Here is a 72,089-nt window from a genome sequence, read left to right as displayed (position 1 = left end):
AATTTTAGAAGTGGGCTGCATCTTATTTTCTGTCTAAGACTTAATGCAACACTTCGTTTTCTGTTAAATAACACAAATGTATCTGTTCTGCAAAGCATTTAACATGATGTTTGGGCTTTCAAAGAAAACCCCTTTTCTATATTTTCCCTTTGGAATTAAGTTCTTTAGTTTTAGTGATGTTGTTATGGAGAAACCAGAAACCCCACCTTTAGAGGCCCGTGTAGCAAGGTCATTCTGCATTCCACAGAGGCAAGGCCCTAATTTAAACGGTCATAAATGTCAACGTGGCAGCCTACTCCATTGTTTACAGGAAAACTAAAGATAGCATCTCAGCAGCGTAACGTGAGCCAGCCTCTGCAGCTCTCCTTAGCCCCCAGCTTCTGCCACTCTGAATTTGTCAAAGCCAGAAGGCCTTCCTAATTCCTCCTAACTTGCAATAATTTACTCTATTTTGAAAATAATTTCTCCTTTTTAGGCGCTACAAAAATTATCTTTATTCCCAGATTATTAAACTACATGTACTGTGAATAATTCACAAAACTTAATAACACACATACCAGTTTTTAGAATAAATGCTTGTTGCAATCCTATGCAATGGTACACATTTCATCAACCTTAAATTAATAAACTTCTCAGTAGGCCCAGCTGAAGTTAGAACCTTCAACCCTGATATTAAAACAAGCCGTTGTACTGGCATATTGACTCATTGAATCATAAGAAGGCACAACCGGTAAATATATATCAAACCTAAATGTATGTATTTACTGAAGCCTGAGACACTTTAAAAAGTACTCTGAATGAAAGAAAATGCAGTTTAAACAGTGTTTTTACCAAAATTCGACTTTGATATTTCAGGCATTAAAAAACGAATGTCCTACAATTGTCTTGCATAATATGCATTACCAGAATGTCTATTACATAACACATGAGTCAGGCATTGGAAATAATAACTTATACTTTATAAAAATGAGCTTGTTTGCGCCTGCGCCAAGGGAAAATTGTACACGCGAATGCTTGTCATTTTAGTGATGCAACACAACTTAAATCAAATTTTAATGCTAGGAGGTCATAGTATGAGTATTAAGCTTTATAAATATCAAAAAACGATTTTGAAAAGCACTTATTTTTTTAAAATAATTTTTCCATGATTAATAATTTTCTTTTAAAAAAAATCCCAATTATTTGTTTTTGTGATAATTCCATGTATAAAAAGCAAGCTGCATCTCTTGCCTATCATTTTGGACACATTACCTCACAAGCCCTAGCGCATAAGCCTAACTTGAAACGCGTCACATTTTTGCGCCACTTTCATTTAAAAGGACGGTTATGCAAAATTCCACCCGTGTTCAACTGGGAAGGTGCTGGCTGAATGAACATTTCTATCAAATATACTGCAGCTGAAAAGTTTGCCTGTGAACATCTAATACAATGCATCTAAGGAAAATGCTGTAAATTTATTTTATTTTTGCAAAAATAGATAATTTCGTTTTTGGGGCCTTATTTATATCTACTGAATGTGTTTCTAATTTTATCCTTGAAGCATTTAACGGCAGTTTTGTATTTGTGCACAACTGCTCATTCTATAAATTAAATAGCAACACATAGCTATTTTAGCACATCACATTGTTCATTTCTGGATTTTTCCTAAGTTTCTACTTAACATTAATTAACCAACATTTTGCTTAACAGACTGAAAACATCAGAAGACCCACAAACACATATTGAGCTCATTTCAGACATAAACGAAAAGGGGGGTCAAACAGACAATACAGCGTGCTTTAGCCATTTTTCACAAATAGCGCCGTCGCAATTTACTTACAGAAGTTGCACTAATGAGAAAACCACATAGACATTTAAACACACAGTTGACTTACAAACCAATACGCATGACAGAAAGAAAGAACAGCTCACAGACTATACTTGAACCAAACCATTTGCAAATACTAGTTGTAAGTCATATTTACAAGAAACGCTTCTCAATAGTATTCCAAAAGGCTGCATAAACAGCCCAACAGACAGATGTATGTCCAAGAAGTAGTGAATGCGCTCAATTCACTAGCTTTGCCTAGCAGAACACCACACAAAATCGTTCTGCATATTTTTATTCATAAAACTGCGCAGAACGAAGGATCCTTGTTTTGTATTATGTCATATTTTAATTCCCTGGGGGTACAAAATCACCAAGGAAGAAATATGTTTTCACACTAACCGTTTCTAACTATGGTACCTTCCAAAAAAGCAACACATTTTGCCATGTGAGCTTACAAACAGGCATGTCAAAAATACTGCGGAAAACGCAAGTATTATAATCAAAATGGTGCTTAAGGTATTGTTCGTACGTGCACCGTTCAACTAAACCAAATGGAGAAATATCTCCTCATTACCTGCCTACACAAATTGCAATTCGCATATCCAAACCTATACAAATCAAAAGTTGGCCAACACAAATTTCACAGTTCCAAAGCTACATTTCAAACTTGCTAAGATCAGGCATCTTATAGCTCACTAATCTAGCTTCAAATTTCAAGGGTTTATCTCTACCAATACACTCGCAAATATGCGAGACCCTTGGGTATGGTAATTGCAATGACCAAATCAACAAACCAAGAAACCAACCCCTCGGCTTTGGTAATTGCGATAACCAAATCAAAGACAAAGAACCAAAGCACTTATACTTAATTCTTATTTTTACTAATCAAAAGGTTATCCAAATTCTAACTGTCAAGTTCTACACAACCAAACGTCTTCTATAATACTCACGCCAAAAAGGGTTCTAATCGGGAGTGACATCTTTTGGAGAGTCAAAGTCAGAAAGATCAGAGATATACTGGGCTGCAGAGACAAAGAATCCCCCAGAACCTCGGTGCTCAGAGTACCTGCTTAGTGGATTTCTGTCCTGTTCTTCCCAGTAGATTTCTGTCCCCTGACAAGATCGCTCCTCCAGATAGTCACTTGTATTGATGCCGTGCTGTCGGGCGCCAACTGAAGTACTGGGGATTTTAGGACCCCAGCGGTGCCAGGGGTAGCACCCTATGACTTTGTTTTCCATGATGGCGTAGTATTATAAAATCTCACTCGCATGGTAATATAACAAAGAACTTGGCAAAGAAGCTGAAATATGAAAAGACATCTTTATTAAACTCAAATGAGTGAGACTACGTCGCACAGAAGCCTTAGCAACTGAATGAGGCAGTCTCCAGAACAAAAACCAGTCTTCTCTTTTATACAGAATATTACGCTTTGGGCAACACCGCCCCTGTTTCACAAGTGGTCATTCACATATTTTGGCTTCAAAGAAAAGGCAGAGTCATGATGACAATCCCACATTTCAGTTCGTTCAGCCCTCAATCATTTAACCCATCAAGGCTCAGAACCCTCAGCAGATATCAGCAGACCCCAATAAAACGGGCACCTCCTGCTCGTAAAACAAGCCATAAAGTAGGAAACAGAGTCAGATGTGAAAGAGATTAGCCGGAGGCTTGTGTGGGATGAAAAGGCTTTATGGTGTGTCAAACCCTGATGCTAATCACAGGTGGCCGTAGGACGGGGAGCTTGTGAGACCGGACTGACCTGGGGCAGCGGAGCCAAGCTGCACAGGTCAAAGAGAAGTCAAACAGAAAGTACATGTGTTCTAAAGGCCCGTACTTGTTTGTAATGTGTAGCCTATGTGAGGGCAACCATAAGATGGCCACCGCTCTAAGATGGAACCCATGAAGTCAATGTATAATATCGTATACATAGTGCATTTATCGATGAAATGTAATGAAAAGCACTTGTACATAACGCATTGGCCATTCGCGGTTCACTAATACCCGAATAGACAGGGGTAGGGCTCTGCCACCTACGCGGTCCCAAATTTCAAAGTACCACAGGTGGGGAGAAGGATAAAGACCAGAAGTCTTCAAAAGGTCCCCAAAAATCTTCTTCAGGTGGGGATTCACAGTCTACCAAGGAAAAAGGCCAAAAGAAACCATGGTGCAAAATCTGTAAACAGAAAACTCACTGGACAAGTGACTGCACCAAGTCCAAAGAATCAACTCCATCTACCATTGTTCCCTCTAGTACAGCTACAATTGGTGGTGGTAATGTTCAGAATAAGGGTGTAGTAAGGTTGACCCTGGGTTCTGAGATGGACTCTGGCCTAGTCTGAGTTCCAACTCAGGCTGTTCTAGTCTGTGATGGAGGCATGGATATGTCCTCCTTTGTGAGTCCCAGTAACTTGGGCAAATACAGACAACAGCCTTTAATAAATGGGAAAGAAGCTTTGGCATTTAGGGACACAGGAGCAAGTGTCACAATGGTGACAAAAGAACTTGTGGATCCTGGGCAGATTATACTTGGTGAAATGTACCAAGTGACCAATGCTAGCAATGTGAGGACAGACCATTCTCTGGCAGTTGTTAACTTCTCCTGGGGAGGGGTGACTGGCCTTAAGAAGGTTGTGGTAAGTGCAGACCCACCAGTACAATGCTTGCTTGGCAATGATCTAGAAACTTCAGCTTGGGCTGAAGTGGAGCTCAGGACACATGCAGAAATGTTAGGGATCCCTGCACATGTCTTTGCTGTGACTAGGTCACAGGCAAAAATGTCCAAAACTGAATGGGCCCTGGATTGTGGAAGAATGGACCAGGTGCCTCCCGAAGAGGAGGAGCAGTAGGGTTAAGGCAGTGCCTTCCCACCTGACTCAGAATACAGAACAGCCTCCTGAGGGAGATGATCTTGAGCCTGAAGAAGGAACTGTCCCAGAGGAGCTTGAACCTGACCAGTTTGAGTTCTTGGGGACAGGGGGCCCTTCCAGGTCAGATCTGAGCCAGGAGCAGAAAACCTGCCCGTCTCTTGAACCCCTCAGAAAGCAAGCTGCTGATGAGGCTGCTGGGAATGCTAGTGGCACCCATAAAATATATTGGGATGATGGACTCCTTTACTCAGAGAGTAGAGACCCCAAGCCTGGTGCATCCAGGAGGTTGGTTATACCTCTGAAGTTTAGGGGCTTCCTATTGACACTAGCCCATGATATTACCCTAGCAGGACACCTGGGCCAGAACAAGATTTGGGACAGAATTGTCCCTCACTTTCATTGGCCCCACATGTCTGAAGACACTAAGGAGTTTTGTCGCTCCTCTGTGACCTGCCAAGCCAGTGGCAAGGCAGGTGGAACCACAGAGGCCCCCCTGATACCACTACCTGTGGTGGGGGTTCCCTTTGAGAGGGTAAGGATTGACATTGTTGGTCCCATGGATCCTCAAACTGCATCTGGGCACAGATTTATCCTGGTGGTGGTGGACCATGCCACTAGGTACCCAGAGGAAATCCCACTTAGGACCACTACAGCACCTGTGGTGGCAAGAGTTCTTTTGGGTATATTCGCAAGAGTAGGCTTCCCTAAGGAGGTAGTATCTGACAGAGATGCAAGCTTTATGTCAAGTTACTTAACTGCTATGTGGAAGGAGTGTGGAGTGAATTACAAATTCACCACACCCTATCACCCACAATGCAATGGTTTAGTTGAAAGATTCAACAAAACCTTAAAGGGCATGATTAAAGGTCTCCCAGAAAAGCTTAGGCGCAGATGGGACATCCTTTTGCCCTGCATTTTGTTTGCCTACAGGGAGGTGCCACAAAAGGGGGTTGGTTACAGCCCTTTTGAACTTTTGTTTCGCCATCCTGTTAGGGGTCCTTTATGTCTGGTGAAGGAGGGATGGGAGTTACCGCTCAAACCCCCTAAACAAGACATAGTGGACTATGTACTTGGTCTCCGCTCCAGGATGGCTGAGTATATGAAAAAGGCAACTAAAAACCTTGAGGCTAGCCAGGAATAACAAAAGGCCTGGCATGACCAAAAGGCTGTGCTGACTGTTCACCAGCCAGGGCAGAAAGTGTGGGTGTTGGAGCCTGTGGCCCCAGTAGCCCTCCAAGACAAATGGAGTGGCCCCCATACAATTGTTGAACAGAAAGGGGAGGTCACCTACTTGGTAGACCTTGGAACCCCTAGGAGTCGCCACAGGGTACTTTATGTCAACAGACTTAAACCATATGTTGATAGGGCAGACATGGGCTTGCTCATAGCTACTGATGAAGGACAGGCGTAAGAGAGTGACCCACTCCCTGACCTGCTTTCTCAGAACCCTGATGATGGATCAGTTGATGTTATGTTATGTTATTATAATTTATAGAGCGCACAATTACCATACGGTGTCCTGGCGCTAAGCATTGATAAACTAAGATAACAGAATGACTAAAACTGAGAGAAAAACCATGTCTTAAGACCCTTCCTAAAAACGCAGAAGTCAGAGGTGTTTCTCAACATGAAAGGGAGTTTGTTCCAGATTTTAGACGCACTATTTACAAAGCTTCTACCTCCCCAATTGACTTTTTTGAAACAGGGAGTTTTCACTAGCTTAGCACCAGTAGATCTAAGAGTTCTGCAAGGGATGTACCAAAAAAACGTATTTCTTAGAAACTCTGGGCCAGTCCCGTTCAAGGCTCTGAACACTATACATAGTGCCTTAAAACGGGATCTCAGATGAGTTGGGAGCCAGTGCAGCTTCTTTAATTCTCCTTTGACTGAAACAGTCATAGGAGTCCTGGTCAGCAATCTGGCAGCAGCATTTTGAAAAACCTGTAGCCTATTTTGATGTTGTGTTCGTATATTAACATAAAGACTGTTGCAGTAGTCAAGGCATGATAATATAAGTGCAGTCACCACCGTTCTCAAATTCCCCTCAGATAAAAAGAACCTGATTTTCCTAATCATTCTAAGCATCATAGAGCATCCTGATGTCACCTTGCTGACCTGGTCCCCCATATTGAGTTTGTCATCTACCACAGCACCCAGGTTTTTGACTTTCCTACAAGGTGTGGGGCAAAGACCAAGATTAGCAGGCCACCAGTCTGGTGTCCACATCAAAGGATTATTGCCAAATCTCAGAACCTCTGTTTTAGCTGAATTCAGCTTGAGGCAATTTGCCGACATCCACCTAGAAATGGATCCCATACATTCTGAGAAACGTGCACCAGTTTCTTTTTCAGCTCCCTCCATCACTGACAGCACAATTTGTGTGTCGTCCGTGTAGGAGGTGAGCTGAAACCCAAAAGATCTAATGATGCTAGCCAGGGGTGCCACATAGATATTAAAAAGTGTAGGGCTAAGAGATGAGCCCTGTGGCACCCCACATGGCAGAGAAAAGGGTTCAGAAATGTTGCCGTTGAGTTTGACCTATCCTTCAGAAAGGAGTTAAGCAGATTCCATGCTCGACCTCCAATCCAAATCTCTGATAGCCGATTAAGTAATACCTTGTGATGAACGGTATCAAAGGCCGCGGATAGGTCTAATAGGATCAACATCGCATTCCCTCCCTTATCCATCACCTCTCTAATCTCCTCTGTCGATTTAAGAAGCGCCAGCTCAGTGCTATGAAAAGCTCTGAAACCGTATTGCGAGGAGTCCAACGAGTTATTGAGCTGGAGAAAGTCACTAAGTTTCCTGTTTATAGCTTTTTCTAGTATTTTGGCTGGTAGGGGGAGTCTGGAAATAGGACGGTAATTTGTTGGGTCCTTAGGATCCAGAGACTGTTTTTTCAGTAGTGGAAGCACTGAAGCTTTTTTCCAGAGATTAGGAAAGATTCCAGATAAAAATATGTCATTAAACAGAGGTGTCAAAACCCTACAGGTAGTATCAGCTATCTGCTTAATGATCCATGTAGGGCAGGGATCACTCGGGGCACCAGATTTTATACTATTCATGAGTTTCACAGTGTCCTCATTTTCCAAAGGTGAAAAGTAATCCAGGGTACTACCAGGAGGATGAGAGATTTCCACTTTTAGATCATTCTGATTCTTATCAATCAGTTCTGACAGGGAAAGGAAGATTGATTCAACTTTCGACTGAAAAAACGCCCCGATAGTATTGCAAAAGTCAGGGGCAACAGGATTATTTGGCGTCCTGGGGTTTGACAGTTTAACAACTGTTTTAAACAGCTCCTTAGAGTCAGATTTAGCTTTCGTAATTTGTAAAGAAAAATATTCTTTCTTGGCTAGCATAAGAGATTGTTTATAATTAGAGATCGTTAGTTTGAGATCTATTTTATCAGACATGGCATAGTTCTTCCGCCATGTTCTTTCAGCACGTTTGCATAATAGTTTTTTTCCCCTAAGCTCTCCTGAGTACCAAGGAGCGGTAGGTGAGGCCCTTTACGGTGTCCATTTTATTGGAGGTGCTAGTTTAAGACACGCCTCCATTATCCAACTGTTGTACAAACATGTTGCTTCTTTAACGTCCTGCGGAGCTGTATACATTGTATCAATAAGGGAGGATTCCAGTTGTTTAACATCTAATTTACCCCATGCCCTAGTAATGATCTCCTTGTTTTGTTTGCAGCCAGTAGGATACCTCCTAGCGCGCTTTAATTCAAAATTGACTACGAAGTGATCAGACCAGATAATCGGGAGAGTGGAGAAATTTACTAGGTCACAGTTATTAGAGAAGATCCCGTCTAGGGTATGTCCTTTCGTATGAGTAGGAGAGGAGACCAGTTGTTCAAAGCCTCCTATGGCCATGATATTGTTAAGTCTGGCTGTATCTGGATCTTCAGATTTTTCCAGGTGAAAATTAAAATCTCCAAGCATCACAAATGATTGTTGACTCAGTCCTTCTTTTAATATCACATTCAAGGAATCCAGAAAACCATTCTTCCCTCCTGGAGGACGATAAATTAAAATCCCTTTAAAAGGCTTATAGAGTGCTGAATAAATCTTAAAAGACAGAGCTTCACAACCTTGATCATAAACAGGTAAGAAATGTGGAGTAAGTGAGTCATGGTACATCACCGCGATCCCTCCACCCCTTTTCTGGGTACGATCAAGAGAATAACAGTGAAAGCCAAATGGTGTGGCTTTCACCAGGTGCTGTCTAACCATGTTTCTGTGACAAAGGCCAATTTGATATTGTTATCCTCCAATAGCAGGGCACATTCCAACGAATGCTTTACTAATGATCTTGCATTGAATAAAATACATTTCAGATTAGTGTCCCTTCCATTGTCCCTATCCAGAACCTGAGTGGTTTTTCTGTGTTTGATAGGTAAGTTTAGCAGCGTTGGAAGCGGTGTCAGACACTCCCTACACACTAAACTCCCCCTAGCTATGTCTACAACTGTATTGCTTTCATAGAGGGTACACGGAGACAATTTATGGCAATGTGAGACTTTGTCAACCTGATTCAACATATGCATTTCCTCACCAGAGTAATATCTTCTATCCGGTATAGGAAGGCCAGGGGGACAGGCCCTGTGCCCGGCCCGAGCGCGGACGAGCGCAGACGGGCTTGCCTTAGTCGCGCCTTCGGCGCGCCCGCTACGGGCGGGCGCGTCAGCATGCTCCTTAAGTATGCCCCCCTGAACCACTTGACCGCTAACCGGCAGAAGTGGTGTCGTCTTCGCTGGAAGCAAAGCTCCAGAGAAAGTGCAAATGCAGACAACTCCCCTTAAAATTGCGGTTTTAAAAGTAAGTAAAACAGGCTTAAAACATTCAATATTCACCCAGAGTATGTGGCTTAAAAGTAGCGTCACCAGTGAGCATTCCAACACAGCTTCGCTAGGTGATCAATGCTGCGCGGGCACGTCAGCATGCTCCTTAAGTATGCCCCCCTGAACCACTAGACCGCTAACCGGCGGAAGTGGTGTCGTCCTTGCCGGAAGCGAATCTCCAGAGAAAGTGCAAATGCAGACAACTTCCCTTAAAATTGCGGTTTTAAAAGTAAGTAAAACAGGCTTAAAACATTCAATATTCACCCAGAGTATGTGGTTTAAAAGTAGCGTCACCAGCGAGCATTCCAACACAGCTTCGCTAGGTGATCAATGCTGCGTGGGCGCGTCAGCATGCTCCTTAAGTATGCCCCCTTGAAACACTAGACCGCTAACCGGCGGAAGTGGTGTCGTCCTCGCCGGAAGCGAAGCTCCAGAAAAAGTGCAAATACAGACAACTCCCCTTAAAATTGCGGTTTTAAAAGTAAGTAAAACAGGCTTAAAACATTTAATATTCACCCAGAGTATGTGGCTTAAAAGTAGCGTCACCAGCGAGCATTCCAACACAGCTTCGCTAGGTGATCAATGCTGCACGGGCGCGTCAGCATGGTCCTTAAGTATGCCCCCCTGAACCACTAGACCGCTAACCGGCAGAAGTGGTGTCGTCCTCGCCGGATGCGAAGCTCCAGAGAAAGTGCAAATGCAGACAACTCCCCTTAAAATTGCGGTTTTGAAAGTAAGTAAAACAGGCTTAAAACATTCAATATTCACCCAGAGTATGTGGCTTAAAAGTAGCGTCACCAGCGAGCATTCCAACACAGCTTCACTAGGTGATCAATGCTTGATGGTGTAGCCTTGGAAAGCAGCCTCACTGTTCAGCAGCAAACTGACTTCAGAAAGCTTCTCAGTCAGTACAGACATATGTTTTGTCTGACTCCAAGTCAGACTACCTGGTGCACTCATGAAGTGGACACTGGGGACAGTCTGCCTGTAAAAAATAAGATCTACAGGCAACCTGACCATGCCAGGGACTGTCCAAAAGATGTTGGATTTGGGAGTCATTGAACCCTCAGATAGCCCATGGGCTAGTCCAGTAGTCCTGGTACCTAAACCACACACCAAAGATGGCAAGAGAGAGATGAGGTTTTGTGTGGATTACAGGGGTCTCAATGCAGTCACTAGGACTGATGCCCATCCCATCCCCAGGGGAGATGAGCTATTTGATACTTTGGCCTCAGCCAAGTTTGTAAGCACATTTAACCTGACAGCTGACTACTGGCGGATCAGGCTAGCTGATGATGCAAAGCCAAATACAGCATTTTCTACCCCTAGTGGGCACTATCAATTTGTCGTAATGCCCTTTGGTTTGAAGAATGCACCTGCCACTTTCCAAAGGTTGGTGAATCAAGTCCTTAAAGGCCTGGAAGACTATAGTGCAGCATATCTAGATGATATTGCTGTCTTTAGCTCCACCTGGGGGATCACCTGGTCCACCTTAGGAATGTTTTGGAGGCCCTGCAAAAAGCAGGCCTAACTATCAAGGCTACTAAGTGCCAAATAGGGCAGATTCAGGTTGTGTACCTGGGCCACCTTGTAGGTGGAGGCCAGGTTCAACCATTGCATAGCAAAATCCAGACCATAATGGACTGGGTTGCTCCCACTACCCAGACTCAGGTGAGAGCCTTCTTAGGCCTGACTGGGTACTACAGAAGATTTGTCAAGGGGTATGGATCACTAGTGACACCCCTGAATGACTTAACCTCTAAGAACATGCCCAAAAAGGTTTAGTGAACAGTTAGCTGTCAAAAGGCATTTGATGACCTGAAGCAGGCCATATGCACTGCTCCAATTCTGCAAAGTCTTGACTACTCCAAAAAGTTCATTGCCCAAACAGATGCATCTGAGTTGGGGGTAGGGCTGTACTCTACTGTCACAGTTGAATGATGAGGGTCAGGCTCAACCAGTAGCTTTCATAAGCAGAAGGTTGACACCCAGAGAGAAACGTTGGTCAGCCGATGAGAGGGAGGCCTTTGCTGTGGTTTGGGCTCTGAAGAAGTTGAGGCCATACTTGTTTGGTAATCACTTCATTGTTCAGACAGACCATAAGCCCCTCTTATGGCTAAAACAGATGAAGGGTGAAAACCCCAAACTTTTCAGGTGGTCCATTTCCCTACAGGGGATGGACTATACAGTGGAACATAGACCTGGGAGTAACCATGCCAATGCAGATGGACTCTCCAGATATTTCCACTTAGGACATGAAGACTCAACTGGTCAAGGTTAGTTTAATGTCCCTGCATTTGGGGGGGAGGGGGTATTTTAGTATATGGTTCGGCTCGCCCCTAGGGTCTGACTTGTATTTGTGCTATTTTACTGTTATATTTGATGTGTAACTTATGTGTTTTGATCTCATAAAGAGACTAGGAGAGTGTGTTTAGAAATAAATACATATATTTTATATATATACCTGGTGTGGTTGTCTTTCATTTAGCCACTCAAGAGATTATAGACTGGTAAAACAAGCTGCTTTACATTCCTTCAAGACTTAGCCTGAAGGCTGCTCTCCATAGCTACCACTAGGATAGCTTTCAATAAAGGTTGTCTTTAACCTATAACCAATAAGGGGTTGTTTGGACTAGTACAGTGTGCCCACTATAACTAGTGGACAGCATATACCAGGCCAACTTCTCACACCCTGCACGAAAGATCCTGCGCGCGCTTTACACAAATCTCAAACCTCGTTCTTTACAGCGCTTAGAAAAGGCAGAAGTGCGACATGAACACAGAAAGAGGTTATATAGGGAAAGTTTTAGAATCGCATCTTGGTGATCGAATACACCTTTACAGGTGTGTGAGAGAGAGAAGGGGGCGGGGTTGGTTGAACTGGCGGCGACTCATCTGCAGCGCTACGAGGCCAGGGATTAATTAAAGGGTCTTATTTCGGCTGCATTACAGAATGATCTATGGGTGACGATCATTCCAAAGAATGCAAGGATTGGATTGGGCTAAATTCCGTAGCTGTACATCATCCTTTTAATGATTATCTCAGTGCGGGGTCAAGGATTGAATGGCATTGACAATATTTATTTCTGAAAATTAAGTGTCTCTGTCATTGATCAGGCACTAAAGGGACATGAAGCCTGCACTTTTAAGCATTCAATGTGTACTAAGCCCTAACCCGGAGGCGCACTTTGGTCCATCAGTCCACATTGCTGTTTGTAGCAGTGCTTTAAGTGGAAAAAACTAAGTGCAGGTACTCACCAAATTGAGATGTAGACTAGGGGGTGGGGCTTGGGGGGCGAGACTATGGGGGCAGAGCTCTTTATAGTGCTAAGGGACCCAGCCAGGGGCACACATTTAATGTGGTTGAGATTGATTTGGTGTGCAGATGTGCATAATGAAACTAAAGCATTTCTGGTATATTTTGAGTATTCTATTTCCCTTATACGTACAAAAGGGTACATTCAATGTCAGTGAATGTAATGCCATGTGGTGTAAGGTGTCCTATTATTAAATTGTAGCAGAGTAGAAGCCAGAGCTGTGAGCCGCTCAGCCATCCCCTCAAGCCTAACGGGAGCAGTGCGCTGCCACTGAAGCTTTCAGTCAGCATAGTGCATTATAGCAGCGCTAAAGTTTGACAGCTGAGGAGGCGCTATAATTCGTGACTTTGCATTTCAGTGCGCTGATGAGGATCACCGCACTGAAATGCGATAGTCTAACTTGGCAGGACTGCATGTGCTTTAGAAACGCTTACAATCGCCTCTGCCCACATTACTAAACCTTGATTCCCACCAGCTCTGCACAGCATCACTATCACTACCTTTCTCCTCAGTCTGGGTCCAAACAAGTGCTGCCCTACTCTGCTATACCAGCAGGAAGCCTTCTCCGAATTCCCTAGAGTCAGGAGATATGCACGTTAGCAGGCCCTGATCACACACCTTGAGTGCAGAGACGTTTTAAGGCATAGGCAAAGTGGGCTATGGCCCAGAGCCCCAGTCTTTCAGGGGGGCCCCAGACAGAGCCAGCTCTGTTCTGCAGAGTCTAGCCCTTATGACATGTACTAATTCTTAAACAAATTATTTTAAATACCGTGTTTCCTTTAATTTATTTTTATTGTGGGCGATATGTGAGAGACTATTACAGATATTTTGCAGAGAAATGTTGTGTTTGTTTCATGCAACATCCATACAAAAAACTTTCTTTTAGTTCAAAACAGGACCTCACATATGAGAAATGGGAGGGTGTCACGGAGATTATTTGTAGCACAATTAGTGAGCTACTGCTGTGTTACAATGTTGAAAACACACAGCACTATCCCTGAATATTTGATGTAAAGTCATTTGGAAAATGGACGAATGTGCCTGTTAGTGATCTGGCCAAAGACTGCATGAACGAGCTGAAATTGTATCAGGAATTCAAAACTGTTCCCAACAAGGGCCCCAATAATACGTTTGGGCCAGGGCCTCCAAAATCCTTAAAATGTCCCTGCTAGAGTGCTAGTGGCTCCACAGAACCTGAGTGGACATCGTATCAGTCATCACAGTGATATATCATTTCTTGTTTTTACCGGAACCAAGCGTATTGGAAGAGAATAGCAGTGCCTATTAGTTCATAATTTTCAAAAGAGATGGAAGGTGCACTCGTGAAGTCAATAAAGTGAGTAGAGATCTGTTCCAAAAAGTGCTTCTTTTATTCCAATATTAAAAACTGGCACACAGCCAACGCGTTTCGTTCCCAATTTAGCCTTTCGGCAGGACAGACGCATAAGGAACTCGATGCCGCAATACAGATTCTTGTGGATTCATCCAATAGGGAGGCTATATTTTGCCTCAGAGGCCTTTATTTATCCAAAAAGACTTTTAAAAATTATGCACTAGCTAGTTACTATTTGAGCCCTGACTAAGTTCCCACTGGCTAAATCGGGAACGAAACGCGTTGGCTGTGTGCAAGTTTTTAATATTGGAATAAAAGAAGCACTTTTTGGAACAGATCTCTACTCACTTTATTGACTTCAGGAGTGCACCTTCCATCTCTTTTGAAAATTTCGGCTAATAGTGGCACCTTTGGACGGCGGGTGCAGGAAGTGTTTGCACCAACCCTTTATCTTCAGAGTATACATGGACTGAATGTGCTTGACCTTGTTCTGCCGTTTGTTCATTTTTTGCTGGCCTATTAGATCATAATTTATTGTATTATGTGGACGTTTCGGTGCTTATATTTGTGCCTGTCGACATTAAAATCCTCTCGAAGCTGCATCCTTAGATAGTTTGCATATTGGTGAGTGTTTGTGTCTCTGCTGGGTTGTTTTTAGGTCGAGCCTAGACAGCGCATGCGCTGTCGCAAGACCTATAGTAATTACAATATAGAGGGTAATTTGTCCTGCTGCTTGCCATAGGTTAATTCTAGCATTGCTGTTCGTATCTGGCTGGTGGTTGGTTGGCGATCCCATACGTCATTTCCGTTTTCTGCCGAGGCAGCACCGACTAAGTACAGTTTTCATACGCTCTACTTGCTTATCAGTTCCTTTGAGAACTACTTAGTTATTGAATGGTAACGGGTTACGGGTTAGCGACAGCAGACGCTTCACAGTTTTGACGTACATTGGCACTGCTCATTATGTATAGCCACAGCGCGGCATCGTTCACGTGGGAGTAGGAAATGCTCAATAGAGGCTGTTTAATAATTCCGTGATTTATACGCAAGGATTCCTCTTTATTTTTTTTTCTTAGGAATATTACGTTGCGTTTTGAAAAATAGACACAATGTGGAAGAGTATGCGGACTGGTGTGCATTTTTCTAGAAGTAAAAACTATAAACTTAATGAAGTGAACATAAAACAAGTATTCCGTGTAGTGTAAAGGATTGTGGGTATGCATATATCGCCGCACAAAGTAGTGATTTGGTACCCTATGTAACATTGCTTTTTGTGTCCCACTTCCGATTTCACTGGCAACCCCACTTCCGGGTCCACATGCCTTCCTCTAGCTCTGCTCCGGCTGCACTCTTATCAGCCGTTAAACGGAGCATCCATCCTTATCACTACAATGAAATGTGGGCAGTTCATTGGGGGGAGGTGGGATCCTGGAAAGCACCGCCGCGATGTCAGCATGGTTGACGCCACACAGCCACTTCTCTGCCCGTAGACTTTGCCGCTATTCACGATTGTTGCAGCAGACCTCTCGCAAAACTTGCGGCTTCCCGCCTCTCTTGGTCAGCTTCGCATCACGCTCCAGACAGAAGTTAAGAAAGAAGGCGGAGCGGCGGAGAGAGAAGAAACGGAGCCAGGTAAACAAAGGCCGCTCCTTTCTGCATGTTCACTGGTGGAGGGAGCCTGGTACCTCCACTTCAGTTTGTTTAAAACCACTCCGAACTCTTGTGCCCCCACCTTAATCCTGCCTGCAGTCACAGCTGCCCCCCTTGGATCGGCGGTGGAGATAGCTGCCCTCCCTCGTGACACCGTTATCCTCCATCTCGCCTCCAATTGGGAACTTTGTAATGTCTCTTAAGAACAGTGTGTTGGGTTCATGTCTCTGCCATATATCACCGGCATATCTGCCACATCACCAGAGTCTGAAATGCAGACAGATACCAACATGTGTCCAAATGTGTCCCTGTGTTTGTGACACGCACACCGGCTCCTCAAAACGGTTTGGGGTAAATTGCCAAATTACACACTTTAATGGGGGCGTGATGGCAAAACATTAAATAAAAGCTATCGGTTCTGCTCATTGTGTATATTGGGCAGGAACGGCCATACTGAGTAATACCTGCGCTATTTCACTGTGTTTAGAACCCCCGCTGAAAAGTCGCTGTCCATTTATAGGCGCAGTAGCACAGCTGAATAGTCCCTGTACTGTCCTTTTACGTGGCCAGAAACTCAGCTGGAAATTCCCGCTACTGTTAGATTCTATCTCTGGCGCGAAGTGCAGAGATTTCCTATAATATGACTGTTACCTCTCAGATAACCCTGCAATCAAATGCAAGTACCTTCATTACCGTATCCATGACCAGCACTCAACCGTTGTCTCCTTAAATGTGCAGTCGCTGTCTATTAAATGCCATAGTGTATGTTAACAAGTTTGAGTCCCATTGAATGGTGTCAGCGGCTTCTGGCTGTGTTTTTAACCCAGTTAAGGATGCAATTGGTTTCTGTCACGCAATCGAACTAGTCTATGGCATTTTTCATTTTGTGTAGTTTCTGTGATTCTTGTTGCATCTAACTCCAGGATGTTGTATTGCACGAAATGATAGGGTCCGAGTGTGATAGAGATTATAACAATTCAATCTTTAGTCTATTTGAAATCTTCCTTCGTATTTCATGCGACTCACTATATTATATTTACTTCTTTGTCCATGGTGGCATTTGAAGATATTTTCGTATTGTTTATCATTCTCTTTATCACAGGATGCCATTTGTTTGCTATGTATATTTACTGTACCATACAATATTCTCTTTATTTATGAGGCTCTCTTGTACCATGCTGTGTGCGGTTTGTGTGTGACGTTCTACGGTATCACCCTGTCCTGTAACATTCGGTGTGCTGTTTCTGATTGTGGATGTTCTGTACCATGCTGTTTGTCTGTGATGGTCTCTTATATCATGCTGTATGCTGTTTGTGTGTGAGGGTTTGCTGCAATCTTTTTTTTCGCTGTGAGAATTTCTTGGACTACATTGGATGCTGTTTGCATGTGGGGTTGTCCTATACCATGCTGTATGCTATTTGTGTATGTGGTTGTCCTGTACCATATGGTATGGTGTTCGTGTGAGTCTGTCCTGTAATGTGCTGTATGCTATTTGTCTGTGAGGGTCTCCTATATCATGTGGTATGCTGTTTGTAAGTGAGGATCTGCTGTACCATACACAATTCTCTTTGTGTATGAGTGTCTTATAGCATGTTGTGTGCTGTTTGTGTGTGAGGGTCTGCTCTATCACTCTGTCCTATAAAATGCTGTATGTTGTTTCTGAGTGCAGATGTTCTGTACCATGCTGTATGCTGTTTCTGTGAGGGTCTCCTATATCCTAATGCATGCTCTTTTTTTGTGTGTTTACAGTAACGCATTTACAAGAGTTTGAGCTATTGGCATTGTAAGTGACACTACCTTTTATTTATGTGTTAATTATCCAGACAGATAAATAAAAGGCATTGTCATTTACAATGCCAATAGCTCAAACTCTTGCAAATGCGAGACCTATTGCATTGCAAATGCTTGTTTTCTGTTGTTACAGTGCTCTAACCCATGGCAGGCAGGCCCGACCTTCTTGCACTGTACAAACATCACTGAATACAATTGCAATCCAAAACCGAATTAAAAGAGTTGTATTTGACCTATTTTACTCAAACAGGATGATGGACAGGACTTGTTATTGTGGCGTGTGTTTTGCCTGTGGAGCAAAGCCGAAGCTGCAACTCCGCAGCTGAAAAAAACCTGTTTATCAATCATCAGCAATTGAAAGAAAATGTATCGGGGTTGGGGGGGTTGGAAAATCTACTCGTAGACCTGCCATTTGATAAGCAGATTAGTATCCGCAGTGTTGAAGCCGCCATCTGCAGCAGCGCCGGAGCACTTACCCACAATTATGTATTAAAATTCATGAATATATTTGTAATTGTTTATAATTATTTTTACAACCCTGTTTTTCAGTCCCTCTTTTTGTTCTGATTCTAAAGCATAGATTTGAATAGAATCGCCCAAAAAACCCAAAGTTTTGTTGTTAGGCATAATAGCGGTCAGTCGGGTTCTCACAAAAATGCATAAATTCCTACGTACAAAGAGCATGCAGGATGTATCCAATGCCTCTTCGTACACTACAGTGATTTAATTTACATTTAGTTAGTGGAGGTAGTCACTAAGGAACCTGGCTGTTTCTTCATTATTTATTGCTGAGGGTTCATCACGTGACTCAACGGTAGGTCATGGGACCACCATCATGCACCCATAGACTATCCCAGTCATATTGAAAAGGGCGACACCAGTGTGGTGCCCAGTTGGGCACCATACATAGGCCTGTGCAGGCAAGTTAGAAGAGGGTTGAGCTCTGAATGAATGCCTGCAGGCTGCCGCTCAATTAGCACATTGTGGGGGGTAGATTAGCACTCGATCAGAGTGCTTCAGGAAAACGGACCAACTCATTGTCAGCTGGGTTGCGCTTATTTTTGTGCATGCCAATTACCCTGAGCTTGGCTTGCTGCCACATGAGTACCGGTACTCTCTTTAGACAAAGAGAAGCTCCGGTACTCAAGAGCAGAAAATTTAAGAGTGCTGGTACTTAGTACCAGTGAGTACCGGCCCATTTAAAGCACTGGTTTGTAGGTTGTTGCCCTTGGGTGCGAGTGCAAGTATCTATATTTAGCGACATCTATGAGTGAGTATCCACGTGAATGAAGTATCTAAATGTCAGACCCTTTGGAACTGTAGGGTCGCTTAGTGAAAAAAAAGACCCCCAGGGCCATATTCTCAAGGAGCTATCGCCGAGTTAACGGCACATTATCGCAGCCAAAGTCGCGATAAGTTTACCGCCTCATTCACAAGCTTGTGCTAACAGCCCATATCACCAGTTTACCTGCGATAGCAGTCGCAAAAAACATCGCCACAGATGACCCCGGCAACTAACGCTAATGATATGCAGAGTAGGCGTTCCCGTGCAAAAACTCGCGACAACACCACTTCACAACATTCTCAACGACCAGCCAGACCGGCGAAAACATGCAATAAGGCGCGTTAGCATCAGGAAACTAATACCTGCTCCGACCTGGTGCAAAGTCGGACGACAATCTGCACCATCAAAGGGAGCCCAGCACAGAGCCACACCTGAAGACCAACAGATGCCATGGAGCCACTGACCATGCATCCCGTAGCCCCAAAGGGCAACAACACCCACCGCCGCCACCCCCTGGACCACACCCCACCCCCCGGGGCCCCACTCCGGGCATCCCCCTCCACCGGACAAATAAATGTCACGTCAACATCACAAACCATAAACAAAGCAATGTGCCTGATGTCGCACAATTACAACACCTAACATAAACATGTGTGGTCCGAAAAATAACAAACATACATGTATCCCAGAATATCCCATTAATTTGTTTCACTCAGAAAAAACACAAGATAACCATTCCAAAGAGCCATGGCGGGTCCTCCCAGGACAATCTGTAAGACACAACCTGCACAACAAAATCCCAGATAAGAATGTGTGACCTATGCCCATCAAAGGACAAAGAGAGCGAGCGAAAGAGAGAGACAGAGATAAGAGACACAGAGTGAAAGAAAGAGAGTGAGAGAACGAGAGAGAGAGTGAAAGAGAGAGAAAGAGAGTGAGAGTGAGAGAGAGAGAGAGAGATATTGCAGAAGGAGCGCAAGGACAATTGGGCTCTTGGCTTATACATGCCAACTGTTGTGTGTGTATCGCTATTGTTGCACACTAACTCCAAGGACTGGCATCAATTTCAACGCGAAGGCCACATCACATCTAAAAAAGGCAAGCAGTGATCAGACCAACAGTAGGAATGAAAGCTCCTTTGTCCCAATGCACATGGCGGAAGGACATTTGAACACCCGACCTTGGTCTTGAATGCGGCTGGCACTCCTTGCGAGGGATACCATACCAGATCTTGACGACTCCCAAACCACGAACTGCGCGAATGAAAGACCAACTTGTCCACACCCCACACACACTTGTCCCTGCCTGAGGCACACCTGCATGGGATGCCCTTGACACATAAGTAAAAAACAACCCATACGTCCAAATGTTGCACACAAATACGACCCATTGCTCAGAGCAGTGGCATTTCATCCACATAACTGCCACCTGTCAGAAGACTGCCGGTGCTACGAGACCAACAAAGTTAATGGCTGGCAAGCCTGGGCACATGCACAACCCCGGTCACGTGGAACTGTACCCTGCACAAATGCTGCATCTGTTGGGATCACTGTCACTGGCAGTGTTGTGCATCAGTTACCGTCTGAGTTTCCGTCTTGCTTACGTCACCTGCGTCCAGCCCTGGTTCCATTGTCGAACATGCACATTCGAGTGGCCCATGGATGTCTGCCTATCCAACAACACGGTAGCTGAAATGGATTATGACTTGTGTGTGTGCCCCCTTTTGGCCCACGAACAGGAGTGTAACCGTGATACCCGTGCATGGGATGCCTTGATTTTTGGTGTATGTGCAGGCAGTTGGGCATGGGAGATTGCACAACTCCTCGTGTGCAGTGACCACATCTAGGCGCTCTCCTATTGGGCTGTGTTGCGGATCAGTGGAATGGCGTGGACGGAGCACAGCTGCCCGGAACAGTGAATGGATTGGCTCGCCCTCGTGATCCTTGAACTCGGCAACGATGTGCTCTTGGAAGAGATTGCCCATGAAGCTGTGCTCGCATTCATGGACGAGTAACTACGTTCCTGCAGCCACAACTGATTGTCACCCACAGCACATGTCCCCACACCTAGTAGCATTTTGGAAGATTGGTCACACATATCACTACAACAGTGGACACGTCTGCCTTCGCCTGGGCTCAGAATGCATGTGCGTGAACCTACGCGTGTGTACAAATCCTGTGCAAGGTGATGCAGTCCCATGGGCTGTGAGTCGTGTCCCCTGACACAGGGCAATGAGCAGAGGCCAAACATCACATGACTCGTCCAGCAAGGCAAGGTGGGCTGAGACCGTTGACATCCGTAATGATTTGTGTTCATTTTAGCAACCCCATTTCATGTACCTCGACATGTCCCTGAGCTTCCTGCAAGTGTCTTAAACATTGGTGTGCATTTTGTGGTCCTTGCCTTGCCCTTACTGACACGCACCTGCTAATAAAGTCTACGCAAGTACACTAGTGTACAACTGTGATGAGTGTTGATTATAATGACAAATCGTTTGCTTCCATGAGCATTGTCCGTACACAGGGAGGTATTGACTGGTGCATGTAAATTGGGGGTGAGTCCCTATAGACTGCTCCACCTCTGTAAGCCAGACATTGTGTTTGGGATAGTTGCTGGCAGACCTGTGCTTCTATGTGTCTCCAGCAATGTGAGTATGAGGGGTAATGAGATTGTTGTTCATGTGCAATGAGGCCACAGCTAGTTCACACATTCACAGTCATCTAATTAGCCATGTGGGTCAGGTTCAAACATGCGCATTGATGACATTCAACAGGATGTACCTTTTAGTGCAGTCAATGTCCCTACATTCATCCATACTTTCATACGTGAGTGAACATAGGCATGACACATCTGTGTGCTTTGGAATGTTTAATTCACATTCTGGGTAGTGTCTGAGCTGGAGCGGTACATGGCCATTTGAAGCCCACGTGACATGGTTGCCCAGAGGTGGGCCAACCAGAGTCCTTGGGGGGAATACAAATTCAATATGAAGAGGAAGAGTTCAGTCCGCAGCCGGATTGCTGTGTCATTGGTACCAGAGCGGATATGGCAGTGCATGTCGGGGTCCAGGAGGATGTTGCAGAGTGTTTCAGGGGACAGTGGTAGGTGTTGTTCCAGGGCATGATGCATGGGGCTGAGCCAGGCAGGGACGGAACACGTGGCGGGGACGGAGGCTAACACCTCCTTCCTCACACAGTCAGTGCCCTACTCATCTTCCTCATCTGAGATGGGTTCTGTGTCCAGTGTGTCAGGTGTGTGGTGGTGTTATGACTGCATCACTGTGTGCCACTGGCGCATCAGGTTGCAAAGGTGATAGGGCTGCATCACTGTGTGCTACTGGCCCATCAGGTTGCAAAGGTGGTATTGCTGCATCACTGTGTGCAACTGACACGTCAGGGTGCGGAGATGTGTGCGTGTCGAGGTTCCTGCAGCAGTCATGTGGTACAGGCTCAGTGGCAGCAATGGCAAGATTAGGATCTGCAAGGCATTGAAGATCCCAGTTACATCTCACTGGTGTTCTGCCGAGGCAGCCATGCTTCCTGGCTGCATCGGCTCCATGGTCTCCGTTGTCCTCCGCATCTTTGCCAACTCTGTGCTGTCATCGCTGGAGCCTATCTGAGTAGACAGTTCTTGTATCCAAGTAATGGCCCAGCGAGGTCAGCCAAGGATTGTTGGTGAGCAAGGTGCGGACAGTGGGTGTCCGTTAGGGACTGTAAGTGGTCCCTGATGGGACTCAGACACCCACATATGGCATCGAGTTTTGCTGCCATGAGGTCGAACCCCACCCGCACCTGGTCAGCCATCTGCTCCTGGCACCCTAACACACGGCATTAGAATTCCATGTGTTGGTTGTGGGGGTCCTGGGAGCCAGCCGTGGTGGTGTGTGCTTCCTGTTGTGTGTTCTGTGCAGGGTGTGGGGTCACCGTGATGCAGCTGGGCTGCCCTGCTCCTGGTGGTGGGGTGCGGAGGCTGTCCATTATCCGTTGGAGGGTGTCTGTGTAGATGTGCAGGGTGTCCTCTCCATCATCACTGTAGAGATATGGGGTCTGCTCTGCATGTCCCTCTGCAATGTCCCTCTGCAATGTAAAGGGGAGATGCATGTTAACAGTGTGTTCTATGTATGTTGACGCATTGTTGATGTTTACATTTTGACTGCATGAAAATGTACATTATGGACTTTTTTGGTGCAGCTGGCTATTTGATGTGAGGCAGTGGACATTTCGACTACATGACGGATGTGTGGTTGTACTCGTACATTATCATCTCACAGTGTCATGCAATGCCAGATGTGATTGGCCAGTTCCTACGCACGAGCGGCACTAGTTGTGTCCTCTGGCCTGTGGTGTAAGGGTTGCACCTTGTACCCCATTGTCGTCAACGTTGATGTACTCTGATTGCTATGTGTGTGTGTTGCATTATTTGTGTGTCACCCCTGCAACTCTGATTTGGCGGTCCTTATCCCTTTGAGTCGGTGTGCCTTTGACTTGTGTGCTTTTATGGTGCTGGGATGTTTGCGACTTGGGTCAATTTAGCTCCGGGACAAATTCTGTGCTGTTGTGCATTGTTTGTCTGTAGATGTGTTTTTGACGTCATGGGTTGTAGTTGCCCGTGGATGTGTCAGAATGTGACCTGCTCCTTTACGGATGTGGTGCACACTCAGCCACCTCAATGTCGTGTCGTGCACCATGTCATGTATTGTGACTGCAGCCATGCTATCTGTCGTGCAGTGTCACTTGCATTGTCCATGTGGCTCACAGGGCAGCTTCTTTTCTGGATTCAGCACATGTGCATGTGTAGGTAGTGGCTTTGGTGATATGGAGGGGGGCCCATTTGTGCACATTGTGGAGGGGGGCCTACTTCGTGTTTCAATGTGTGCAGCAGTGTGCCAAGGGTATCAGGGACATGTTCCACAGTCATTGTGGGTGTGCAGTGTGCTGCTCATGATTTTGCATGTGTGCCATTGTGCCCATCAACCCCAGTCCCTGGTGGATACTCACCCTGTTGCTGTTGTGTCTGGTCATATTGAGCTGTGTCCAGACCCCAAACTCCTTCCACCGTCTCCACACGGATGACTGTGGCCACCATTTCCTCCAGCTCATCCAGCTCCTCCTGTGGTGCAGGACTCCCACCTCCAGTCGCCTTCCTGTTGGCAGCGAGTTTCTCCGTGGTTTGGCTGTGCACTTCATGCCAGCGCCTCTTGACCTCCTCCAGTGACTTCCTCGACACTCCGTCTGCATTAACGTTGGTGACAATGGACTGCCATATTTCCGTTCGTGTTGCCAATGACGCAGTGGAGGTGACGAATAGTTGTTGGTAGTGTTCTATCACCTCCGTGACGAAGGTCCGGTCTTCCTGCGGACTGAACCCATCTTCCTCTTCCTCTTCTCATTGCCCTTCCCCGACCCCAGGGTCCCGGGCTGGTCCTCCGTGGGGCTTGTAGGCTTCGACTCGTCCTCTGCACTCGGTCCGGGTGCATCCATGGTGCTACACAGTTATTATTATTATTTTTTTTAATTTCAACTGCTTTTATAGTGCTATTTTCCGCATGAGGCATGGGAATTGCAGGTCTGTCGCTGGTTTTCGCTGATTTTTGTGTCGCGATTTGGGCCATCGTCACTTTTTTCGTGTTGGTGTTTCGCATTTGTTCGACCTCACATTTATTTTAACACGGTCATTTGTCGCGTTATCGTGAGACTATCGCATGGTGCCGCCGGGTTGGGAATACCACGTTGACACAGTGTTATTTTCCCGCAATGGACTGCGATGTGAGAAGCTAATTTGCGAAAATTAACACACGTTCTTGGGAATATGCTCCCCATTCTCTTGCAATGGTATGCTTGCTAAAGGGGAGATTTTGAATCATTTGCTGCCCCCTTATGGCAATACTGTGAACTTCAACCATAAACACCATTGCCTACTCTCTACTTTTAGAATTGAATATAGGGAGAGGGATTCAAGAAGGTGGTCTATAGGAAGTATAAAGGGGTTATAGGATAGGACGAGAGACATAGAAGAATGGAAGGAAGATAAATAAAGATAGGAATGTTACCAAATGGCCGTCGTGCGTTTGACTGAGGCATAACCAAGCCCTGAGAGGGTTAAAAACCTTTTGATCGTGTGACACAGATTTGGAAACTTTGTTTCAAATGTAGTAAGTAAACTCTAAATTAAACAAATTGAACACAAAATGTGCATGAAACGCATGCACGCTTGAATAGGAAAATGAGCAGAGAGCACTGACATAGGGGATTTAAAAATGTCTGCCCTGGACCTAGACACCGGAATAAAGGCCACGGACTCAAAGTTTGCAGTAAAGAGAAGGTTCTCTAGAAGGAACTATCTCTGAAATATTGAAGAAAGGGTGCTATAGGATGAGTCGCAGGACACACAATAATGGGCTCCACAATGAGCTATGGGGCACGTGCTCTGCACCCTCACCACTAATCTTCATACATCCAAAAAAACCTGCGCTCCATTCAGTGTGTTGGTCTGCACCTGGACGTCAGATGCGGCCCTATGATGAAGCATGACACTGCAAAGTGTGTGAGGGCAAGGGTTGTCTTTTCCCTTGTGCCCCATCCTCTTCTAACAACTCTGTATTATTGATAGTGAAGGATAATCTTATACCTTCGCTCTTGTTTGTTTTGTACAAGGAGTTCTAATGGTTGTAGTACTTCTCTGTTGACTGAGTTTTCATTGATGATAGGTGAGTCAGAGAAGGCTTTTTTCCCTAGTCTCTCCTTTTTGTGATATTGTTTGTAGCAATTTAACATAAACTAGAAAGTCCTTAGGAGTCTTGATGCAGTTGACTCGAAGTACATATCGAAGAAGCAGACAGCCGACACGTGTTCCGTCGTTTGATACGATTTTTTCAAGGTTAGCAACGTATTCCTACAACAGTAGGTGAAAATATTCTTCGAGAGACCCCCATATTTCAAAGGATCCGTAGTACACTAGATCAGTATGAGAATTCCATTTTATATCGCATAAAAAGTAACGTTTTGGCAAACTTTAATGGCACCAGCAATCCTCTCGTGTATGGTGCGTCAAAGTAGGATTTCAAAGTAAATGCTGAGAACTACAATCCAGTAAACGTATTCTGGTGCGATATAAACTTGTCCTGCGGGTATTTGGGATTTAATGCCCCTGTCTGATGGCGATGTGGGCCTGAGCATAACCATAAAATAAATAAAGGTCGCACTAGCAAGAATAGCTCCGGGCAAAGCTCCAGGTTTGGATAAGATACCTGGAGACCTCTTTAAGAGTGAACCTGCTATTTGGGCTCCATATCTCTGGATGCTTTTTAATTCAATTATGCAAGGCATGAATATTCCTCCAAGCTGGCTTGGTGCGGAAATAATTCAGATTTTTAAAAAGGGCTCCCCACTCCTCCCAACCAACTATAGACCTATAAGTTTAATAGATATTTCTCAGAAAATTTTTGCGTGAGTCTTGCTCCTTAGACTGCAGTCATGGATGGAAGAGAGGAATGTTTTGTCCGTCCTCCAGGCCGGGTTCAGGGAAAAGTTGTCGACCCTGGACCAAGTACTAAGATTACAATTGCTGTATTGGAAGACTGTATATGTGCAGGGGGGTAGTCTCTTCTAAATTTTTGTAGATTTGAGATCTGCGTTTGATTTAGTACCAAGGGAGAAATTATGGTTGGTTTTGGCTGAGATGGGGGTCCCAGTTTATTTAATTCGACTTTTTAAACGCTTACATGAATGCAACTTTGCGCAAATTAGGTATGGGAAGGACGGTAATCTTACAGCCCCCATACCCATCAACCGTGGTGTTCGCCAGCGGTGCGTGCTCGCGCCAACTTTATTTAGCCTCTATATTAATGGCCTGATTGATGCCTTGCTTGCAGAAAAAGATCTTGATGCCCCCAAGCTAGCCTACCATAGAATCTCGGCAATGATGTTTGCCAATGATACCCTATTGGTTGCCAAATCGCCTATGGGGATACAAAGGGTTTTGGATAAATTTGAGATGTTTTGTAGAGACAGAGGCTTAGAAACTAACCTACAGGAAACCAAATTTATGGCATTTAATTGCCCAAAAAGTACACGCCCTAACCCGTCTTTAAATGGTAAACCCCTTGAGAGAGTGTCATCCTTTGTGTATTTAGGCATTACAATCTCCGAGTCTATGGAATGGGGGGCGCACATCACAAAATCCACGCTAAAACTAGCACAATCTTCAGGTGGCATCATGAAGGCTTTTAATAAGTCCAGTAAAAGAATTGTTAGTCCAGCAATTGAAATTTATAGGGCTCAAGCAAGAGGTGGGGCCTTATATGGCGCAGAGTTATGGGGCCACCTAAATTTGAAAAAATTATCACAGGTGGAGAACCAATACTTAAGACAGTTATTTAGATTACCTCGCAGTACCCCGTTGGTCCCGCTACGTCTGGACACAGGTATAACACCAATAGCTGAAGTAGCGAGTCTCAAGCCTATAATGTACTGGCGTCGCCTTTGGACCTCCCCCGAACTTATATCCTATAGGGAGGAATTATTAGAGGTATTGAGGTCACGGGGTGCTGTAAAAATCCTGTGGCTTGACCATATAAAATTTCTGTTAACCAGCATGGGTTTAGGGGATTGCTGGTTTGAACCCGAGTCAGCCTGTCTGCTAATATCTAAGGGTCATATGAAGGCATGCTACAATGATTACAGACTGACCCAACTTCATACCTTTTCTGGGACTGGGAAATGTACTAGTGATTTTTTAGAAATAAAAGATTTTCCTTGCTTTGAGTCGGCAATAGATCTCATTACTCCACCAGCGGCTAGGAAGCTCTATTTACAATATAGATATGGGGTGCTTCCACTTCGCTGCTTTACATCCAAGTGGAGAGACCAACAAACGATTCAGTGCCCGGCATGTGACCACCCCGAGGAAACAGAGCTCCATGTTTTTTTCAGTTGTTCTGGCTACCAGAAGGCAAGGAGACGTTGGTTGGTTCAGATTTGCAGGAATCTTGGCAGTAGGCGCTGCCTTGAAGCATTCAGGATACTGAAATCTGACTCAAGCATTCCAATAGTATACTCGGTGGCTGGTTTTTTGTTTTCAATGTGGTGCACTAGAAGGGTTTATTTGAGATCTCGTAATAATGTACCGATTGCCCTGTAGCAAATGTGATAGTACAGCAAATTCACTAACCTCCTTGCTGTTCATGTATAGTTTTATATATAAGAGCTTTTTGCTTCTTTTTATACAGAGGTTCTTTTTTAGCTAATTTATGTATTTATTGCACCATGCACTTTTCAAAATCAATTGTGTAACCCCTGTCCAAATCCTATATCCCAAAATTTAATGTATTCTTAAATTGAAAATGTGTGTATAATTATTATTGCTTTTTTATTTTCTTCTTTTAACCATGACTGACAATACGATGAAATTTTAGATGTAAAATGTTTGCACTGTGATGTACTTTTTAGGTAATTTTGTCCGAAATAAAGTCTTTTGAATGAATGATATAAACTTGTGCTCGATAGTGCTTGAATTATGGTGAATTCACCAATAATAATCGAATTTCTAGAGGTAAAGACGTCCGGTAATGTTTAACACGTCATCTTTGTAATGTTGTTCGCGTCCCGCTTCAATAAGTGGCGTCCTTATATATAAGGTCCTTATATATAAGCACTATAGAGACCATAAAAAAGAAATCCTCTTCCTCTCCAATATGACCTTGGCAACCGTAGCTCTTTTCACCAGACAATAATGGAAATACATATGGAATAATGGAAATTCGACTCATTCGACTCTTTGTTTAGGCCGTGGTTACCCTTGATGTGCTTATTTTAATGCCTAGTGCTAAGATGCTCATAGACTTGCTTGTCGATTTCGAAAACATTAAAATGAAATAACAAACGGAGAAGTCTCTGTGTCCATTGACATAAAGCATGCCTATTATGAATATTAATGAGCTAATAATGGTCTTCTAAAGTGATGCATGAAGCCCATGCAGATGATTTGACCCATTACAGTTAACACAGGATCACCCTAGAAGCCATGGGCTGATTGATGATGACTTGTCGAAGGGTGAATGTGGGCGACTCGGGTGTAGCACTCTGAGCACTGCCCATATGTTCAACTGTAAAGCCATCTATGTTATGATGTCACATGTGGGCACAAAGCAAAGCAGACCTCATGAAACAAAAGTACATTCTGGAATGCCTGTAGAGGCACACACAACTTAACTTAGCAGTGCGGCTCCTGCTCTGTCATTGCAAACTCTGCTTTGTATTTTGGAAGCGAGCCAGGTACCTCCAGTAAGCGCCAGGGAGCTGCGTTGCAGACAGGTGGTCAAGGCCATGCCCCCTTTTTACACCACTCTGCAATGCAACTCTGTGGGGCTTTCTGGAGGTAGCTGGTGGGCTAGATGGCCCCCAGGGACCCTCAGGATTCAAGGGGACTTAATTCCCCAATTTACAACACACCAGGGGGCGGGTTTGCACAGTGGTGCAGGGAGGGAGCATGGCCTGATGTGACAAGTGTGTAAATGCACCCTGTGGTGCATTTTAAGTTGGAGCATTAAGTCCCCTTGAATCCTAAGGATCCCAGGGGGCCAACTAGCCCACCAGGTACCTCCAGTATGCACCAGGGAGCTGCGTTGCAGAGAGGTGGTCCGAGACCACGCCCCCTTTTTACACCACTCTGCAACGCAGCTCTGTGGCGCTTACTGGAGGTAGCTGGTGGGCTAATTGGCCCCCAGGGACCCTCAGGACTCAAGGGGACTTAATCTCCCAATTTACAACACACCAGGGGGCGCATTTGCACAGTGGTGCAGGGAGGGGACGTGGCCTTATGTAACAAGTGTGCAAACGTGCCCTGTGTCACCTTCTAAGTTGGGGGTTTAAGTCCCCTTGAATCCTGAATCCACAGAGTTGAATTGCAGAGAGGTGTAAAAAGGGGCTTGGCCTCGGACCAGCTCTCTGCACCTCAGTTTTGTGGCGCTTACTGGAGGTACATGGTGGGCTAGTTGGGCCCCAGGGACCCTCAGGATTCAAGGAGAATTAATCCCCCAACTTAAAACCCACCAGGGGGAGCGTTTGCACAATGGTGAAGGGAGGGGGCGGGGCCTGATGTGACATGGGTGTACTTATCCAATCACTCCGCCAAAATCCAAGCACTTATAAATTCAGCATGCACTCTCCTTGCAGAACTCTCATCATCCAGTCACTACCCATGCACTCATTAAATGACCCATGCACTAACTCATGCAGTGCTACAATACCCTGAACTGCATATGCACTCCTCCAATCACCCATTCACCACCATGTACTTATCCAATCACTCTACCAAAATCCTAGCACTTATAAAGTCACCACACACTCTCCTTGCAGTAGTCTAATCAGCCAGTCAGTACCCATGTACTCATACAATGGCCCAGGCACTAACACATGCACTGCTACAATCCCCTTAGCACTTCCCATGCAGACCTCTAACCACCTACACACCACTGATTCACTCCTCCAATTACCCAGGTAGTACCCATGCACTCCAGAAATCCCATTGTCACTACCCATGCACTCTTCCAATCACCCATACAGCATCATGTACTTATCCAATCACTCCGCCAAACTCCAAGCACTTATAAATTCACTATGCGCTCTCCTTGCAGTACCCTAATCATCCAGTCAGTACCCATGTACTTATGCAATGGCCCAGGCACTAACACATGCACTGCTGCAATTCCCTGAGCACTACCATGCAGACCTCTAACCACCTACACTCTACTGACTCACTCCTCTAATTACCCAGGTAGTGCCCATGCACTCCAGAAATCCCATTGTCACTACCCATGCACTCCTCCAATCACCCATTCAGCATCATGTCCAATCACTTCACCAAAACCCAAGCAGTTATAAGTTCACAATGCATTGTCCTTGCAGCACTCTAATCATCCAGTCACTACCCATGTACTCATGCAATGACCCAGGCACTAACACATGCACTGCTACAATCCCCTTAGCACTACTCATGCAGTCCAGGCATCTTCTTGTCACTACTCATGCACTCCTCCAATCACCCAGCCAGCACCATGTACTTATCCAATCACTCCGCCAAAACCCAGGCACTTATAAATTCACCAGGCACTGTCCTTGCAGAACTCTAATCATCCAGTCAGTACCCATGTACTCATGCAATGACCCAGACACTAACACATGCACTGCTATAATCCCCTAAGCACTACCCATGCAGTCCAGCCATCGTGCTCTCACTACCCATGCACTCATCCAATCACCCAGCAAGCGTCATGTACTTATCCAATCACTCTGCCGAAAGCCAAGCACTTCTAAATTCACCATGCACTCTCCTTGCAGTACTCTAATCATCCAGTCACTACCCATGTACTCATGCAATGACCCAGGCATTAACACATGCAGTGGTACAATCACCTGTGCACTACCCATGCAGTCCAGCCATCGCCCTGTCAGCACCCATGCCAGCACCATGTACTTATCCATTCACTCCGCCAAAACCCAAGCACTTATAAATTCACCATGCACTCTTCTTGCAGTACTCTAATCTTCCCGTCAGTACCCATGTACTCATTGAATAACCCAGGCTCTAACAGATGCACTGCCACAATCCCCTGAGCACTACCCATACAGTCCAGCCATTTCCCTGTCACTGCCTATGCACTCCTCCAATCACCCATTCACTACCATGTACTTATCCACTCACTCTGCCAAAATGCAAGGACTGATAAAGTCACCATGCTCTCTCCTTGCAGTACTCTAATCATCCAGTCAGTACCCATGTACTCATGCAATGACCCAGGCACTAACACATGCACTGCTACAATCCCCTGTGAACTACCCACCCAGACCTCTAACCAGCTACACACAACTGATTCACTCCTCCAATTACCCAGGTGGTACCCGTGCACTCCAGCAATCCCTCTGTCACTACCCATGCACTCCTCCAATCACCCATCCAGCATCATGTACTTATCCCGTCACTCCGCCAAAACCCAATCAGCTATAAAATCACCACGCACTGTCCTTGCAGCACTCTAATCATCCAGTCACTATCCATGTACTCATGCAATGGCCCAGGCACTAACACATGCACTGCTACAATCCCCCGAGCACTTCCCATGCAGACCTCTAACCACCTACACAGTACTGATTCACTCCTCCAATTACCCAGGTAGTACCCATGCACTCCAGAAATCCCTCTGTCACTACCCATGCACTCCTCCTATTACCCAGCCAGCACTCTGGTTACTCTGCCGAAAACCAAGCAGTTATAAAAACACCATGCACTGTCCTTGCAGTAATCTAATCATCCAGTCACTACCCACTGCTACAATTATCTGAGCACTACTCATGCAAACCAGCCATATCCTTGTCACTACCCATGCAGTCCTACAATCACCTATCCAGCATCATGAACTTATCCAATCACTCCACCAAATCCCAAGCTATTATAAATTCATCATGCTCTCTCCTTGCAGTACTCTAATCATCCAGTCAGTACCCATGTACTCATGCAATGACCCAGACACTAACACATGCACTGCTATAATCCCCTAAGCACTACCCATGCAGTCCAGCCATCGCGCTCTCACTACCCATGCACTCTTCTAATCACCCAGCAAGCGTCATGTACTTATCCAATCACTCTGCCGAAAGCCAAGCACTTATAAATTCACCATGCACTCTCATTGCAGTACTCTAATCATCCAGTCACTACCCATGTACTCATGCAATGACCCAGGCATTAACACATGCAGTGGTACAATCACCTGTGCACTGCCCATGCAGTCTTCCAATCACCAAGCCAGCATTATGTACTTATCCAATCACTCCGCCAAAACCCAAGCACTTATAAATTCATCATGCACTCCCTGCAGTACTCTCTTCATCCAGTCAGTACCCATGTACTTATGCAATGACCCAGGCACTAACACTTGCACTGAAACAATCCCCTGTGCGCTACCCATGCTGACCTCTAACCCCCTACACAGTACTGATTCACTCCTGCAATTACTCAGGAAGTGCCCATGCACTCCAACAATCTCCCTGTCACTACCCATGCACTCCTCCAATCACCCATCCAGCATCATGTACTAATCCAATCACTCCGCGAAAATCTAGGCACTTATAAAATCACCATGCACTCTCCTTGTAGCACTCTAATCATCCAATCATCCAGTCACTACTCATGTACTCATGCAATGACCAGGCACTAACTCATGCACTGCTACAATCCCCTGTGCACTACCCATGCAGTCCAGCCATCGCCCTGTCAGCAACCATGCACTCCTTCAATCACCCAGCCAGCACCATGTACTTATCCAATCACTCCGCCGAAATCCAGGCGCTTATAAATTCACCATACACTCTCCTTGCAGCACTCTAATCATCCAGTCACTACACATGTACTTATGCAATGACCCAGGCACTAACTCATGCACTGCTACATTCCCCTGAGCACTACCCATGCAGACCTCAAACCACCTACACACTACTGATTCACTCCTCCAATTACCCAGGTAGTACCCATTGTGAGACGTTGGCCTGGTATAAGCTGTCCACTAGTTAAAGTGGGCACCTTGCACCAGTCCAAATGACCCTTATTGATGATAGGTTTAAAGACAACCTTTATTGAAAGCTATCCTAGTGGTAGGTATGGAGAGCAGCCTTCAGGCTAAGTCTTGAAGGAATGTAAAGCAGCTTGTTTTACCAGTCTATAACCTCCTGAATGACCAAATGAAAGGAGAAGCACACCAGGTATATATATAAAATACATGTATTTATTTCTAAACACTCCCTATTAATCTCTTTATGAGATTAGAGGTCAAAGCACACAATTTACAATCACTAGATCAACAGTAAATAGCACAATACACACTAGGCTCCAGGGGGAGACCGAACCATATATTAAGAAAGTGGTATAACAACCCCGACTTGACTAGACACAGTGCCTAGAGCACGTAGAATCACTGGGACCCCAAGGAACCACACAAGGTAGTGACACAGGGGACCCACGGGGGACGCGTGCAGCGTGTGAAAACAGGCGCGAGCCCCGTACAATCCTATGCGAAAGTCGCGGTTGGAAATTTAAAGATTAAGGACACTTAGGAGAGGACTCTAAGCAACCCCTTTGGAACTAAGACAGTTCTAAGGCCAGCACCCTTGAAAGTACCGAAGTACCCGTGTTACCTATCCCAGAGGAGCCGGGTGCATAGGGGTCAAGTGGTGTCAGGAACGCACATTGATTTCATTGGCGTGTTGCGATGAAGTACTGCTGCCGGGAAGAGGAGAGGTGTCCGGTGCAATCCAAGCCTGGATCGGAGATGGGAAGAACCTGAAAGCAGAGGAGACAGAGTCTGGGTCACTAGCCAGTGACCAGGGGCACGATCGACAAATGCCCACCGATGTTGGGTGCTTCAGGTGCGAAGAGGTGAAGCTTGACTCTGCAGCCACGGGGACCAGGAGACGTCGACAATGACCATGATCTGGATGCGAGCTGTCCCACAAAGGATGTCGAGTGCTGGGGGGGTCAGTGCTCAAATTGAACACCAACAAGCCTTGGCCACTGCAACCCACGCAGTCAGAGCAAAGATGCTTCGGTGAGGACTAGCAAGGTCCTGGGGACTCCCCAAGTGATAGAGAGTCAGGGCACGTCTGTAGCAACCAACGAAGCCCACTGAAAGTTAAAGATGCCTTCTCAGGGGCCCACAAGTCAACGGACCAGGGATTGCGAAGGGACCTCAAGAGAAAACATGTAGGGCTGACTCACAGAACACTCGTGAAGTGTAGGCCAACAATCTTCGGTGGAATTGCTGCTCGGGGTCAGGGCTACAAGTAATCTAAAGCTCAGCCTCAGAGGCCACCTCAAAGCTGATGCTTCTGTAAATAGTCGCGGTGTCCAGGGGTTTGGGTTGCACGGTCTCCACAATGGATACGAGCCTCAGACTTGCTGTGGGCACTGATCGACCTCAGAGACCTTGGGAACCCACCTCTTGTATTGCAAAGTTCTTCAGAGAACTCAGGAGCTTCGGAGATGCAAACTGGTCAAATGCGTCTTTGGTGCCTGCCAAGCAAGGGATTAACTCCTTTACTCCAAGGGAGATTCTTCAGTCATCTAGCGCAGTGTGGATCATCGAAGTACTGGTTTCTGTAGCAGAGTTTAGTCCAGGTAATATCTAAAGTCCTGTAGCCAGGGGTTCCTACTTTTACCCAAGGAAGGGGTGGGATAAACTCTGGGGACCCACCTATGGGAGGGTCAGGACAGAGTGGTGGCTACACCCATGTCTTTTGTCCAGTTTCGCGCCAGAGCAGGAGCAAATGGCTCCTGCAACAGGTTTGAGCTGGACTATGCACAGGGACACCAAATGTGCCGCCAGTGCAGACATCAAAGCACTCTTGGAGTGCACCCACCCAGCCCCAATACACTAAAGCCTGTCTGGGAGGTGGTCACACCTCCCTGTGACAGGAAACCTATTGTCCAACCTTCCCCTGCCAGAGTTTCGTCCAGCAGTAGGAGGGCAGACTTGCGTCTGTGGCTGACAGCATCCATTTTGTGATGCCCGGGTTCTGTGAAGCTGGTACCAGGTGTACCTGTGTTGTCATGTTTCTCCCTCTAGTAGGGTGGAATCATAACTCCCACTCCAATTACTGGCGGGGAGGTATGATGCCAAAGTGTTTGACACAAACACAACATGTTTCTGTGCAGCCGTTTTAAAGTTAGCATTTACCGCGAGGTTATAATGCACTTAAAAGTATATGGTATGGATGCATCACAGACAACCCCGGAGAATAGATTCCAAAGGCTGTAGAAGGGCTCTGCTCATGCAGGGGCACCCTCTCACATAAAACCAAGCACCCTGCCTTCAGGATTGATAAGGCCTGCCATAGGGGTGACTGATAGATTTATATGTGCAGTGATCAGAAGAGATCTAGATAACCTATATCTCAGTAAGGGGTGCATGCACCACCTTACCCAGGCTTCAGTAGCAGATCTGTGGTGTCATTTTGGTATCTTCCCAGGGGTGGCACAATGCATGCTGCAGCTCCTGGTAGGCCTTTGGGGTACCTATGCCCTAAGTACATAGTGTACCATATGCTAGGGACTTATAAGGGTACACCAGAATTCAATCTGGAGTGTACCTAAAGTACAAGGGATCAATTTAGAAGAGAAAGAAGATAGGCTGGGGTCCTGATTAGCAGGATCCCAGCCAGACTACGTGGAAAACAGTGAAATATCAGCAAAAAGTGGGGTAACTAAAAGAAGCAGATCCTACTCTCCTACACCCAGGTACTCCAGCAATCCCTCTGTCACTACCCATGCACTCCACTAATCACCCAAACAGCATCATGTACTTATCCAATCACTCCACCAAAACCTAAGCATTTATAAAATCAACATGCACTCCCCTTGCAGTATTCTAATCATGCAGTCAGTACCCATGTACTCATGCAATGACCCAGGCACTAACTCATGCACTGCTACAATTACCTGAGCACTACTCGTGCAGTCCAGCCATCTCCCTGTCACTGCTTATGCACTCCTCCAATCACCCATTCACCACCATGTACTTATCCAATCACTCTGCAAAAATCCAACCACTTATAAATTCACCATGCTCTCTCCTTGCAGTACTCTAATCATCCAGTCACTATCCATGTACTCATGCAATGACCCAGGCACTAACTCATGCACTGCTACAATCCTCTGAGCACTACCCATGCAGTCCAGCCATCACCCTGTCACTACCCATGCACTCTTCCAATCACACAGCCAGCACCATGTACTTATCCAATCACTCTGCCAAAATCCAAGCACTTATAAATTCACCATGCTCTCTCCTTGGAGTACTCTAATCATTCAGTCAGTACCCATGTACTCATGCGATGACCCAGGCACTAATACATGCACTGCTACAATCCCCTGTGCACTATCCATGCAGAACTCTAACCACCTACACATTACTGATTTACTCCTCCAATTACCCAGGTAGTACCCATGCACTCCAGCAATCCCTCTGTCACTACCCATGCACTCCTCCAATCACCCATCCAGCATCATGTACTTAAAAAATCACTCCGCCAAAACCCAAGCAGTTATAAAATCACCATGCACTGTCCTTGCAGAACTCTAATCATCCAGTCACTACCCATGTACTCATGCAATGACCCAGGCACTAACACATGCACTGCTACAATCCCCTTAACACTACTCATGCAGTCCAGGCATCTTCTTGTCACTACTCATGCACTCCTCCAATCACCCAGCCAGCACCATGTACTTATCCAATCACTCCGCCAAAACCCAGGCACTTATAAATTCACCATACACTCTCCTTGCAGTACTCTAATCATCCAATCAGTAGCCATGTACTGATGCAACGTCCCAGGCACTAACACAAGCACTGCTACAATCCCCTGAGCACTATCCATGCAGTTCAGCCATCGCCCTGTCACGACCCATGCACTCCTCCAATCACAGTCAGTACCCATGTACTTATCCAATCACTCCGCCAAAACCCAACCACTTAAAAATTCACCATACACTCTCTTTGCAGCACTCTAATCATCCTGTCACTACCCATGCAATGACCCAGGCACTAACTCATGCGCTGCTACAATCCCCTGAGCACTACCCATGCAGTCCAGCTATTGCCGTCACTACCCATGCACTCCTCCAATCACCCAGTCAGCACCATGTACTTATGCAATGTCCCAGGCACTAACACATGCACTGCTACAATCCCCTGAGCACTTCCCATGCAGACCTCTAACCACCTACACACTACTGATTCAATTCCTCCAATTACCCAGGTAGTGCCCATGTACTCCAAAAATCCCTGTCACTACCCATGCACTCCTCTAATCACACATCCAGCATCATGTACGTATCCAATCACTCCGCCAAAACCCAAGCAGTTATAAAATCACCACTCACTGTCCTTGCAGCACTCTAATCATGCAGTCACTACCCATGTACTCATGCAATGACCCAGGCACTAACACATTCACTGCTACAATCCCCTGAGCACTACTCATGCAGTCCAGGCATCTCCTTGTCACTACTCATGCACTCCTCCAATCACCCAGCCAGCAGCATGTACTTATCCAATCACTCCGCCTAAACCCAAGCACTTATAAATTCACCATACACTCTCCTTGCAGTACTCTAATCATCCAATCAGTAGCCATGTACTGATGCAACGTCCCAGGCACTAACACAAGCACTGCTACAATCCCCTGAGCACTATCCATGCAGTCCAGCCATCGCCCTGTCACTACCCATGCACTCCTCCAATCACAGTCAGTACCCATGTACTTATCCAATCACTCCGCCAAAACCCAACCACTTAAAAATTCACCATACACTCTCTTTGCAGCACTCTAATCATCCTGTCACTACCCATGCAAAATCCAAGCACTTATAAATTCACCATGCTCTCTCCTTGGAGTACTCTAATCATTCAGTCAGTACCCATGTACTCATGCGATGACCCAGGCACTAATACATGCACTGCTACAATCCCCTGTGCACTATCCATGCAGAACTCTAACCACCTACACACTACTGATTCAATTCTTCCAATTACCCAGGTAGTGCCCATGTACTCCAAAAATCCCTGTCACTACCCATGCACTCCTCTAATCACACATCCAGCATCATGTACGTATCCAATCACTCCGCCAAAACCCAAGCAGTTATAAAATCACCACTCACTGTCCTTGCAGCACTCTAATCATGCAGTCACTACCCATGTACTCATGCAATGACCCAGGCACTAACACATTCACTGCTACAATCCCCTGAGCACTACTCATGCAGTCCAGGCATCTCCTTGTCACTACTCATGCACTCCTCCAATCACCCAGCCAGCAGCATGTACTTATCCAATCACTCCGCCTAAACCCAAGCACTTATAAATTCACCATGCACTCTCCTTGCAGTACTCTCTTCATCCAGTTAGTACCCATGTACCAATGCAATGACCCAGGCACCAACACATGCACTGCTACACTCCCCTGTGCACTACCTATACAAACCTCTATCCACCTACACACTACTGATTCATTCATGCAATTACCCAGGTAGTACCCATGTAGTCCAGCCATCGCCCTGTCACTACCCATGCACTCCTCCAATCACCCAGCCAGCACCATGTACTTATCCAATCACACTGCCAAAATCCAAGCATTTATAAAATCACTGTGCACTCTCCTTGTAGCACTCTAATCATCTGGTCACTACTCATGTACTCATTCAATGACCCAGGCACTAACTCATGGCAAATACAGAGGAGGTCATGCTAATCACAGGGGTACCCCAACGCATAGTGTTCCCTAGTGTGTGTAGGTGCTTTCTGCATTTGTCCTGCTTCTTTCTGTGCTTTTCTTCCTCTTTCTTCACATGTCCTACCTTTGTAGGCATAGTTAGAAATTAGCATTTAAAAAACCTTTGAAATTCACTGAAAAAAACATAGGTTTCAGGGACGTTATAGTTAGAAATTAGCATTTAAAAAACCTTAGAAATTCACTGAAAAAAACACAGGTTTCAGGGGCGTTATAGTTAGTTGGACATTTCACCTGTACAAAACCAGAGAAATTCGGCCATTATGGTTAGTTCAGCTAACTATAACTCGCGCCCCTGTAATGCACTGGGGTGCCAGGAGAAGATGGCTGAACAGATGCGGGTGTGGTCCGACCGCAAGGCAGCCAAACTAGATGCCATACATGGGTGTCTCAGTCCCATCAGGGACCACTCACAGTCATGAACGGACACCCACAGTCCGCTCCATGCTCTACAACGATCCATGGATGACATCGCTGGAGTCCTGACTCGGAGACAAGAACAACTGTCTAGTCCGAGCGGCTCCGTCGATGTCACCCGGGAGTTGGGACATATGCGGAGGATCATGGAGAACATGGATCGGACGCAGGCGGAAAGTGCAGCTGCCACGGCTGCACACCAGCGAGAGGTAGCTGGGTTCCTGTAGTAAAGAAGGTAGTCCTGTCCAGGTAGTATCTTTGAGTATTTATTCCAAGTAAGATCTTAGTAGTAGAGAAGTAGAAAAGAGCCCCACCAGGAGCAGCCTCCCTGCTGCTCAGCCCATACACCAACTGACATTTTCACTCATCCAACAATCTGCAGTCACCTCTCACACCAACATTCCCACTCCACATTCACACTGGCTGAGCAGCAGGTATAACAGTTCCTCAATGCCCTGAAGCCCATCCTCCTGGCATTGCTGCCACAAGGCCTGGCGCTGATGACTGCTGCTGCTACCACTCCATCCACATCTCCACCCCCTGAAGTGTCAGTGCCACACAGTGCGGCAGACATTCCACCTCCGGCCCCTGAGGCGTCACTGCCACACAGTGCTGGGGGCAGGACACCACCACCCACATGTGAGGCACATGAAACAGCAGAGGACGAAGATGCGGATGAATCTGCCTTGGTGGTAAGAAGGAAGCGGTAGCATTCATCTCCGCCATATGGCCTATTCCTGCTTGGTTCTGCCCTTTGCATCATCACCTTCCACTTTCCCCCCGATACACTCTGCGATACTCACCTTGGACCTCGACATGAACTGCCATATTCTGTTTTGTTACCAATGACACAGCAATCAGACTGCGGACTGGACTCTTCCTCTTCCGATGAACTTGTCATTCCCTAAAGGACTATGGCTGGCCCTCCACGTGCCAACAATGTAAAGTGGGGTATGCGTGGCCCTGTACTGCTCCAGCTACAACACTCCACTGAATGTGAATTAAACATTCATTTTTACACAGATGAGTCATGTCTATGATCATTCAAGTGTGGAAGTATGGATGGATGTAGGGTCAGTGAGTCCCCCTTACGTCCATGCTGCTCATGTTGTGGGACTTGAGTCACAGGGTTCTACATTTCCGATTGCGGTCCGGGTGGCGCTTACACTACAACAGAGACACACGCATTAATTACTTCTTTGTCCAGGCCCGGATGGAACCACGCCCAGTGCCCCGGGTCATTGTTCACACCCCTACACTGGACTGGCATCCGTCAGGCCAGTCCACTCTGCTCACGCTCACAGGGAGGGGGGGGGGGGACGACAACGCTACACGTCCCAGGTCTTCCCTGTTGTGATCTGCTGATCACAGGTTTAGTTGTCAGCATGCCACTGCCACTCCCTCACGGCTGGTTCACACCCACACCACACCCATCCAGCACACACGTCACAGCACATGTGACCCTGCCAATACAAAGGGCCGGGCGCACGTGCTGTACGCCATTTCCACTCTCTTGCTGGGTGTATGCGTGTGATTATTATTTATGCATGAGGGCCTAGGGCACTAACACATCACATTCCCCACTGCCGGAGATGACATGATGGCGTCCGCACCATGGGACTCAATCAGAAAGGGCCCATGACTTCAGGTGCACAGAGTTGGTGGCATCCGAGGCACCTTGGCCAGCATGGGCCTACCGCCACGGGACGGTGACTTTCGGTTCACTGAGGTAGGGGCACCTTAAGTGCTAAGCGGGTGTGCAGCCTGCGATGATGCGCCGTCCTGGCGGTCCAGACTGGTGAGGAGTTGTGTGTGCCCAGCTTGACCGTAGTGTAGGCCTGAGCCAGTGTGCTGCCCGCCACGTGGCGTGGCCTCGCGGTTCACAGTTAGTGGCACCTATAGGGCTGAGCGGGTGTGCTGCCTGTGATGAGGCCCTGTGCACTGATATGTTCTCTGCCATTGTGAAATCAAGACCCAGAATCACATGTGTGACCTTGTGGGCCGGGGTGCGGGGCTGCATGCTGTGGAGGCTGCCAAGGTTGCGGGCTTGGATCCTTCACCGACACGTGGTGGGCCCTCTTGGAGACACGCCGGTGGCAGAAGGTAAGCAGTGAGGCCTGGGTGTGCAGGTGCTGGCAAGCACCGCTGGGCGGCGGGATGGACTAAGGTGCGGCAGCCTGGGTGCGCAGAGGCTGGCATGCACCGCTGGGCGGAGGGATTGGCTGGGGTGCGGCAGCCTGGGTGCGCAGGGGCTGGCAAGCACCACTGGGTGGAGGGATGGGCTGGGGTGCGGCAGCCTGGGTGCACAGGGCCGGGCATTGGATGTTGCCGTGTGCAATGATATGAAATCTGCCATCATTGACTCTGGACTCTGTTTCAGATAAGGGACCTGGTGGACTGCAGTGTATACCGGCACGCGGTTGGATACACACCGGTGGCAGCAGGTGAGTAGTGAGGCCTGGGTCCGCAGTGTCGGCACTCTCTCTCCCTCTCACTCTCCTCCTCCCACCCTTTCTTTCTCTTTCTCCCTTTCTTTTTCCCTTTCTTTCTCTCCTTCTCTCTTTCTCTCTCTCTCTCTCTCGCTCTCTTTCTCTCTCTCTTTCTATCCCTCTCTCTCTTTCTCTCTCGTTCTCTTTCTATCTTGCTCGCTCTCTCTCTCTCTGTCCTTTGAAGGGCGCATGACACACCTTCTTATCTTGCTTTTTGACTTGCAGGCTGTGACTTACAGATTGTCCAGAGAAGACCCGCCATGACTGCCAAATATTAGTTTTGAGTTTATTTTGAATTAAACGATTTGTTTGGAAATTCAAATTTGAATGAATGGTTCTCCTTTTTCTAACCATGAGATGAATGTTGATTTCAGTCAATGTGCGACATCACGCAAATTGTTTGGTTCATGATTCCGTAAGGTTGATGTGAGATATCTTTGTTCGGGGGGGGGGGGGTAGGACTCCGGGGAGTGGGATTCTGGGGGGGTGGAGGGCCTGGGGGTGGTGGGTGTTGTGGCCCTCTTGGGTGTCTGAGCTGCATGATCAGTAGCTCCATGGCATCTGTTGTCCATCACATGTGGTTACGCGGCTTTTTGCACGGGAACGCCTACTCTGCATCTCATTAGTGTTAGTTGCCAGTGTCATCCGTGGCAATATTTTTTGCGTCAGCTATCGCAGGTAATCTGGTGATATCTGCTGTTAGCGCCAGCTTGTGAATGGTGTGATACATTTATCACCACTTTGGCTGCGATAAAGTTCCGATAACTCGGTGATAAGTCCTTGAGAATATGCCACTTTGAGTCTTGCCTGCACTACACTCATCCTTGGTTAGTGTACATCTTCTATAGCCTCCTGCTCCTTGAGTGTGTTTAAGGTTAGTGATCTAGGAGGGCGGATCAGGAGCGGTACCTCTTACCCCTTCATTTTGTGTGTAATAATCCTTGGAAAAAGCCTGTTAAGGTCATGCCTGTAAGAATGGAAGCTTTTCGTTAACATATCTTTCTTTTTTATGAAACTTTGTATTAATGACAATGGTTCGACATTTACATCACAGCAACATTGAGTTCAGTTATTCTCTTTTCGTAAGATATATATACATTGATGAGTATGATTATATGCAATAATGATTGACATTTCAGTGCTTTATTCACTATAAAATAGGTAAGACAGGAGGGGAGGGGATAGAGGGCGGCATACAAATGCTACCCCTGTACACATTCCATTTATCCTATACTTGCAACCACTTTTTTCGGGCATCCCCTGGCCTCATATACAGTCTTTACCCTTGTGAGAAGTTGGCCTGATATATGCTGTCCACTAGTTATAGTGGTCACCCTGTATCAGTCCAAACAACCCCTTATGGTGAATAGGTTTAAGACAACCTTGATTGAAAGCTATCCTAGTGGTAGCTATGGAGAGCAGCCTTCAGGCTAAGTCTTGAAGGAATGTAAAGCAGCTTGATTTACCAGTTTATAATTTCTTGAATGACCAAATGAAAGGACAACCACACCAGGTATATATTTAAAATATATGTATTTAAGATAAAACACACCCCTCTAGTCTCTTTATGAGACTGGAGTTCGAAGTACTTAAGTTACAAGTCAGTATTCAACAGTAAAAGCACAAATACATGTTTGGGCCCTAGAGGCGTACCAAACCATATACCAATAAAGTGGTATGAGAACCACGACTGAGCTAGACACAAGGCCTAGAGCCTGTGGAAGTGCTTGGACCACAAGGAACCACCCAAGGTAGTGACACAGGGGACCCACGGGGGACGCGTGCAGTGTGAACACAGCCGCGATTCGCCGTTAACTTCTATGGGGAATGTCGCGGTTGGAAATTAAGAGTTTAAGGACACTTAGAGGATGATTACAAGCGAACCCTTTTGGACTTAGAGGTGTCTAGGGCCAACACCCATGGGAGCACCGGAGTACTCGAGTTACCTCACCCAGGGAAGCCGGGCGCATAGGTGCCTTTTGGTGTCGGGTTGCGTCGCTGTTTTCAATGGAAGCTGGCAAAGAAGTGCTGCTGCCGTGAAGAGGAGAAGTGTCCGAAGAGATCCAAGCCTGGATGGAGGATGGAAGGAACCTGAAAGCAGAGGGGACAGAGTCTGTGTCACTTACCAGTGACCAGGGGCACGATAGTCCAATGCCCACAGATGTTGGGTGCTTCTGGTGAGTTGATGGGTGTCTTGACTCTTCAGCCATGAGGTCCAGGTGGTGTCGATGACAACCAGGAGCTGGATTCGAGCTGTCCCATGAAGTCTGTCGAGTGCTGCGGTGTCGGCGACCAGGATGGACCCAACAAGCCTTGGCAACGGCAAGTCACGTGGAAATAGAAGAAGGACATCGGTGCAGACCAGCAAGGTCTGGGGGACTCACCCAACAAGGGTAAGTCAGGGCACGTCTGTAGCCACCAGGAAAGCCCAATCAGAAGAGGAGTTGCCTTCGTGGGGACCCACTAGCCAACGGGCTAGCGATCGCGAAGGAGCCTCGAGCAGTCGCACTGGAAACTGGCCCACGGGTCACTCGTGGAGTGGAGGCCATAGATCTTCGGAGGTGTAGATGCCCAAGGCTGGGGCTACTTGGAGCCCAAAGCACAACTTCGAGGAAGACCAGAAAGAGGATGTACCGGCAAAAGATCACGGTGTCCAGGGGTCACAGTTCCACGTCACCCACGATAGCCACAGGCCTCAGCTTTGCTGTGGGCTCAGGGTAGCCTTGGGGAAGTCTGGAAATCCACCTCTGGTGATGCAAAGACTTTGTCATCCGGCGGAAGCTTCAGAGTTGCAGACCGGACAGTTGCTTCTTTGGTGCCTGCAAAGCAGGGGAGTCACTCCTTGACCCCAAGGGAGATTTCTTCAGTCTTCTAGTTGAAATAGAGCATCGAAGGTCCAGGGTTGCAGAGTTTCGTCCAGGGTAATCTAAAGTTTCAAGGACTGGGTTCCCATACTTATACTAAGCTTGGGGTTGGACATACTCTAGGGACCCACCTATGGGAGGGTTTGGAAAGAGGTGTGGCTACACCCATTTCCTTTGTCCAGTTTCACGCCAGAGCAGGGGCAGGTAGCCCCTGCAACCGGTTTGAACTGGACTATGCACAGGGACACCAAGTGTGCCCCCAGTGCAGGACTTCAAAGCACCAGAGAGTGCTCCCGCCCAGCCCAAATACACAACTGCTTGTCTGGGGAGGTAGTTACACCTCCCTGGGACAGGAAACCTATTGTCCAGGCCTCCCCTGCTGGAGTTTCGGTCAGCAGCAGGAGGCCAGACCCGTGTCTGTGGCAGTGGCATCCATTTTGTGATGCCAGGGCTTTAGAAAGTCTTTACCGGGTAGACCAGTGTGAACATGTCTCTCCCTCTAGAAGGGTGGAATGCTACCCCCGCCGCCAGAACTGGCGAAGGGGGGGGGGGTAGTATTCCAAAGTGTTTGACACCAAACACGACATGTTTCCGTGCAGCCAGCCCAAAGTTAGCATTTACCACGAGGTTATAATGAGCTTAAGAGTATATGGTCAGGCTGCACCACAAACAGCATCAGAGGAAGTACTCCAAACGCTGCAGAGGGGCTCTGCTCATGCAGGGGCACCCTCTAACATAAAAACCAAGCACTCTGCCTTAAGGCCTGCCATAGGAGTGACTTATAGGTTTTATATGTGTGTGCAATGGTAGTGATATAGGTAGCCTACATCACAGTAAGGGGTGCATGCACCACCTTACCCAGGCTGCAGTAGCAGACCTGTGGTGTCCTTTTGGAGTGCTTCCCAGGGGTGGCATAATACATGCTTCAGCCCCTGGTAGGCCTCTGAGGTACCTATGCCCTGGGTAAATAGTATACCATATACTAGGGACTCATTTGGCACTCCAGAATCCAATTAGAGATGTACCTAATGTACATGGAAACCATTTTAGAGAGGAAGCAGCTAGGCTGGGGTCCTGATTAGCAGGGCTACAGCCAGACTAAGGTCGAAAAACAGTGGAACAACAGCAAAAAGTGTGGGTACCCATGTGAAGCAGATCCTACTCTCCTACAACCCTCATCATGCACAAATCCATATCTTTTTTCCAGGCGTCTACTGTTGGCGTCACCATTGCACCCCACATTCTAGCGACTTTTCGCTTGGCGACCATCAGGCCCAGTGTCACCCATGTTTTTTCTTTACTGTTCAGGTCCATGGGTTCCAAGATATTCAGTAAACTTCTTTTGATTTCAAGATCCTTTCTCAACCCCAGAACCTCCGTCATGCTAAGGTGTACTCCCCGCCAGTATCGTTCAATATGTGGACACTCCCATATTATATGTAGAAACGTACCCTCTTGGCCACACTGCCACCTATACCCTGGATCTTCCCAACTGTCCATCCTGACCAATGTCTGTCCTGTAACTTATATCCTGTGGAGTATCTTTAATTGCACCAACCTAGGTCTGGCTGAGATCGCCCCCTCTCTGGGAGAGGCCAGTGCCTCCTGCCATTCATCTTCGTCCAATTCTAAAATGTCCCTCTCCCAGCTTCTTGGAGTTTTGCAAGGGGGTCCAGAGCATGGCGTAGCTTTTTGTAAGTTAGGGATATCACTTCTGTGGGCATATATCCATGCAGGAGCCTATCTTCCAGTGGCGAGGCCTCCGCGGGGAACTCCCCCTTCGGTATCTGCATCATCAGGGCGTGCCGCGCCTGTAAATTTCTGAAGCGTTCTGTATCTGCCATCTCGCATTCTTGTTGAACGGTGGAGAATGACACAACCTCCCCCCATCCACAGGTCACCCACTGTGGAAATCCCGATTATGTACCATTGATCAAAACCCTCCGTCTTTCGTAGTGTGCCCAATTGCTCGGGGTGGCCCGTGTGATATTTTTTGCCCCCAGCCCATAGTCCTAGTGGCAGTGTGCCACACCTGTACTTAGTGTCTGGTAGCCCAGTCAGTTGAAATTTTGTGGGTTTGGAATAGAGTACCATAGTGTGGTTCCCACCCGGTAGAAGCCATCTATCCATCTTGTAACCTGGGTCGTCCCGGTGTCGATATGTACATTGATTGATGGCAGTCAGGTGAGCCGCCCAATAGTATTTTTTAATATCTGGGAGTCCTATTCCTCCGTCGTACCACCCCCTCACCAATTTTTTAAGCGATATGCGGGGCTGTCCATCCCAAAGTAATTCTCTCTGTGTGCTCTCGACTGCTTTAAAGTACGCTGCTGGGACTGGGTTAGGGAAATTCTGTAGGACATTGTTCTGCTCGATTTTCCCGGCCTTCTTGTGAGGCACAATGATGGAATGTGACTTCAGTCTCTTATCATTCAAGTCTAAGGGTTAGAGTAGTGAATGGAGCCTATTTACTAGGCACTTCGACATGATTCTGTGCTCTTTCCCCATAGATCAGGGCTTGCACACATAGCCTAGGGGATAGATTCGTTAGTATTAGGGATAACCTGTCCTGTAGTGAGGGTATTTCATGGAGCCGTGCTGAATTCAGGCCTGGTAGGCCTCAAACGGGAGAGACTCCATCTTTCTTTCTGCTCCGGCAGCTTGGGATGCTTCTAGGTCAAATGTAATGTTTTAGTTATGAGGTGTTATTCGCTTGGAGAGAACCGGTTCAGGCCGGCCCTTATCGAAGGATTGTATTTTTCTTCATGCCGAAGACACTACATCAGGCCGGCCGGCTGGGAACGTGTCCTTGGTACGGGGAGGTACAAGAATTTGGTGGGCGGCAGGTTACGGGCCGGAATTTTCCATGAGGAAACGCACCTCTATATTAGTGAAAGTCTGAGGCAGTTACATGTTCAGACCGTAGGCGGCATCTAGCCGTTAGCAGAAAAGCTACTACTTATTCCAGGGAAGACAGACGCCATCTTGAAGGCGGAGAAGAACCGAGAGACAGATGCCCTTCTAGCAGAATAGCCAGAGAGGAGAGAGTAGCCGATAAGGAAGAGGTCCCAGTGACTCGGAGAAGGGTGATTCCAGGCGAGCCGAGGCACAGACGAGAAGGGAACCTAGATGACCACTGAGTGCAGGCTACATACTACTAAGGTGATGTCGACCCTTTCTTATTAGAGTGTACAACTTAATCTTTCACTTTTCTTTGCAGGTTATGTGTTATATCGTAATGTTATGTGATTGTGTATGTAATGAGTAATAAAGTACCCAGTTTGTAGTGAATCAACATGTGCTGCGTGTTCTTGTATGAGAGGGTAGCCTATTCTTCTAGTCAGCTGCGGCTACATGAACAGATGTTAACCCTGATCAGGTAAGTGGTAACTGAATAAGGGAAAGAGGAGCCCCTCGAACCTGAGAACAGGCTAGGCTCGAACTGGCAATCCTTGTGTGATCTGATGAATAGTGAGACTGATTCCCTTTTTGTATGTTATGGTGATCATAGGATGAACTGTCGTGTGAGACTGCCGTCTAGGTAGAGAGGTCTGGATTCGTATAGGATCGCGAGGCCCCCACTTGTGATACTGTCGTATGGGCAGAGAGGTCTGGATTCGTAGGGGATCGCGAGGCCACCACTTGTGCTGAGACTGCCGTCTGGGTAGAGAGGTCTGGATTCGTAGGGGATCGCGAGGCCGCCACTTGTGATACTGTCGTATGGGCAGAGAGGTCTGGATTCGTAGGGGATCGCGAGGCCGCCACTTGTGCTGAGACTGCCGTCTGGGTAGAGAAGTCTGGATTCGTGTGGGATCGCGAGGCCGCCACTTGTGATACTGTCGTATGGGCAGAGAGGTCTGGATTCGTAGGGGATCGCGAGGCCGCCGATTGTGCTGAGACTGCCGTCTGGGTAGAGAGGTCTGGATTCGTATGGAATCGCGAGGCCGCCACTTGTGCTGAGACTGCCGTCTGGGTAGAGAGGTCTGGATTCGTGTGGGATCGCGAGGCCGCCACTTGTGATACTGTCGTATGGGCAGAGAGGTCTGGATTCGTAGGGGATCGCGAGGCCGCCACTTGTGATACTGTCGTATGGGCAGAGAGGTCTGGATTCGTAGGGGATCGCGAGGCCGCCAATTGTGCTGAGACTGCCGTCTAGGTAGAGAGGTCTGGATTCGTGTGGGATCGCGAGGCCGCCACTTGTGATACTGTCGTATGGGCAGAGAGGTCTGGATTCGTAGGGGATCGCGAGGCCGCCGATTGTGCTGAGACTGCCGTCTGGGTAGAGAGGTCTGGATTCGTGTGGGATCGCGAGGCCGCCACTAGTGAGACTGCCGTCTGGGTAGAGAGGTCTGGATTCGTGTGGGATCGCGAGGCCGCCACTTGTGATACTGTCGTATGGGCAGAGAGGTCTGGATCCGTATGGGATCGCGAGGCCGCCGATTATAAGAGGTCTTGGTATGTATAGTAGGAATTCCCTGTCCTTAGGTGATAGATATATGTGGTTGCACTATTGTAAATAGGTTCTAGGGAGGGGGTAACGTTCTGGCTGGGTTAGTGAGGCTCTGATGAGCGGGTTCTATCTGATCCGAAAACCCAAGCAGAACATTTGGCGTCACGAACCGTTTACGAAACCTGTGTGCGTTGTGGTTGTATCGTGTTTGCTTTCGGCGCGTGCGTGGTTTCGTTTGTATATTATTTGTATATAATTGTGTGTAATTTTCTTTTCTCTTTCTTCTTTTTCTTTTTCTCTTTTTCTTTCTTTTCCGAGATGTTTTCTAGAAAGTCGAAATCTACTTTTAAGTTGCCCGTTGATATTCCCGGCTGGGATTCAACGCCTTATGAAGCCTTAGCCCGTGAGTGGGCTGATTCTACTGGTTTGAGTGAGAATTGGAATTCTTTTTTGGAGCTGGCGGAGCCGGCTAATGTGATTACTTGTTTACAGAAGGCGCCGGTATCTAAGGGTGATGAGCTTCCCGTTTTGGGGCGCAGAGGTTGGATTGTTCTGTCTGCGTACAGGATTCTGCATGAAAGGTTGTTGAAGTTACAGAACTTGCATAAGGATTTGGAAGCGAACTTTGTTGAGATTCAGAATGCTCATACTTTGTTGCGATGTCAAAATAAGTTGCTTGCTGATAAACTTGAGACGTACCAAACTATTGCCGAGAGGGCGGCTGTGCGAATTGCTCGTTATAAATACAAGAATCGGCGTGGTCGGGTTTCGACGCGAAAGGTGCGTCTGGTCGTGGCGAAAGCCGGACTGGATTGGAATCCTGATGAATGGGATGGTAATATCTGGAACTCGAGTGATTCTCCTTCCTCGGGTGAGGAGTCTGCCAAGCGCGAGTCCTCTCGCTCCGGCCGTGATTGTAAGTCTGCTTCTTGCGCCTCTGATGGTGCACCCCGTGATTGCGCTCGTCCTTCGAGCGGGGTCGATGCTTCTTCCACTGATTGTTCCTCTACGTGTACTGGTCGAGCTCCTTGTGATGCTCGTCCCGCGGTCTCGGTGCATCCAGTTTTTCGGCGGAAGGTGCAGCAAGCTCCCGGTGCTCCGAATGGTATTGCTTTAGACTCTTTGGAGGATTTTACTCAACAAGAAATTAGTGATATTTTGCAGCGATTTCGGCAGCGAGCTGGTGAGACCTTACTCACATGGATGGTGCGCCTTTATGAACTGGGCGCTGCTGGCATTATGTTGGATGCTGGCGATTGTTTGAAGTTTTGTTCCTTGAGTTCGGATTCTACTGTACAGGATCATTTTCGTAACTTTAATGCTGGTGGTCAAATTTCTTTGCTTCAATTGGCGACTGAGGGTTGTAATCAAAAATATCCTACTGAGTCTGACTGGCCTGTGAATGACAAACCGTGGTATACTTTGCGCGATGCTGCACAACGTCTCAAAGAGGAGGTGATGAAAACGGCAATTTTTCTGAATACTGCTGACAGGTTGCTTGATGGTTTCTTGACATCTTCTGTGCGGAATCGTATTATTCGTTCTTCCCCTGTTGCTTATAAGCAGGTCATGATGACTTTATTGATTAATCAGACTGGTAACATGTTATCTGTGGTGCTGGAATCGGTACGCCAACTCGGTGAGTTGGGTGAGTGGTTTAAACCTGAACGGCAGTCCCGGCCTGACACTCGTACTCCTGGTGACAATAAACTTACTAGACGTGATATGTTTTTTGGTCTTATGGCCGATGGTGTGCGGAAGGAGGACATTGATGGTGAGACTACTTCTCGTTTGTGGGAAATGTTTCGCAAACGTGGCTTGGATCGAAAGGAGGGTGCCCGGCGTGTTCGGACAACTGAGTGTGATCGTGGTTTTTCTGACGGTAGCGGTGATGACGACCGCCGTGGGCGCTCTGATCGTCGTGATGATCGACGTTATGTACGTGATTTGTCCCCCCGTCGTGAGAGAGACAGGGAGAGAGAGGGGGAAAGAGAGAGGGGGAGAGATGATTATGTTAACAGCAGACGTAGAGATGATAGGGATCAATCCCCTGAGTTGAGAAGGAGAGAGGATCGACACATATTGGCCGATCGAAACCCGCAGTACAATGCAGAGAACAGTAATCCATTTCGTAATGGAGATGGATATGAACAGGAGGTATCGATACCTGGGAAACGTGAGAGTCTTTATCCTGATTTATCCTGGTACACAGAACGCAGTAAAAAGGACTAGGAAATAGGTCAAGCTCCAGTACACAGATGGGCTCACAGAGATAATAGACCCTATGTAGATATTGATATTTATTGGAGACATCGTAATATCCAAAGGGCCCGAGCATTGGTAGATACAGGAGCGGAGGCCACTCTTATCCATGGAAAATCAAAGAAGTTTAAAGGTCAGCCTTTTACAATTACCGGATTAGGTGGAAAGGAAACTCCCGCAGTTCAAACTTTACTTGAAATGAGAATAGGTAGAATTCCTAGAAAAGAATACTCTGTATTAGTGGTGCCACTCTTAGAATTCATAATTGGAATTGATATTTTGAAAGGAATGACTTTGCACTTAGATGATGGATGTTACCAATTTGGAACTAAACATTATATATCGTCCAGGCCTGTACGGGTTGGTCGTTTAAGAATGCCCCCCATAAAAGTTCCCCAGGCGACAAAAGTGGTTCGTCAGAAGCAGTATCGTATTCCAGGTGGTCATGAAGAGATTAGTACCACTATTCAGGAGTTGGTGGATGCAGGAGTTATAACCCCAGTTACTTCTGCTTGGATGACTGTTGATTATCGAGAATTGAATAGACACACACCCTCTTTGACTGTTGCAGTACCGGATGTTATTACCCTAATTGAAAGAATCCAAAAATATCCAGGTACATGGTATGCGTCCATTGATATTGCTAATGCTTTCTTTTCGATTCCGATTGCCCCTGAGTGTCAGGAACAATTCAGTTTTACGTGGAACGGGCGTCAGATGACGTTTAGAAGTCTTCCCCAGGGCTATGTGCATAGTCCTACGATATGTCACCGGCTGGTGGCAGAGCATTTGGCTGAGGTACCGGTTCATCCGCAAATTCAGATATGTCACTATATTGATGATATTTTGATCCAAGGCGAAACACAAGAGGAAGTTCAGACTCAATTGGATAGAGTCATTGAGTGCTTGCGTGAGAAAGGTTGGGAAATCAACCCGGATAAATTACAAGGTCCGTCCCAGGCTGTGAAATTTTTGGGTATTAATTGGCATGAAGGGCACCGAGAAGTGATCCCTCAGGTTAAACAGAAAATTCTTGATTTTGCAGTTCCGAGAAATAGGAAAGAAGCCCAAAGCTTCATTGGTTTGTTTGGTTTTTGGCGCCAGCATATTCCGCATTTGAGTCAAATATTGGCCCCTTTGTACCAGGTCACTCGTAAAAAGAATGCATTTGAATGGGGTAAACCACAGCAAGATGCGTTTAGTCTGGCAAAAGAAGCAATTCAGCATGCTCTGGATTTATGGCCTGTATGTGATGGTGAGGTGGATTTGAATGTGTCTGTACAAGGCCTTTATGCGAATTGGAGTTTGTGGCAGAAACAAGGCAAGAGTAGAGTACCGTTAGGTTTCTGGACTAAAAAGTTACCTGATGCTGGTGAGCGTTATACACCTTTTGAGAAACAGTTACTTGCATGTTATTGGGCTCTGGTGGATACCGAGCAATTGACTTTGGGACATGATATAGTTTTGCGACCTGAAATTCCTATCATGCAGTGGGTTATGAGTTCGCCGAAAACTCACCGAATTGGACACGCTCAAGAGGCGAGTGTGATTAAATGGAAATGGTATATACAAGACAGGGCACGTGTGGGACAAAAAGGAGTTGCATCTTTGCATGAGCAGGTGGCACGGGCGCCATCAACTGAGACTGAGAGTGAATGTTCCGTACCTTTAGTACAGGAGTCTCCTGTTAAGTGGGGTAGACCTTTTGATGATTTGTCCGCAGAGGACAGAAACCATGTCTGGTTTACGGATGGTTCAGCAAGGTTCATAGGGACGAAACGGCATTGGAAGGCAGTGTCCTATAATCCGATCACACAAAAATTGCTGAGTACAACTGGTGAGGGTAAGAGCAGTCAATTTGCTGAACTCTATGCTGTTTACCAAGTTCTGAAACAAGAGTTACCTGGCACATGTCATATTTTTACCGATTCTTGGTCTACTGCCAATGGACTGGCAGTTTGGTTACCGACTTGGCATTCCCATAGTTGGAAAATCCATTCAAAAGGACTGTGGGGAAAAGAATTATGGCAGGAGATTTGGGAAATGCTCCCACAGAGTACTGTTACAATCTTCCATGTGGATGCTCATACCCCGATAGACTCTCTTGACAAATTCTTTCATAACATTGCAGATGAGAAATCTAAAATTGCTGAGGCAGTGGTGGACAGGCAAGATTCTGATATTGCGGGATTGGCGAAATGGGCCCACCAGAAAGCAGGACACTTTGGAGAGAAAGCCACTAGCAGGTGGGCTGCTGATCGAGGAATTTATATTCCCCTAGATTTAATTAAAAATGTTATTCTACATTGTCCCATTTGTCAGCATATCAGGCAGCGCAAAGTGCCCCAAATTGTTAAAGGTCATTTACATCGCGGGAAATTGCCCGCTCAAATTTGGCAGATTGATTACATTGGTCCACTTCCTATGAGTAGGAATTGTCAATATGTTTGCACTATTGTTGATACATACAGTGGCCTGTTGGTGGCCCTTCCCTGTAAGCAAGCTACCCAATTGAATACTATTAAAACATTGGAATTGATTATGATGTATTATGGTGTGCCATTCCAAATTCAATCTGATAATGCATCCCATTTTCGTGGAAGATTGGTACAGGAATTCTGTGTGGAAAACAATATTGAATGGGTGTTTCATATACCATATTATCCACAGGCCTCGGGTCTTGTGGAGAGGTTGAATGGCCTGCTAAAAGACCAATTACGTAAATTAACAGATGACAAGTATAAGAATTGGCGAGACTTTTTGCCTCAAGCGCTATTGATTTTGAATAACCGTCCTTTTCTAAATGCTGAATCCCCACTTATGCGTTTGTTTCCTCCGAATGTTGATGCTAAGCCCAATGAGATCAGAGAGACTGTGATGTACTGGGAGATTACTCCCGGAGCTTTGGCTCCATGTAGAACGACCCCAGGGTCGGCAGGTTTAGACTTGCATGCCATGGATGACACCGTTATAAAAAGTAAGGATCGAGTCATCATTGAAACTGGTGTTGGTGTTCATATACCAACTGGAAATTTCGGATTAATCGCCCCTAGATCGGGGCTGGCTGTAAAAGGCATTCAGGTGCTTGGAGGAATCATTGATAGTGATTATCAGGGAGAGATTAAGGTGCTCCTGCTGAATAGCAGTGAGATTGACTTACTGATACATCAAACTGACCGAGTGGCTCAATTGCTAATAATGCCTGTTTTCAGTGGTGAGATGACAAAAGGCACTGCCCCAACGTTGCTAACTGTACGAGGCCAGAAAGGTTTTGGCTCCACAGATAATCCTGGGGCCAGAGTTTGGGTGCAGTCGCCTAAGAATCCCCCTGAACAAGCAGAAGTCATTGCAACCGGTCAAGACAACACCATTTTAGTTATGAGACCAGGGAAAGATAGCTGGGAAGCAGTCCCGGCTGACAAATGTTACTTACGAGAATGAATAATGCCTGTATTTGATTCTCTTTCAGATCATTCTTTGGACTGTTGCTGCAGGATGTGTCGGCGTTGGACTCCTTTTGGGCTGGTACGATGAGAGAGGAGGGATCCCATCAACCCGGGCTGAGTTGAGAACCCGAGTGTCGCGTTCCTTCGCTGCGTGGGATTCGTCGTCGAACTTTTGGACTACGTTAGCAAGACGGGTGACTCAAGCCCCTCATTTCTGCTTGACACCGATGAGATCGGTGTCTGATATTCTAGCGACTTGTTTAGTTGCTGTCCCTGCTTCATTGGAGACTTTGACTCATATTTTCAATTTATCAAATGCTCGCCCCAATGTTCTTCTGGGCGATTTTGCCACCCACGAGTATTGCCCCTTGTGTACTGTACTGTCAGACCCGATACCCCCCACCCAATCCCAAATAGTTACCTATAATATCACACATGGTGATTTGTGTTTTTTCCTTACTTGTGATCCTAGTGCGATTTCTGAATGTATGCGTTTAAAATTGAAAGGTGCCACTTCATTCACCGCTCATGAACGAACTTTGTGCCTTCAAAGGACACCGAAAACATGTACTTCTGTTCGGAATAACATGACTTGCAAGAGTTTGGTTGTTACCCCCAGTCATTATCGCACGATGTTACTACCTGCCGGATGGCTTTTCTCATGTGGTAATACTTCCTGGCCATATATCCCCGCAAATATTTCTGGAGGCCCTTGTGCCATTACTAGACTGAGCTTGCTAATGTTTTCGTCACATCCGAATGCCAACTCTCGTGTGATTCGAGATACAGTGAGGTTACAGGAGGATTGTGACTCATCTTTGCATTTATATTCCAAGTCTGAATACCTTAGCCTGGCTATTTCAATTGTTGGTGTTCCTGCTTTGGCAGTTTATAATGCCAAATCTATTGGGAAAATGGCCTGCTGGATGGTAAAATCCATCAATCATACTTCTACAGTCCTGTCTGACATGCTATTAGACGCCCAGGGTGAACGTAGGGCTATCTTACAAAATCGAGCGGCCATTGATTATCTTTTGCTTAAACATGGACACGATTGTTCTGATTTTGAGGGTCTTTGTTGTTTTAACTTGTCGGATCATACAAAATCCATTCAAGCTCACATTGATAAACTACATGACTTGACAGAAGAAGTTAGAAAACACATTGACCAGGGCTGGTTTGACTGGCTCTTTAATTGGTTACCTAATTTGCATATGTTACGTCAGATATTAGGAGGTATTCTGATTACTATCGGCATTTTGATTTCTATCTGTTGCTTTATTCAGTGTATTCCTTCACTACTTCAATTCTGCACACCTGGTACTAGACATAGATCAGTTAGTCTTGTTTCATATTATTCTTCCACAGATATTAGTTCTGTTTAATGAATGTATAATAGACTGAAGTCAAGGGTGAAATGTTCTGCTCGATTTTCCCGGCCTTCTTGTGAGGCACAATGATGGAATGTGACTTCAGTCTCTTATCATTCAAGTCTAAGGGTTAGAGTAGTGAATGGAGCCTATTTACTAGGCACTTCGACATGATTCTGTGCTCTTTCCCCATAGATCAGGGCTTGCACACATAGCCTAGGGGATAGATTCGTTAGTATTAGGGATAACCTGTCCTGTAGTGAGGGTATTTCATGGAGCCGTGCTGAATTCAGGCCTGGTAGGCCTCAAACGGGAGAGACTCCATCTTTCTTTCTGCTCCGGCAGCTTGGGATGCTTCTAGGTCAAATGTAATGTTTTAGTTATGAGGTGTTATTCGCTTGGAGAGAACCGGTTCAGGCCGGCCCTTATCGAAGGATTGTATTTTTCTTCATGCCGAAGACACTACATCAGGCCGGCCGGCTGGGAACGTGTCCTTGGTACGGGGAGGTACAAGAATTTGGTGGGCGGCAGGTTACGGGCCGGAATTTTCCATGAGGAAACGCACCTCTATATTAGTGAAAGTCTGAGGCAGTTACATGTTCAGTCCGTAGGCGGCATCTAGCCGTTAGCAGAAAAGCTACTACTTATTCCAGGGAAGACAGACGCCATCTTGAAGGCGGAGAAGAACCGAGAGACAGATGCCCTTCTAGCAGAATAGCCAGAGAGGAGAGAGTAGCCGATAAGGAAGAGGTCCCAGTGACTCGGAGAAGGGTGATTCCAGGCGAGCCGAGGCACAGACGAGAAGGGAACCTAGATGACCACTGAGTGCAGGCTACATACTACTAAGGTGATGTCGACCCTTTCTTATTAGAGTGTACAACTTAATCTTTCACTTTTCTTTGCAGGTTATGTGTTATATCGTAATGTTATGTGATTGTGTATGTAATGAGTAATAAAGTACCCAGTTTGTAGTGAATCAACATGTGCTGCGTGTTCTTGTATGAGAGGGTAGCCTATTCTTCTAGTCAGCTGCGGCTACATGAACAGATGTTAACCCTGATCAGGTAAGTGGTAACTGAATAAGGGAAAGAAGAGCCCCTCGAACCTGAGAACAGGCTAGGCTCGAACTGGCAATCCTTGTGTGATCTGATGAATAGTGAGACTGATTCCCTTTTTGTATGTTATGGTGATCATAGGATGAACTGTCGTATGAGACTGCCGTCTAGGTAGAGAGGTCTGGATTCGTATGGGATCGCGAGGCCGCCACTTGTGCTGAGACTGCCGTCTGGGTAGAGAGGTCTGGATTCTTATGGAATCGCGAGGCCGCCACTTGTGATACTGTCGTATGGGCAGAGAGGTCTGGATTCGTATGGGATCGCGAGGCCGCCACTTGTGATACTGTCGTATGGGCAGAGAGGTCTGGATTCGTAGGGGATCGCGAGGCCGCCACTTGTGCTGAGACTGCCGTCTGGGTAGAGAGGTCTGGATTCGTAGGGGATCGCGAGGCCGCCACTTGTGATACTGTCGTATGGGCAGAGAGGTCTGGATTCGTAGGGGATCGCGAGGCCGCCACTTGTGCTGAGACTGCCGTCTGGGTAGAGAGGTCTGGATTCGTGTGGGATCGCGAGGCCGCCACTTGTGATACTGTCGTATGGGCAGAGAGGTCTGGATTCGTAGGGGATCGCGAGGCCGCCGATTGTGCTGAGACTGCCGTCTGGGTAGAGAGGTCTGGATTCGTATGGAATCGCGAGGCCGCCACTTGTGCTGAGACTGCCGTCTGGGTAGAGAGGTCTGGATTCGTGTGGGATCGCGAGGCCGCCACTTGTGATACTGTCGTATGGGCAGAGAGGTCTGGATTCATAGGGGATCGCGAGGCCGCCACTTGTGATACTGTCGTATGGGCAGAGAGGTCTGGATTCGTAGGGGATCGCGAGGCCGCCACTTGTGCTGAGACTGCCATCTAGGTAGAGAGGTCTGGATTCGTGTGGGATCGCGAGGCCGCCACTTGTGATACTGTCGTATGGGCAGAGAGGTCTGGATTCGTAGGGGATCGCGAGGCCGCCGATTGTGCTGAGACTGCCGTCTGGGTAGAGAGGTCTGGATTCGTGTGGGATCGCGAGGCCGCCACTTGTGAGACTGCCGTCTGGGTAGAGAGGTCTGGATTCGTGTGGGATCGCGAGGCCGCCACTTGTGATACTGTCGTATGGGCAGAGAGGTCTGGATCCGTATGGGATCGCGAGGCCGCCGATTATAAGAGGTCTTGGTATGTATAGTAGGAATTCCCTGTCCTTAGGTGATAGATATATGTGGTTGCACTATTGTAAATAGGTTCTAGGGAGGGGGTAACGTTCTGGCTGGGTTAGTGAGGCTCTGATGAGCGGGTTCTATCTGATCCGAAAACCCAAGCAGAACAGACATATAGAAATCGCAGCAGTGACATCATTTTAAATAGAGTGGCTCTTCTCAGTAGTGATAGGGGGAGGGCCCTCCAGCTTCCCAAGTCCCATTTTAGTTGTTGCAACGGGGGCAGGGGAATACACTCATAACTGGTTCTGGGATCAGTTGTTATGTATTTCCCTAAGTATTGGAATCCACCTTTTGCCTCCTCCACTGGGCGCTCCTTGGGCAAGGGAGGGAGTCTCTTATTCAGTACATAGATCAGCGATTTACTCCAATTAATAGTGTAACCCGAATATTTGCCAAAGTTGGTGAATATATGTTAATGTGTTATGTTAAAATGATTTGTTAAGCGCACATACACCAAACGTTTTCTTGGCGCTGAGCCGAAGCAGTTACAGACACTAGACGATGAAATCAGTTGTAGGCCTGGGAGAATAGCCATGTCTTAAGTAATTTCCTGAACTGAGTATAGGAGGTGGCCAATCGTAGTTCAGGAGAGAGTGAATTCCAGAATTGAGGGGCCAAGGTCGAGAATCTGAGGACCCCATGTTTTTTACGTGTAAAAGAGCTGGAGATCAGTAAGTTTTTATTTGAAGAGCGTAAGTCGCGGGAAGGAACAAACCGCTGTATCTTTGAGGCAATGAAGGCCGGACCACAGCCCGAAAGGGCTTTGTAGATGGTGCAGCCCAACTTGAAGAGGCAGCGTTGGGCCACCGGGAGCCAATGGAGTCTCTTCAATAAAGGTCTCACGTGATGGTGCTTAGGTTGACCATAATTAAGTCTGGCCGCTGGATTCTGAGCCAGTTGAAGTTGACGTAGTTGGTATGCAGGAATACCAACATACAAAGAGTTTGCATAATCAATACACGACATTACCAGACTTGAATCAGAGCCTCAGTGGTCAAGAATCTGCCGATTTTCCGGATTCTCCGCAGATGAAAGAAACAAGCGGAGACCACTGAGCTGATCTGGGCCTTCACAGAGAGATCATCACTAATCATGATTCCCAAACTTTTGACCGAGCTCACAGGGGAAGGGGGACACCCTAGTAATGGAGGCAAAAAGTTAGAACTCCATGGATTGGATGAGCCGCCAGTAAGAATAAGCTCAGTTTTATCGGGATTTAATTTGAGCTGGTTGGCATTCATCCAATTACTAATAAAATTCATTGTGGATTGAACACTAGCCATCTATAATGGGGAGGCATCTTTCTTAAACACTAGCTGAAGATCATCAGCATAGTTGAAAGTTACGACCTCTCTCGTAGGGCCAGAATCAGGGGAAAAATGTACAAAGTAAACAGGAGAGGGAAGAGCCCTGTGGGACCCCGCAGGTCAGTCCTCTCTTCTCAGCAGAAAAGTTGGCAAGACGAACTGCTTGGAAGCGATTGCTGAGAAAAGAGGAGACCCACTTCAATGCCCGACCCCAGCCGACACGGTCGATCAGCAAATGATGGTCGACCGTGTCAAAGGCGGCCGACAGATCCAGGAGCACCGGGGCTTGAGTCGAGCCCTGGGCGGCCCCCACCTCGTAATTCATCTAGGGCTGCCAAGATGATTGACACAGTAGAGTGGGCCGGTCTAAATCCCGCTTGATGAGAGTCCAAGTAGTGTGAATGCTCTATAAAAGTATAATAAGTAAAATATATTGAGAACCCTATGCAATGAGACCCTGGGCGAGGCTAAGTACAGCAAAATATCGTCTGCATAAAGGGAGATGTGGTCTTCCCAGTCGTTTGCCCATCTCAAACCTCTTATGATTGGGTCTCTACGGACCCACCCGGCGAGGGGCTCCAGTGTCAGTGCGAAGAGCAATAGGGACAGCGGGCAACCCTGTCTAGTCCCTCTTCCATGGGAGAAGACCTCCAACTTTTTGGACATTGCCAACATAGATAGAAGTGAAGCAGCATTTTTTCTATCACAGCAGCTGGTAATCACACTGTGAAGGGTTTCTTGATCTATAGACCCCCAGGTCGTGCAACCAACTTTACGTCCAGCTTAGTGGAGCAAATGATACAACTGGCACTACGCTATAAGAAACTGATAGTCTTAGGGGATTTTCATTTACACTTTGATGACCAAACTAACAATGTAGCCCAATCTCTACGTCAGGAACTAGATGCCCGGAGGCTAATACTCAAATCCACACACACCTACACACCAACAAGGGCATATATTAGATCCTATTTTTACTAATTGTGCAGAGTTAGAAATTGAACCCCCTACTGTAGTTCCATGGTCCCACCAACATCTTGTTGCTTTTTCTATCCCTTTAGCTAATATCCTCCCTATAACGACTAAAGTACCATGAACTCCACATAGAAGATGGTCCAGATTTACCCCGGCAAACTTCATGCATGCCCTCCAGCAGAATCACCCTTCACTGGGAAAGGATATTAATGTGGCTTGTAGCTCCGTGGATAGGTGGATTATGGAAGCCTTAGATTTGGAGGCACCCTGGACCTCCAGCGCTCCGTGCAGATGGACTAAACTCACACCATGGTTCAATGAAGCACCAAGATCAGCAAACAAATCTTGTAAGCGCCTGGAGCGCATACAGAGGACTGATTTTTCAGAGTACAATAGGACCACCTATAAACTGAATTTAAAGTACTATCATTCTCTCATCAAAAAAACCTGTGCTGCCTATTAAATGGAAAGAATAGAACAGGCGGATAGCTCTTCTAAATAATTATTTTCCATTCTTAAAGATCTATCCTCACTGGCGAGAACGGAGACTCCGGTGACAACTTCAGCTGAGTCGTGTAATTGAATTGCAGATTACTTCGCGGAGAAGGTAGCCAAAATATATGATACCTTTTCTTGATGAGGCTCGCAATGGGATGCGCTGCCAATCTGAGAGGACCACGGTGGACGTGGCCAACTGCCTCTCTAAATTTGACCCATCCTCACTTGTAGATCTCATTGCTTCGAGTATTAAATCTGGCTCTCCGACTAATCCAACGTCACCTAAGATCATGAGAGCGGGCCTGGAGATTTTATTGCCGTATATACGGCAACTTTTCAAGCTCTCCTTCTCTGAGGGTGTGATCCCGAAATCTTGGAAACAGGCAGTTGGGCTCCCCCTACTGAAAAAGCCTGGAACTGACTCAAGTCAGCTGGAGAACCTGCGCCCGATTTCACTTCTGCCCTATTTCTCCAAAATAGCAGAAAAGTTGGTGAATATACAATTAGTCGAACATATGAACCAGCAAAACGTACTCCACCCCTCACATTCGGGCTTCAGAGCTACATACACTACACAGTCAGCATTGCTCCTTGCAAGTGAGACTATACGAAGGCACGTGGATGAGGGGCAGACCGTGGCCTTGGTCCTTTTGGACCTAAGCGCGGCCTTTGACACTGTATCCCACCATCTACTTTTACAACGTCTCAGAGTAGGAGGGGTGGATAATGTTGCACTGAAATGGATGGCTTCCTTTCTGCAGGATAGGAGTTTCCAGGTGGCACAGCGTCCACATATTTCTAAAAGCATAGCTCTGCCGTAGGGGGTCCCTCAGGGCTTCATCTTGAGCCCTACCCTTTTTTATCTGTATGTCGCACCCCTGGCAGCGATTGTGGAACAACAGGGCATCTCCATTGTGTTATATGCAGACGACACATAATTTGTGGTGTCACTATCACACACCTATTTTTTTTTTTTTTTTTTTTTTTTTTGAGAAAAACATAATAGGAAACAATTCATCATTTATATTGCACAGACATTCTGAATTTTTTACTTATGATTATCCATTGATTAAGTAGACAACTGTTGCATATATCATTACTTCTTTTTATTTCTTATTTTTTCAGTTCTGTTTATATATATATATACACATGTACAAAAACCTTATTTTTTGTATGCTTTATAACAGAAATATCATGTCATACTTCAATATAAACATTTGCATTCGTATTGTACATTAGATAATCAATAGGACACTAAAGTTGATAAGTAAACCAAACGGAAGAAATAACAAAAACAAACAATAATAATGTGTTATGGCTAATTTTTTGTGTTTCTACGCGCGTTTCGGCGATCAGCCTTCTTCAGGTAGCCATAATCCTGATACCTCCTATGGTAAAAGAAAATAGACTATAATTGTCTGTGCAAACCACGACATCCTAACAGTGCATAATCACGATTATAAAAAATATATATATATACATTCATTTACAAATTTATCACATACAATTAACTATTTACAATTTCATTCCTATTCTTATACTTATTAAATTATATTCATTTCCAAATCTGTAAAGGTATCTATACTTTTCAAAGTAGTTAATTTTTACTCAGGAGCTAAGGTTTGGGGAAACTCAAAGCATTCAGTTTAAATCAAAGTCATTGGAGGCTCTTCAATTTTACGAATTACAGTGTTTTGAATCTATCCCTTTTTACACTGTGATAAGACTCTTCACATTCTCCCCTTGTTCTCTGATTAATAGTGTATATCTATACTTGACACGACCTTATTCTATAATATGCGAGCTCATCATAGTATTTAAAATATAGACGAGTTTCATTAAGGTTCTATTCCGTTTCTCTTTATATATGCTCTACATAATTACATATCGTTTCGTTTCATTACCTTACAGCGTCTGATCACTCGTATCTGTTCTGTTGGATACAGGTCCATAGATACTAACTTATTTTTTCATTTTTTTCCTCTCACCGCTAAAAGGTTGTGATCAGAGTTCTACAACAGGGAGAAATAAAATTTTTTTGATTTTAGAGTTGATGTTGTTGCATGTTTGGGCCTCATTGTATTTGCATAATTTCAACTGACTTACTTTGTGAGATATTTTCTGACACTGAGCAGGGCAGGATGATAATAACGTGCATCTGATACGTCTTAAGAACGGCTTGGTGTGGTTTCTATGGGAGATATAACATTTTGGTTTCCCAATATTAATGTTTATATTTTTATTTTTATTTTTAAGAGCAAAACATTCATAACTGGCCCTTTTAGTTCATATTAGTTATCTTAGATACTTACTCGAGCACAGTATCAATGTATAGTCACCAGATTGTTCCGTCCTTAATCTGGCGTGTCTATCAGCTAGTTAATATGTTAACGATTAGGCGAGGAGTAGTGACGTGATCTGGGGGCGAGAGAGAAGAAGTCCAAATACAGCTAGACGGATCTTTATATTTATATTTAATACATTGTTAGTTGGTGAAAAGAGCAGCTTTTAATCTCATTAAGCCTGTAGTTTCAGAAATTCACTCACCGGGGCAGAAACGTTATTTGCTTTAGTGAGTCACCGCATACACAATGGTTGCTTGTTATTCGTGTATTTTCTCAAAACGGCTCGCAATGATGTCGTCTGTAAATGAGTATATTTAAACTCAATTAGTAGTTATAGTCTGTCTTATATTTATGCGAACTTGTTCGCATTATCTTCTCTATTGATGCTAGTTCTTAAAAAGCTTGATTTGCACTCACCAGAGATTCGTCCTAATCTTATTTAGAGTTTTTCCGTTCCCCGCTTTATCGCTCTCCTGTGGTCGTGTCAGCCTGCAAACGCCATTGACATCCGGCAATCACATTATATTATGCAAGCCTCTCTACTATTGGCTGCTTGTAGACCGTGCTAGCCTATCACGCGCCATTTTGCAATCATTTCCACTTAATCAAGTTATATCGACAACATCGATTGGATACAGACATAATTAGGTATTTAAATGTTTAAAAAGCTGCCAATCATGCATGGCTCGATAAACGCATATACAAACGATCTTAAAGGTAGTTTTCTTATGATGAAAATCCACTTGGGGCATTCGCAGTGTCATATTTTTAGATACAAATAAAGTTGTATATTGAGGTTACGATGCTGCATTGTTTATGTTTTGCAACTTGCCTCTGTATCTTACCCTCAAGATTGTCCAGAAAATGTCAGAATGTCCGTTCAATATATAGAACTCATTCTGAGTTTCTATATAGTTCTTCATGAGGGTTCTTATAATTCTGTCATGTATCATATCAGTTGTTGTAACGAATGGCTTGACACCACGGTATCTCATTATTTAACCCTTGCTTATATGTGTCCAGAGAGAAAATCCAAAAGACTTCCCTTCTTTTCCGTATTTCCATGCCTTTCGCTCCACTGATATTAATCTTTTCCAGTATTAGCCATTTTATATGTTCTGTAGTGTGATTGAGGTCAATGTAATGTTGCACTAGTGGTGCTTGAAGTTTTTTCGTTTTAATTGCTGACCTATGTTCTGTTAGGCGGGTTGCCATAGACCTTGATGTTTCCCCTATGTATGTTTTCTTACAGGGACATTGGATTGCATATATTATGTTAGTCGTTTTGCAATTTGTTAGGTTCTGCAAATGTATTTCCACTCCATTAATGGAGTATTGTTTCACCTCTAGTGCAGATTTACAGGCCAGGCAGGACATACATCGATAATTTCCTTTTACTGTGTGTAAACCCTCAATACTAGATTGAGTGGTAGTCGGTGTCAGTTTCTGCATACGGGATCTTGTGACCAGATCCTTCAAGTTTTTATTTTTACGGTATGCAAACATTGGTTTGGGTAGGCAGTTTGAATCACTCCTTGTGGCATTTAAGATGTGCCAGCTGGAGTTTACAATTTGTCGTACTGACTCATTCATGGTTGAGTATTTCATAACCATTACCAAACGTTTTTGTTCTTTTGGGGGTTTCTTACTCAGTAAGCATTGGCGATCAAAATAACGGGCTCTTTTGAAGGAGTCGCGTACTAGTCTCCTAGGATAGCCCCTGGCTATAAATTTCGCCTTCATGGTGACCGATTGCCTGTCATAATCCTCTATGTTGGTGCAGTTCCTTCGAAGTCGGAGGAATTGCCCAAAAGGGATAGTTGACTTTTGTACTGACGGGTGATAGCTAGAGAAATGCAGGAGGGTGTTCCTTGCTGTAGGCTTTGTAAATAAATCAACCACTAGCTGTTGTCCGGTGGATTTGATTATTACATCTAAGAATTCAACTTTTTGTCTGTCACTCACTGCCACAAAACGGATATTTGGATCGCACAGATTTATCCAGGAAATAAATTCCGTTAGGTCTTCTTCTGTCCCATTCCAAATATAGAAGACATCATCTATAAATCTCGACCAGTTAGTGATGGATTCACTAAATGGTGCAATTTCATTGTATACAAACTGTTCTTCATAGTATGCCATAAAGATGTTTGCTACCGTGGGTGCACAGGAAGCACCCATGCTTACTCCTTGAGTTTGTTGGTACATCGCACCATTAAATTCAAAGGTGTTCTCTTGTAGGATAATTTGAAGACATTCCAGTAAGAATTGTGCAGGGCAGTCTATTTCATAGGTTTCAATAAACCATTCTACAGCTGTTACTGCTGCTGCTTGAGGCACATTGCTGTATAGCGCCTCAATATCCATGGTAACCAACATTTGTGAAGATTGGTTGAAGCTAATTTGTTCAATCTTGTTGATAATGTCAACTGTGTCCCTTATATATGATTTTGTTTTGGGGATATGGGGACGTAGTATGGCATCGACGTATTTGGATAACGTCTCTGTTGCCGACCCAATAGTGGTCACAATGGGCCTGTATGGCGGATTGGTGACGTTCTTATGGATCTTCGGTATACCGTATATTGCAGCCATTTTTGGTTTCGGTACATTTAGGAAAAGTGATTCTTGCTCACAGATGGCCCCTTCTTCTAAGCCTCTTGTTGTTAGGTCTCTTATTAATTTGGACACTCGTCTGGTTGGGTCGACACTGATGGGGGTATAGTGCTTTCTGTCAGACAACATCGTAGTCATATTGGTGACATAGCGGTCTGTGTCTATCACTACTATTCCCCCACCTTTGTCGCAGCTTTTGATAGTAATGGCCGTGTTGTTTTTAAGTTTCATAAGGGCTTGGTGTTCCTCACGAGGTATGTTGTATCTGGGTGCTGGAATAAATTTTGCGGCTGTTGTTATTTTATTGAATACCACGTGTTCAAAGATGGCCACCTCAGGTCCTACCTGTTCCAGAGTGGGAGTGAACGTGGATGGAGGTGCTAGCCCTGATCTATTAGGGGTACCTGTTATTTGAGGGGGCCTATCTTCAAAGAAGGCCCGCAATCTGATTTTACGAAAAAATGAGATAAGGTCTTGAAATAGTTCAAACTTGTTGGCTTTGGTGTGTGGGATAAAAGATAATCCCTTTGTTAATATTGATTCAGTCTGGCTATCAATATCGATGGTACTTAAATTGAAAATTGGAATTTGATTTATTCGCGCCAATAGTGGGCATGCCTGGTCGTCAGAACTTGTGGGTCGTCCTGGTAGAAACTCTGTGTTTGGGGGTAGTTGTATCCCTGCTGATAGGCACCCCGTTGACGTCGTTGGTACCGGGGTCGCCATCTGGTTCTTTGGGTTCCTCGCCGGGCTAAAAAACCTGGTCGATCACCCCTATTGTCCCCTTGGACCTGACGATTTCCTATGTTGGCTTGATATTGATTAAAGCCTTCTCCTTCTGAGTCTGTAGTGTCCGAGAAGGTTACTATTTTTTTAGTGGGTCTATCATTCCTAGACTGAAACTGATCCTCCTCTACTGGTAGCTGTTGGTAAAAATTGTCTGCCAGGTATGGATAGATTTTTTCTTGGGTGGTATATCTTACATCCTTTTTTAACTTATCTGTTTTTCGTTTCATCAGGTATTCCTGATAGGATACCATCTCAGCTTCTACCTCTTCTAGTTTCTTTTTCGCCTCCTCAATTGCTTGGTCATTTTTAATTTTATTTTCTAATTCCTGGATTTCTTCCATTAATGTTTGTATCATTTCTTTAGATGTTTCTACTATAAGGATCATTAGATCCCGAGAACATCTATTTGCTATATGTGACCAGCGTTCTAGGAATTTGCGAATTTTGACAAATAGACTTGGGATGTTTCTTACCCTTAACCCTTGCGGGATGACTCCTACTTTAAGGTACTCCAACATGAAATGGCCATGCATTTCAATGCGTTTGGCTTTTTTCTTTAATGCTGTCAATTTATTGAGATCTTCATTGCCTATAATGCTAGTTCGGAGCCCCATTTGGCCACTTACAGTGAAATCGCCTAATAAGGACACTAGGTCCTCATCTGAGAAACCGAATGTTTGGAGTTTCTCCATTATCTTAAGAATTAGATGCAAGAACGTGCTACTTGTTGTATTCTCCTGCTACAGTATTAAAGATCTCCACCATAAAGATCGGTGATCTCAAAAATATCGGAATGCTAATTGTTACCGTGTGTGTTTGGAAATGAATTTACATATGCACTTTTACATTAACTATATACAAGCTACCCCACATGGACCAGCCATGGAGAAAAAATGTTGTGACTTAACAAGGGTACCCCTAAAAAACATTTCCTATTCTAGGGTTTTAAAGCAAAAATTTTTTGAGAAAAACATAATAGGAAACAATTCATCATTTATATTGCACAGACATTCTGAATTTTTTACTTATGATTATCCATTGATTAAGTAGACAACTGTTGCATATATCATTACTTCTTTTTATTTCTTATTTTTTCAGTTCTGTTTATATATATATATACACATGTACAAAAACCTTATTTTTTGTATGCTTTATAACAGAAATATCATGTCATACTTCAATATAAACATTTGCATTCGTATTGTACATTAGATAATCAATAGGACACTAAAGTTGATAAGTAAACCAAACGGAAGAAATAACAAAAACAAACAATAATAATGTGTTATGGCTAATTTTTTGTGTTTCTACGCGCGTTTCGGCGATCAGCCTTCTTCAGGTAGCCATAATCCTGATACCTCCTATGGTAAAAGAAAATAGACTATAATTGTCTGTGCAAACCACGACATCCTAACAGTGCATAATCACGATTATAAAAAATATATATATATACATTCATTTACAAATTTATCACATACAATTAACTATTTACAATTTCATTCCTATTCTTATACTTATTAAATTATATTCATTTCCAAATCTGTAAAGGTATCTATACTTTTCAAAGTAGTTAATTTTTACTCAGGAGCTAAGGTTTGGGGAAACTCAAAGCATTCAGTTTAAATCAAAGTCATTGGAGGCTCTTCAATTTTACGAATTACAGTGTTTTGAATCTATCCCTTTTTACACTGTGATAAGACTCTTCACATTCTCCCCTTGTTCTCTGATTAATAGTGTATATCTATACTTGACACGACCTTATTCTATAATATGCGAGCTCATCATAGTATTTAAAATATAGACGAGTTTCATTAAGGTTCTATTCCGTTTCTCTTTATATATGCTCTACATAATTACATATCGTTTCGTTTCATTACCTTACAGCGTCTGATCACTCGTATCTATTCTGTTGGATACAGGTCCATAGATACTAACTTATTTTTTCATTTTTTTCCTCTCACCGCTAAAAGGTTGTGATCAGAGTTCTACAACAGGGAGAAATAAATTTTTTTTGATTTTAGAGTTGATGTTGTTGCATGTTTGGGCCTCATTGTATTTGCATAATTTCAACTGACTTACTTTGTGAGATATTTTCTGACACTGAGCAGGGCAGGATGATAATAACGTGCATCTGATACGTCTTAAGAACGGCTTGGTGTGGTTTCTATGGGAGATATAACATTTTGGTTTCCCAATATTAATGTTTATATTTTTATTTTTATTTTTAAGAGCAAAACATTCATAACTGGCCCTTTTAGTTCATATTAGTTATCTTAGATACTTACTCGAGCACAGTATCAATGTATAGTCACCAGATTGTTCCGTCCTTAATCTGGCGTGTCTATCAGCTAGTTAATATGTTAACGATTAGGCGAGGAGTAGTGACGTGATCTGGGGGCGAGAGAGAAGAAGTCCAAATACAGCTAGACGGATCTTTATATTTATATTTAATACATTGTTAGTTGGTGAAAAGAGCAGCTTTTAATCTCATTAAGCCTGTAGTTTCAGAAATTCACTCACCGGGGCAGAAACGTTATTTGCTTTAGTGAGTCACCGCATACACAATGGTTGCTTGTTATTCGTGTATTTTCTCAAAACGGCTCGCAATGATGTCGTCTGTAAATGAGTATATTTAAACTCAATTAGTAGTTATAGTCTGTCTTATATTTATGCGAACTTGTTCGCATTATCTTCTCTATTGATGCTAGTTCTTAAAAAGCTTGATTTGCACTCACCAGAGATTCGTCCTAATCTTATTTAGAGTTTTTCCGTTCCCCGCTTTATCGCTCTCCTGTGGTCGTGTCAGCCTGCAAACGCCATTGACATCCGGCAATCACATTATATTATGCAAGCCTCTCTACTATTGGCTGCTTGTAGACCGTGCTAGCCTATCACGCGCCATTTTGCAATCATTTCCACTTAATCAAGTTATATCGACAACATCGATTGGATACAGACATAATTAGGTATTTAAATGTTTAAAAAGCTGCCAATCATGCATGGCTCGATAAACGCATATACAAACGATCTTAAAGGTAGTTTTCTTATGATGAAAATCCACTTGGGGCATTCGCAGTGTCATATTTTTAGATACAAATAAAGTTGTATATTGAGGTTACGATGCTGCATTGTTTATGTTTTGCAACTTGCCTCTGTATCTTACCCTCAAGATTGTCCAGAAAATGTCAGAATGTCCGTTCAATATATAGAACTCATTCTGAGTTTCTATATAGTTCTTCATGAGGGTTCTTATAATTCTGTCATGTATCATATCAGTTGTTGTAACGAATGGCTTGACACCACGGTATCTCATTATTTAACCCTTGCTTATATGTGTCCAGAGAGAAAATCCAAAAGACTTCCCTTCTTTTCCGTATTTCCATGCCTTTCGCTCCACTGATATTAATCTTTTCCAGTATTAGCCATTTTATATGTTCTGTAGTGTGATTGAGGTCAATGTAATGTTGCACTAGTGGTGCTTGAAGTTTTTTCGTTTTAATTGCTGACCTATGTTCTGTTAGGCGGGTTGCCATAGACCTTGATGTTTCCCCTATGTATGTTTTCTTACAGGGACATTGGATTGCATATATTATGTTAGTCGTTTTGCAATTTGTTAGGTTCTGCAAATGTATTTCCACTCCATTAATGGAGTATTGTTTCACCTCTAGTGCAGATTTACAGGCCAGGCAGGACATACATCGATAATTTCCTTTTACTGTGTGTAAACCCTCAATACTAGATTGAGTGGTAGTCGGTGTCAGTTTCTGCATACGGGATCTTGTGACCAGATCCTTCAAGTTTTTATTTTTACGGTATGCAAACATTGGTTTGGGTAGGCAGTTTGAATCACTCCTTGTGGCATTTAAGATGTGCCAGCTGGAGTTTACAATTTGTCGTACTGACTCATTCATGGTTGAGTATTTCATAACCATTACCAAACGTTTTTGTTCTTTTGGGGGTTTCTTACTCAGTAAGCATTGGCGATCAAAATAACGGGCTCTTTTGAAGGAGTCGCGTACTAGTCTCCTAGGATAGCCCCTGGCTATAAATTTCGCCTTCATGGTGACCGATTGCCTGTCATAATCCTCTATGTTGGTGCAGTTCCTTCGAAGTCGGAGGAATTGCCCAAAAGGGATAGTTGACTTTTTTACTGACGGGTGATAGCTAGAGAAATGCAGGAGGGTGTTCCTTGCTGTAGGCTTTGTAAATAAATCAACCACTAGCTGTTGTCCGGTGGATTTGATTATTACATCTAAGAATTCAACTTTTTGTCTGTCACTCACTGCCACAAAACGGATATTTGGATCGCACAGATTTATCCAGGAAATAAATTCCGTTAGGTCTTCTTCTGTCCCATTCCAAATATAGAAGACATCATCTATAAATCTCGACCAGTTAGTGATGGATTCACTAAATGGTGCAATTTTATTGTATACAAACTGTTCTTCATAGTATGCCATAAAGATGTTTGCTACCGTGGGTGCACAGGAAGCACCCATGCTTACTCCTTGAGTTTGTTGGTACATCGCACCATTAAATTCAAAGGTGTTCTCTTGTAGGATAATTTGAAGACATTCCAGTAAGAATTGTGCAGGGCAGTCTATTTCATAGGTTTCAATAAACCATTCTACAGCTGTTACTGCTGCTGCTTGAGGCACATTGCTGTATAGCGCCTCAATATCCATGGTAACCAACATTTGTGAAGATTGGTTGAA

At 45.4% G+C, this 72,089-nt stretch overlaps 1 protein-coding gene across 1 annotated transcript; it reads left to right on the top strand.

Moving 5' to 3' along the window:
• The first annotated feature begins 15,062 nt into the window (after positions 1 to 15,062).
• Positions 15,063 to 42,464, top strand: LOC146869697 (uncharacterized). Its single transcript, XM_085654448.1, has 3 exons — positions 15,063 to 15,806; positions 42,037 to 42,100; positions 42,371 to 42,464. The coding sequence occupies exons 1-3, from the start codon at positions 15,621 to 15,623 to the stop codon at positions 42,421 to 42,423; spliced, it is 303 nt and encodes a 100-aa protein (XP_085510574.1). The 5' UTR covers positions 15,063 to 15,620; the 3' UTR covers positions 42,424 to 42,464.
• Positions 42,465 to 72,089: the final 29,625 nt, after the last annotated feature.

Source organism: Triturus cristatus, chromosome 1_1 (genome assembly GCF_964204655.1).
Source record: "Triturus cristatus chromosome 1_1, aTriCri1.1, whole genome shotgun sequence".
Lineage (NCBI taxonomy): Eukaryota > Metazoa > Chordata > Amphibia > Caudata > Salamandridae > Triturus > Triturus cristatus.
Note: the sequence above shows the minus strand (reverse complement) of the source record. Positions and strands in the feature narration are given on the sequence as shown.

What these genes read in the sequence shown, in the direction of transcription:
- LOC146869697 (XM_085654448.1), top strand. Translation starts at nt 15,621, where the DNA reads ATGTCAGCATGGTTGACGCCACACAGCCACTTCTCTGCCCGTAGACTT. An exon ending in GAGAGAAGAAACGGAGCCAG is followed by an intron (nt 15,807 to 42,036) that starts GTAAACAAAGGC and finishes ACTCTGTTTCAG; the next exon opens with ATAAGGGACCTGGTGGACTG. An exon ending in ATACACACCGGTGGCAGCAG is followed by an intron (nt 42,101 to 42,370) that starts GTGAGTAGTGAG and finishes TTTGACTTGCAG; the next exon opens with GCTGTGACTTACAGATTGTC.